General features: G+C 39.6%; 3 protein-coding genes and 1 non-coding gene across 5 annotated transcripts; 3 read left to right on the forward strand and 1 right to left on the reverse strand.

Annotated features, from left to right (window-relative positions):
- The first annotated feature begins 33665 nt into the window (after positions 1–33665).
- Positions 33666–38000, forward strand: LOC110605396 (E3 ubiquitin-protein ligase AIRP2). Of its 2 annotated transcripts, none has more exons than XM_021743964.2 (5): positions 33666–33914; positions 35184–35334; positions 35442–35508; positions 35604–35838; positions 37453–37584. In XM_021743964.2, coding segments are annotated over exons 1-5 (534 nt in total). In that variant the 5' UTR covers positions 33666–33834; the 3' UTR covers positions 37454–37584. The 2 variants fall into 2 exon arrangements, with proteins under 2 accessions (XP_021599656.1, XP_021599655.1); XM_021743963.2 differs by having other exon boundaries at positions 33669–33914; positions 37473–38000.
- Positions 38001–38240: 240 nt separating this feature from the next.
- Positions 38241–40944, forward strand: LOC110605395 (sphingolipid delta(4)-desaturase DES1-like). The gene is made up of 2 exons (XM_021743962.2): positions 38241–38736; positions 39980–40944. Exons 1-2 carry the CDS (start codon positions 38554–38556, stop codon positions 40808–40810), a joined length of 1014 nt encoding a protein of 337 aa, XP_021599654.1. The 5' UTR covers positions 38241–38553; the 3' UTR covers positions 40811–40944.
- Positions 40945–41391: 447 nt separating this feature from the next.
- Positions 41392–41464, forward strand: TRNAV-UAC. The gene has a single exon. It is a non-coding gene; the product is annotated as a tRNA-Val (tRNA).
- A 455-nt stretch (positions 41465–41919) lies between these two features.
- LOC110605606 (general transcription and DNA repair factor IIH subunit TFB2) lies at positions 41920–47335 on the reverse strand. The gene is made up of 15 exons (XM_021744237.2): positions 46995–47335; positions 46743–46910; positions 46568–46636; positions 46117–46210; positions 45824–45924; positions 45697–45742; positions 45547–45606; positions 44102–44170; positions 43849–43932; positions 43669–43752; positions 43215–43300; positions 42958–43048; positions 42579–42659; positions 42350–42424; positions 41920–42270 (listed from the first exon to the last, which is right to left on the reverse strand). The coding sequence occupies exons 1-15, from the start codon at positions 47105–47107 to the stop codon at positions 42136–42138; spliced, it is 1356 nt and encodes a 451-aa protein (XP_021599929.1). The 5' UTR covers positions 47108–47335; the 3' UTR covers positions 41920–42135.
- Positions 47336–60948: the final 13613 nt, after the last annotated feature.

The following is a 60948-nucleotide window of genomic DNA, read 5'->3' on the forward strand; positions in this document are numbered from 1 at the left end:
AGATTTAAGCTTAAATCTGAGTTTTGAAATCTTGGAGACCTCCGGAGACCGTTTCTCCTCAACTCCAAGCTTGGGTCACATCTACCTTAGATCTTCAAGAGGTAAGTGTAGATCCTTACCTTTTCCTATATTTTAAGTAAGTTTTAAAAAGGGTTAAGGGTTAAAAATGCATGAATTGGTTAGATCTAAAGTGTTAGGGTTTGTGTTAGTTTTGATGATGAATGCTTGCTCTTGTGATGTTTTATAGTTGTTTGTTGGGGTTTTGTAACGACCTAGAAACCGGACCGCTACCGGCGCTAGGATTCAGATCGACTTAAGATCGCCGGAACCCGTAGCAAGCCTATTACAACTCCTGTGTACCTGATAAAATCCCATACATGATTATACATTTTCATAAAAATTTAAACTTTTCATATACCAAGCTCGACCTGCGCATGCATCACAAACTGTATACATAAAACCCACACTAGACCCCCCATCAAATGCTCTAGCATGGTCAATATCACATACATCAAGCTTGGTTCAACATAACTCATCATAAAAACTTTTATATAAAAAACATGTTTATAGGGATTTACAAAACATAAACTAGGGCAAAGCACAAATCTAATCCATTACATAGTACATGTCCACTTTTATTCTATTACATTAAACTATACCAGCCATCTAGCCGACTTCCCGAGCTATTCTTGACCCCACAAACCTGGAGTTAGGAGAAAGGGATAAGTTACAAGGGCCTAGTGAGCAGAACATAAAAACAGTTTAATAAACATATGCTCTCATGGAATGCATCACAACACAAACAATACACATCAAGGATGGACTTGTCACCAGTAACCCTCTACATATTCAAATAATGTCCGGCCCTCGACGGAGCTCCTTAGGACTTCCTCATAAATATAACATAACATGTCCAACTGTACCAGGGGCGTAGAATGGGCCTCGACCTGGACTTCCGTATCATATCATATCATATCATATCGAGGGCTAGTGGGTCATCCAACATCCATCCACATCAACAGTAAATTATGCAATGCATCACATTCGTGAATTCTAATGCAAACAACCTATTACGTAACATGGCATTCGTGATGCTTGAACATACTTAAAAGTTTGATTATTTTAAAACAATAGATTAGTTTAGTTCTACTCACCTCTGGCTGACGCCTGACTAAAACTGAAGTAGCGGACTCACTGCTGGCCTCTACGGTCTCCCAGGTTTGATCCTACACAGATGGACTCCCATGAGGGACCAAACATAGCTAAAACATGACTCCATACAACTCCCCAAAAACCCCCTAAAACATCACAAAACATGCATATAAAACAAGCAAAGGAAGGCTGGGCAGAGGACTTTCGGCGACACCTTCGGCGGCCGAAGGTCCTCTACAGATCCGAAAGTCGGGATCCTTCGAGGGCAGGTTCGGCGGCCGAAACTCCCTTACAGATATGAAAGTCACCAACCTTCGGGGGCAGGTTCGGCAGCCTAACCCCTTCACAAATCCGAAAGTCCATCCTTTTGGGGGCAGGTTAGGCGGCCAAAGGCTGCCTCCACAGGCAGGTTCGGCGGCTGAACCTTGCTTCGGCGGCCGAACCTGGGTTCTCCAGAATGGCAGAACCCGATTCTGCCTCAACACTCAGCCACCAAAACTCACCAAACTCATACCCAACTTCTCAAAACATGCAAAAACTCACTCCATCAAGCATAAGGGGCATAAAACTAACTTAAGCCCCAACAACAACAAGAAGAACATCACATAAGCATACATTCATCAAAAACCCAACTCAAAATCTGTAACATTAGATCTAACCATAACATGCATCTTTAACCCTTAACCCTTTCTAAAACTTAAAACATATAAAAAGGCAAGGATCAACACTTACCTCTTGACGATCTAAGGTAGATGCGACCCAAACTTGTGGTTGAGGAGAAACGGTCTCCAAACTTTAAAATCTTCGATTTTAAGCTTAAAACTTCAAAAACAAGCGAAAACCCATGAAAATTTGAAGGATTTGAAGGAAAACATAAAATCATTAATAGGAGGGCAAGAACTCACCTTTGCCAGAGAATGGAGAGAGAAAATCCCCTATTTTCGGACTGGAGGCCTCTTATAGGTGGCTGGCCAGACCACCTTCGGGGGTCGAAAGAGAGCTCATGCGGTAGCACCATGTTCGGCGGCCGAACATGAGGTTCGGCGGCCGAACCTGGGCTTATCCCTCAAAAATATTTTTCTTTTATTTTAAAACTCTAACTCAAAACCAATCAATAAAATCATGAAAAACATTGTGTAAAAACATATTTTACCCTTCTAAGAGGTTCTGGTATCCGGAATTCCGGGATTCCAACGGGGATTCCGTCGGAAAGTTGAAATTCCGACATCGAAGTCTAGCCGGGTGTTACAGGTTTAGGCTAGTTTTATGCCCCTTGTGCATGTTTGAGTGTGTATGCATATTTTGAGGGGTTGGATGTGAGGATTTGAGAAGTTTTGGTGGCTGAGTGCATAAGGCAGAATCGGGTTCTGCCTAGCTGGAGAACCCAAGTTCGGCCGCCGAACTTGCCTGGGAGGCAGCCTTTTGGCCGTCTAATCTGCCCCCGAAAGCATGACTTTCAGATCCGTGAAGGGTTAGGCCGCCGAACCTGCCCCCGAAGGTTAGTGACTTTCGGATCTGTGATGAGATTTCGGCCGCCAAACCTACCGCCGAAAGTGCCTGACTTTAGGATCTGTGGTGGACCTTCGGCCGCCGAACCTGCTGCTGAAAGTCCCCTGTCTAGCCTTCCTTTGCTTGATTCTTATGCATGTTTTGTTATGTTTTAGGGAGTTTTTGGGGAGTTGTTTAGAGTCTTGTTAGAGTTATGTTTGGTCCCTCATTGGAGTCCATCTATGTAGGATCTGACCTAGGAGACCGTAGAGGCCAGCAGTGAGTCAGCAGCTACAGTTTTAGTCAAGCATCAGCCAGAGGTGAGTAGAACTGAACTGATCTCTTGTTTTAAAGTAATCAAATTTTTTAGCATGTTCATACATCATGAATGCCATGTTATGTAATAGGTTGTTTGCATTAGAATTCAGGAATGATGCATTGCATAATTTACTGTTGTTGTGGATGGATATTGGATGACCCACTAGCCCTCGAGCAGGTTATGTTATGACAGATATGGAAGACCAGGGCTGCCCATTCTACGCGCCCTGGCACTATGTAAGAGAAAGATTAGAGCTGCCCATTCTACGCCCCTGGCATTTATGGATATGTTATGTTATGTTTAAGCGAAAGTCCTAAGGAGCTCCGTCGAGGGCCGGGCACATTGGATTATGTAGAGGGTTATTGGTGACAAGTCCATCTTGTTGTGAATTGTTTGTGCTGTGACGCATTCCATATGAGCATATGTTTATTAAACTTTTGGGTAAACTGCAATTTAGTCCCTTTGGTTTAGTGAAATACAACCTTTCATCCCTCTGTTTTAAAAAACCTTCAATTTAGTCATTGTGATTTTTAAAAATTATGCGATTGGTCCCTCCCGTTAGATTTTCTGTTAAATCACCGTTAGTCTTCAATTTAAAAGTTAGTCAATAGAAAGTTAAATAGAAAATTCCTAGATTGCCCTTTAACTAGCGGGAAGGATGGTATTCCCTCCAATTACAGAAGGGGCTATTTAAGAATGAGAAAAAGCTAATGCACAGACAAATTATTCAAGGATGTCGGTCACCAGTTGCTCACCCAATACCAGCGGCGGATGGAGGGAAGATATCTGAATAAGAATTGCAAGTGTGGCATTAGGGCTGCTGTGAGGATTTCTGAATCTGAAAGGAACAAGAACTGCTTGTATTATGCTTGTCGCAACAACGTATGTGGCTCGTTCCTGGGATGGTGTATACTGGCATCGAGGTTTCCAGCAAGTGCAGAGACAGTTGAAGTCGGGCCGAGGCAAAGAAATCTTGGGCGAGAGTTGGCCGATATAAAATAAGATATGCTTATTGTGCAAGATGAGAATCGAAAGATGATAATGAAGATGGAAGATATGGAGAATATGATGGGTTTTACAAAGACTATCTTAGTTGTTGTATTGGTGTTAATAGTGTTTATTTTTCTTCTCATTCTCGTTCTCATTGGGGGGAGAATGAGATCTGTGTAATAGATTTTGCAGTATTTGCTTATTGGGGTGTAAGTAAATGGATGAAAAGGGATAGGTTGTTGAAGTAGTTGGATGTGGTTAATGAAATCTTAAGTTTCAAGATAATGGGTTATTTTGGGTGTAAGTTAAGGTGATGTATTATAACTGATGAGTTAATATTTTGTAGTATGTAAATATGATGCAATGCAAGCTGGTATGAATGATAACCAGTATTTTATACATTCCTAGTTTTCATGTGTTTACTTCCTTCTCAAAGTGCAGGACCAATTCATATAATGAAGCCAGCATTTTTGTCAAATAACAAAAAAAAAAACACCAGTATTTTATATATTCTCAGTTTTCATGTGTTTGTATAAATTTGTTGAATCAATATTGTTTAGATCTAAAATTATTGGCAATAACAAAATCTGAAATGTTAGATGGACTGAATGGTTGTATAATTTATTAGTAAGAGAGTAATATGTATTGAATTTAAAATATTGAGAGACTATTTACTATGAAATATTTTCATATAGGGGCTAAAGGTCTGTTAAAATTGCAAACGAAGGAACTAAATTGGTGGTAAACTTATTAATCTGGGGACTTAATTCATGACTAAATTACTAGTATTCAAATTGGGCAAAACATAAATTGCTATGAAATTGATAATAAATTACTGACATAATTAGCTCATAAATGAGTTGTCTAAAACAAAGATCACATCATTATATTTAGTCAGTACAATATCGAAGTTTGCCCATTCACTGCCCAAGTACAAAGATCATACCAATAACTTTTTTCTGCATATCCTAAAATTATCATAAGCTTCCAAAAGTCTGTACCCATATATTGTAATACCCGGTTAGACTCCGGTATCGGAATTCCTACCGTCCGGTGGAATCTCGGATATCGGAGACCTCTAGAAGGGTAAAACCAGGTTTTCATGAAATGTTTTAATGTTTTTGATGATTTTAAGTAAAGAGGAAATGAGTTTTTGAATGAAAACACCCTTGGAGGAAACTCAGGTTCGGTCGCCGAAACTCAAAGTTCGGCCGCCGAACATGCATGCACTTCGGGAGTGCTTTAGGCCCCCGAAGGCATAGGTGAGGAAAGTCCAGGTTCGGCCGCTGAACCTCAAGTTCGGCCGCCGAACATGGCATGCATGCGGAGGCACATTCGGCCCCCGAACGTGGCCTGGCCAGCCACTATAAAAGGGTCCCTTAGCCGAAAACGGGCGAGCTTTTCCCCATTTTCGACCAAGGTGAGCTTTTCCGCCGTTCCTCACCATCCTTGAGTTCTTTCCTTTAAATCTTTCAAGTTTTTCATGTGTTTTAACTTTGTTTTGAAGATTTGAGCTTTTGAGCAAAGTTTTGGAGCTTGGAGGTTCAAGAATCCAACTTCTCCCACCTTCGAGTTCTAGGTCGTCTCTCTCTCGATCTTCAAGAGGTAAGAGCCGATCTTAAGCTCATTATATGTTTTAAATAGGTTTTATGCAAGATCTATGGGGTAGAAATGCATGTGTAGGTTTTTAGTGAGTTATGGATGATTTTTGAGTTTATGGACAATGTGGCTTGCAAATGCTTGTGTATGTGTGTTGTAGTTGGGGTTTAAGGTAGTTTGAGACCCCTAGGAGCTTGTATGCATGTTTTGGTTGAGTTTTATGCATGTTGAAAGAGTTGGGAGGCAAATGTGCATAAAGGAGCCAAGTTTCTGCCCTTTGGCAGAAACCAGGTTCGGCAGCCGAAGGCACTTTCGGCTGCCGAAGTTGCCCCCGAAAGGAGACTTTCGTCTCTGTCTGGGACTTTCGGCCGCCGAAGGTGCCGCCGAACATGCATGAGTTTCGCCTCTGTCTGGGAGTTTCGGCCGCCGAAGGTGCCGCCGAACCTGCCTGAATTTCGGCTCTGGAGGGACTTTCGGCCGCCGAACCTGCCGCCGAAAGTGCCCTGTCCAGCCATTTCTTGCATGTTTTTCTATGATTATTCCATGATGTTTTAGGGGGTTTTTGGGGAATAGTTTAGAGTTATGTTCAGGTATGTTTGGTCCCTCATTTGAGTCCACCTGTGTAGGTTCGGACCCGAGGAACCGAGGACCCCAGCAGTGAGTCCGTTGCCCCAGTGTCTGGTCAGAGCTATCCAGAGGTGAGTAGAATAAACCTTATGTTTTAAAGCAAATGAATTACACAGTTAAGCATGTTCATACATCATGAATGCCATGTGATGAATTAGGTTGTTTGCATTAGAATTCACGAATATGTTGCATTGCATTTATGATGTTGATGTGGATTGGTTATTGGATGACCCTTTAGTCCTCATATGATATGATGATGCTACGGCATGAGATGGTATGGAAGTCCAGGTTGTACCCATTCTACGTCCCTGGCACGATGTAAGAGAAAGTCCAGGTTGTACCCATTCTACGTCCCTGGCACATTGGTATGTTATGATATGTTATGTTAAGAGAAAGACCGGTTGTACCCATTCTACGTCCCGGCACAGTTGGACTATGTGGAGGACTATTGGTGACAATACCATCCGAGATGTGATTAGTTGTGATGTGTTGCATTACATAATGGCATGAGATTTTAAATATTGTTTTCTATTATTCTGCTCACTGGGCTCTTGTAGCTCACCCCTTTTCCCTAATCCCCCAGGATTGCAGGTACGGGCTAGACAAAGAAGTCAGGAAGAGTAAAGTCTTATGTTTGTAATAGATAGATAGTGGACATGATGAATTGTAAGATGATGTATAACTGAATAGTTATGTTATGTGTAATGATATTGAAGTTTAGAAATTGTGCTTGACCATAGTTCATTGTAATCCCTTGTTGATACATGATCTTAGATATTTGATGATATATGTTAGCCAACTCAACACATGGATATCGCCTTTGGGGCATTGTTGAAATCCCACAGAGGGATTAATGTTTATGTATATGCTATGTATAGTGCATGCACAGGTTGAGCTTGGTGTATGAGGAATGAATGAAAAAGGAAAGTTTTAAATTTTATGTATGATTGTTGATCATGTATGGGATTAAACAGGTCTACAGGTTACATGTCAGGCTTGCTACGGGTCCCGGCGGCCTTAAGCCGATCTGGATCCTAGCGCCGGTAGCAGTCCGATTTTCGGGTCGTTACAGAATGGTATCAAAGCCCTAGGTTTATATGGTCGGATCTAGAGTGTCGGGCTCATAGATGTTCTAGAAGGTCAAGCATAATAGGAAAGATAATGTCCACTAGGATAGGATGTGGAGTCCTGTCTTGTATGATGATGTGAAATGCCATGACTTTATGCATGTGCATTAATGATATGCTATGCTATGTGATGTATGTGATGAGGGTTAATGTGTGCACACATGAACCATATGATGCTAATGTTTGTATGATGTGTACTGTTTTTCAGAAAACAGGATGAGAGGAACCCGTCGATCGGCAAGATTGACTGGAGTACCACCTGAGGATGAGGGCACGAGCGCCCATCCTCCTACATTGCCTAGGGCAATGTCTTATAGAGCCAACAGAGACTTCAAATTACCCTCAAGGCAATCCACTTATGTCCCACCATTTGCAAGAGCATTTTTTTTCCTGAAGCTTTACAGCAAATTTCAGATTACCCTCAGTGACTTCAAATTCATCATTTCTACATGGCAATAACCTACAATTTTTCCCTTGCTTGATGATTGAATTAATTATCTTGCGAGCCTTAGGAGTGATCTTACCTTCCCATAAAGTCCCATTGGCATATCTCTTCTGGAGTCTGACCATACATTTTTGTCTAAATGCATCTAACAGTTTCACAATTTGCAACCCTCTAATTTTTCCGATCCATGCATTAAATGATTATGTCATGTTATTGGTTAAATGCTCTGATTTTACTTCTGGCCAAAACATGTGTTTACTCCATTGGCTCATGGGTACCTTCAATAACCAGTCAAATGGCTCCCCATCCTTAACTCTTTTAATCCTTTTCATTGCCTCCCAGAACTCATATCCATGCGTGGCTCTAGCAGCATTCCAAAATTCTTGTTTCAGACCAAGTCCAGGATATTGCTTCTTAAAGTTGTTGAACATATGTCTAGCACAAAATCTATGACATGCCTCAGGAAACCAATTATTGACAGCTTCAATAAGTCCCTATATAAGAAAAAAAGTATTAAACACATTATTTTGTTAACAAAAAAATAAAAGTATAAATGGTTCTGATAGTAATACCTTTTGTCTGTCACTCATGAATGTCAGAGGTGTTTCATCATCTTCTGGACCAATGCAGGTTTTCAAGCAATCAAAGAAAAAATCCCGACTTGCACCATATTCAATCTCCACAATGGCAATAGCTAAAGGAATCACACCTTTATCACCATCAAGTGATATAGCTGATAGCAAAACACCTCTAAATGGACCCTTCAAGTGGCAACCATCAACACCTATAAATGGTCTACATCCAGCTTTAAAGCCATCTATAATTGGTTTAAAAGACAAAAAAATCCTCTTAAATACTTTTGGATCATTATCTGAAAGCTTATCTCCAAACTGAAATTTGAGAAAAGTTCATGGATTATGCCTTTGTAGCTCCTTCACATATTCTTCTAAAATCTTATAACTATCTCTGTGACTGCCTTCATTTTGCAATCTAGCTCTTGCTTTAGCTCTGTATAAATTCCATTCACTCACCTCAACTCCCCATTCTTTAACAAGTTCATGATGCATTAAGTCATAAGACATATCACCATCTGCTGATAAGGCATCCATTAGTTTACCTGCAACCCACTTAGAATTTGCATTTGTATTTTTATTACCCATTGCCCTAATACATGTATGATCACTTGCCATTGTTTTAATCATAAAGGTTCTACCATCTGGTATCACTGATGCATGTACTCTCCATGGACAACCAGCGGTGGCACATATAGCTGTAACCCTTTTCAAATCATTTTTTTTCCTTGTAATAACATAACCCCCCTTAATAGCATAATCTCGTAAGGCATTCCTAAAGGCAGAAGCATCAACAAAACATTGACCAATCTCAAATTGGATCTCACCTTCACCATTATATGTAAATGGATTATTGTAAAATCCATGCAAATGATCCTTCTGGTCTGGTGCATTGTCACCATCTGATGATGATGAATCTATTGAAGCTTCTGACTCTAAGTTGCTCAATCCATCACTATCCTTAGCAATATCCATTTCATCTAACTCAACTTCTGAATCTACATGACTATCACTACTTATCTCATCTAATTCATCAATTCCAACAATTTTTGTACAATCACTGCCATTAGAGGACTCAAATTGATATTCATTTTCACTCTCAGTCATTTCTGATTCTGTACATTTGCTCTTGCCATTCTTAGTACCCTTAGTTATTCCACTGCCACTAGCATCAGCAGACTCCAAATTGTTTCCACTACCCTTACCCCTGCCCCTAGCTAAGCCCCTTCCTCTGCCTCTTACACTAAAATTGCCTCTCCCATTACCCCTACCCCTAGCTAAGCCCCTTCCTCTGCCTTTTACACTTACACTGACTCTACCCTTACCCCTACCTCTATTTTCATTTCTACCACTGCCCATGTTACAATTAGTGCCTCCATCCCCATCAACTATTATTTCAGATTGAGCCGTCAAGGGTACCTCTACAAAGTCACTTGCAGGTGATTCAAATGTATTATTTTTATGAACAGTTTGATCTCCATCATTTCTTTCCTCCACAAATACAAAATCATCATAAACAGTCTCATTTATAAATTCATTTGCATCATTTTCAGAATTCCCCTCACTATCCTCAACTTCCAAAATAATATTTTCTTTCTCCTTACTACTTTCACATTTTTCACTATTGCACTTTTCTTTCATCTCATATTGCTTTAACCAGAAGGGCTTGAAAGGTGGAGGTTCACTTTTTCTACCAGATTTTGTGTCCAAAGCAAACTTCAAGGGCCTATCAGCAATCACAGATAATGCATAATGTTTCTCATAGCAATTCATTTTTATCAGAGGATTATCAGCATACTTTTCAAACAATTCCTTCACATCATCATCCCCTTTAACATGTATTCCACAACTAGAAATAATATCCATAAAGTCAGATTTAATCCTAAATGCCTTATGGCAATCTGATAATAGACTAAAGTATGAGTACATATCTGGGTTAACATTTCGCACAATGACAACCTCCTTCTCAAAGTGCAGGACCAATTCATATAATGAAGCCACCATTTCTGTCAAATAACAAAAAAAAAACATTAATAATAAAACACAAATTGTAAAACAGGTAACCCTAATCCCTAAATCGTCAAAAACCTAATCATATCGTTAAACCCTAACCCTAATCCCTAAATCATAAAAATGCCCAACACCCTAAATCATAAAAAAACCCAAAACCCTAATATTTACTATATTCAACAAAGTAATTCATATATGTATATTACATAAAATTGATCTTTATAAAATACGCGCTACGGCTTTTCCGAATAGAGATGAGGTTCGACAGATTGCCGAATAGAGATGAGGTTCGACAGATCCAGATGGGTCAGAGAAATAAAGCTCCACCTTCTGTTTCTCGTTTGCTTTGATAAATCGAATGGGAGAACAGGTTAGAGCAAGTTAGAGAATTATATTAATGATGGATATTTTAGTCTTTTAACTAAGACTAACGGTGATTTAACAGAAAATCTAACGGGAGGGACCAATCGCATAATTTTTAACTAAATTGAAGGTTTTTTAAAACAGAGGGACGAAAGATTGTATTTCACTAAACCAGAGGGACTAAATTGTAGTTTACCCTAAACTTTTTTATGTTCTGCTCACTAGGCTCTTTTAGCTTATCTCTTTCCCCTAACCCCAGGTTTGCAGGATCAGAGATAGCACGGGGAGTCAGCTTAATGGCTGGTATAGCTGATGTAATAGAATAGTTGTGGATATATAATGTATAATGGATTAGTATTGTGCTTGGCCTTAGTTTTGTTTACCCTGTAATCCCTGTTGTTCATGATCTTTATGTAAAAGTTTTAATGATGAATTATGTTTGAACCAAGTTTGAGGCATATGATGTTTACCTTACTAGAGCATTTGATGAGGGCTCTAGTGTGGGTTTTATGTTTTCAGTTTATGATACATGCATAGGTTAAGCTTGGGTTCATGAAATGTTAAAGTTGTTTTGTAAATGTATAATCATGTATGGAATTTTATCAGGTATACAAGATGCATAGTAGGCTTGCTACGGGTTCCGGTGATCTTAAGTCGATCTGAATCCTAGCGCCGGCAGCGATCTGATTTTCGGGTCGTTACAGTTGTAATACCCGGCTAGATTCCGGCATCGAAATCTCTACCTTCCGGCGGAATCTCCGTTGGAATCAGGAATTCTGAAGATGCCAGAGGCTTCTAGAGGGGTAAAATGTGTTTTTCTAAAATGTTTTTACTGATTTCATGGTTTTAAATGGAAAAGAATTGAGTTTTGAAAAGAAAAGACCAAGGAGGCATTTGCCAGGTTCGGCCGCCGAAAGTGAAGTTCAGCCGCCGAACATGGAAAGGCTTTGGGAGCGCCTTTGGCCTCCGAAAGTCTTGTTTGAACGAGCCAAGGTTCGGCCGCCGAAAGTCAAGTTCGGCCGCCGAACATGCATGAGTTTAGGGGGCACGTTAGGCTGCCGAAGGTCTCTGACCAGGCCACCTATAAAGGGCCCTCAGATCGAAAATGGGCGAGTTTTCTCCCCATTCTCGAGCTCAGGTGAGTTTTTGTCCTCCCTTGGCCGTTTTCATGTTTTTCTTCATCTCCTTCATGTTTTCATGAGTTCCATGGTTGTTTTGAAGAGTTTTCAAGCTTGGATCAAGGTTTGGAGAGCTTGAAGACTTTAAGAGTTTGGGTTCTCCACACCTCAAGCTTTGGGTCGCACCAACCCTCGATCTTCAAGAGGTAAGTGTAGATCTTTGCTTTCCTAGTGTCTTTTGAAGTCTTATGAAGGTTTTAATGGTAGAATATGGGTAGATATGCATGTTAGGATTTATGTGGGTTTTATGCCCAATGTATGTTATGAGATGCTCATGTATGTTTATATGATGCTATGTTGAATGTTTAGGCTAGGTTATGCATGTGGGAGAGTGTATGCATGAGAGGGAAAGAGCAAGTGAGATTATGGGTTGTTTTGATGGTTTTGGCCTATGTGGGTCATAAGCTATCTATGTATGTTTTGATGTGTGTTTTGGAGTTTAATCAAGCTATTAAGCTCCTTTGTGCATGGTTAAGGGTTTATGCATGTTTTGGTTAGGTTGGGTGCTTGTTTTGGGGTGTTTGAAAGGTTTGGGAGGCTTGAATGCATGAGAAGCTGAGTTCTGCCCTTCTGGGAAGAACTCAGGTTCGGCCGCCGAAGGTGGTTTCGGCCGTCGAACCTGCCTTTGGATGCATGGTTTGGCCGCCTAACCTTGCCCCCGAAAGTTGAGTTTTGGCTTGAAAGCAGACTTTCGGCCGCCGAAGGGAGGATTCGGCCGCCGAAAGTGCCTGACTTTCGTCTCTGGAGTGGGACTTTCGGCCGCCGAAGGTGCCGCCGAAAGTGCCCGAGTTTCGTCTCTGGAGGGAGGGTTCGGCCGCCGAAGGTGCCGCCGAAAGTGCCCTGTCCAGCCTTTTCAAGGTTGTTTTCTATGCATGTTATGTGATGTTCTAGGGGGTTTTTGGGCAGTTGCTTATGAGTTGTTAGAGTGTGTTTGGCACCTCATTCGAGTCCACCTGTGTAGGATCGGACCCGAGGGATCGAGGAGGCCATCAGTATTAGCAGTTGCAGAGTCAGTCCAGCGTCTGCCAGAGGTGAGTAGAACTAACTATGCATGTTTTAAATTAATGTTTAAAGGAAATGATTGTATGAGCATAAGACACGCATCATGAATGCCATGTGATACTAGGTTGCTTCACATTAGAGACACGAATATGTTGCATTGCATTATTTATTGTCAGTGGGGATTGGACCAAGGTGACATCAATAGCCCACGATCTGTCATGGCAGTGAAAGTCCTGTGTGAGTTCCTTCGGGAATCGGGCGCTGATAGAGGGAGTTTTGAGGTCATGTCTAATCCGAGATGTGAAATGTTTGTGCTGTGACACATATCATGAAAGCATGAAATGAATGAATGAACTGTTTTATGATTTCTACTCACTGGGCTCTAGTAGCTCATCCCATTTCCCTTAACCCCAGTTTTGCAGGGCCAGAGCTAAGTTAAGCCAGAGTAAGTCAGAGTAAGCTATGGGGAAAGAAGAGTGAAGCATGGGTTGCTGTGTTTTGATGTAATAGTATAGTCTAGTGTATGTATAGGAAGAAGCATGTATATGGTAAGTAGCTGGATATAAAGAGATGTTATGTCTGTATGCTTGTATACTTGAGTAGTATAGTAGTGGACATGATGTATATAAAGGATACGATATGATAATGTATGGAAAGTTAGAGGATGAGAAGTATAGTATGTCATGTGCTGTTTAGAGTTGTGCTTGACCCTAGAGTTGGTTGATCCCTTGGCTTACATGATCTTAAGAAAATGTTTTGATGTTAAAAAAAGGATTAAAGGTTTTAATGATGTGAAATGTTTTAATGTTATGAGATTTGAATGGCCCGTGAGGGAAGAAAGGGTTTCAATCCCTTGACCCAAAGCGGGCATGGTTTTAAAGCACGCTTGATGACCCATCTGGTATGAGGTTCTATGTTTTCATGCATAGGTCAAGCTGAGGTAAGGAAAGCAAGTTTAAAGGTTTTTCTGAGACACAAGCTTAATTTTCAAGAAAAGTTTGATCATGTATGGGATTATACCAGAGGTTTGGCATGTCTAGTGGCTTGCTACGGGTCCCGGCGGCCTTAAGCCGATCTGGATCCTAGCGCCAGTGGCGGTCCGGAGATGCGGGCTGTTACAACAGTTGCATTGGCTAAATAGAGTTAGAGCATTTGTTCATCTTTTTCCTACTCACTTTTAATAGTATGAACTTGGATTTGGTTTTATGCTTGGATAGTTGTTGTGTGCAGAGACCTATTTATCCAATTATTCCTCATTAAGATTGAGGGAAAATAAGCGGGAAAGGAAAATTAAAGAGAAAAATAAATTTATTTTCTATATTTTCATTTTTTGTTAGATGGGAATTGATGAGGAGAAAATTTTAGGAGAAAAATTTACATTCTATCCACTATTTTTCTAGAGGGAAAGTAAGAAGAATATTTTTTAAAATGACTAAAAAATCTCTATACATTAGAGGTTGTTTTGAAAATTTAATAATAGAATTGTAACTTTCTCGTTCAAAAAGTTACTTTCTGTAACGACTCGAAAATCGGACCGCTACTAGCGCTAGGATCCAGATCGGCTTAAGGCCGCCGGGACCCGTAGCAAGCCAAACATTCATCCTGTGAACCTGCTTAATCCCATACATGATCAACAACAAACATAATAATTTTGAACTTTTCCTTACATTCATTCATTCTTTCATTCATTCACCAAACTCAACCTGTGCATGCACTATACATAACCATAGCCATAAACATTAACTCCTCTATGAAGCCTCATCATTACCCCACGGGGGTGACATAACATGTATTGAGTTTGGTTCATAAGCATCAATAAAATCATGTACTCAAAGGGATTAACAACATACTAGGGTCAAGCACAACTATAACTTCAATAGACCTCAATACATTACATTTCTATATCATACTTTTACATGACTGTACTCAACATAACATATCAACATTTATCATGTCCACACTAGCTATTACATGACCATGACTTCATTACTCTTGCTGACCTCCTGGTCTACCCTGTACCTGCAAACCTGGGGGTTAAGGGAGAGGGGTGAGCTACTAGAGCCCAGTGAGCAGAATAATAAAACATAGCATTTAAAACATATGATATCATGGAATGCATCACAGCACAAACATTTCACATCAAGGATGAACTTGTCACCACTTAGCCCTCTGTACAGTCTAATCATGCCAGGGGCGTAGTACAGGCACACTTGGACTTCCATAGCATAACATACATATTCATTCATGCCGGGGGCGTAGTGCAGGCTCACCCAGACTTCCATAGTCTGTCATATCATACCATATAAGGGCTAATGGATCATCCAACATTCATCCACATCAACAACATAATATGCAATGTAACATATTCGTGGATTCTAATGCAAGCACCCTAATATATCTCATGGCATTCATGATGCGTGAATCATGCTAAAATGTTCATTATTTACTTTGAAAACATAGAGAGTTATTCCACTCACCTCTGGCTAGCTCTGACAAGACTCGAAAGCAGCTATCTCACTGCTGGGGTCCTTAGTTTCTCGGGTCCGAACCTACACAGGTGGACTCAAATGAGGGGCCAAACATCTATGAACATGACTCTAAAAATACTCCCCAAAAACCTCCTAAAACACCTTAAAACATCCATCGAAAACATGCAAAGGAGGGCTGAACAGGGTACTTTCGGCGGCAGGTTCGGCGGCCAAAAGGCCCTCCAGAGCCGAAAGTCATGCACCTTCGGCGGCACTTTCGGCGGCTGAAGGTTCCCTCCAAAGATGAAACTCATGCATGTTCGGCGGCACCTTCGGCGGCCGAAAGTCCCTTCCAGAGCCGAAAGTCATCTTTCGGGGGCAGGGTTCGGCAGCCGATTCATGCTACCACAGGCAGGTTCGGCGGCCGAAAGAACCTTCGGCTGCCGAACCTGGTTTCTCCCAAAAGGGCAGAAACTCAGCTCAACATGCATAAACGCCTCCCAACACATTCAGTCATGCATTTTCCTATTCTACAACATGCATACTCAAGCATACAAGCTCCTAGGGGCTTCAAACTATCCTAAACCCCATCTACAACACATCAAACAACCCACATTGTTCATAAACATACATAAACCCATAAACATAACAATAACCTATCATGCATTTCTACCCCACAGATGTAATACCCGGCTAGACTCCGGTATCGGAATTCCTACCGTCCGGTGGAATCTCGGATGTCGGAAGCCTCTAGTAGGGTAGAAGCATGTTTTCATAAAATGTTTTAAGGTATTTCATGGTTTTAAGTAAAATGGAAATGAGTTTTTGCATAAAAACAACCTTGAAGGAAAACTCAGGTTCGGCCGCCGAACCTCAAGTTCGGCCGCCGAACATGCATGCCTTCGGGAGCGCCTTTAGGCCCCCGAAAGCATAAGTGAGGAAAGTCCAGGTTCGGCCACCGAACCTCAAGTTCGGTCGCCGAACATGGCATGCATGCGGAGGCACTTCGGCCCCCGAATGTGGCCTGGCCAGCCACTATAAAAGGGTCCCTTAGCCGAAAACGGGCGAGCTTTTTCCCCATTTTCGGCCAAGGTGAGTTCTCTGCCACCCCTCACCGATCTTGAGTCTTTTCCTTCAGATCTTTCAAGTTTTTCACTAGTTTTCATCTTGTTTTGAAGATTTCCGAGTTTTGAGCAAGTTTTGGAGCTTTGAGGTTCAAGAACTCAAATCTCTTCCAACTCCAAGTTAGATCGCCTCCACCCTCGATCTTTAAGAGGTAAGAGTCGATCTCTAGCTTACTTTATGTTTTAAGCAAGTTTATGCAAGTTCATGGGGTAGAAAATGCATGTGTAGCTTATGTTGAGCTTATGGGTTTTTGATGTGATTTTGAACAATGTGACTTGCAAATGTATGTTAGATGTGTTATAGATGGGGTTTTAGTTAGTTGGTGCCCCTAGGAACTTGTATGCTTGTGTTTGAGTGTTGTAAAATAGGTTTATGCATGTTTGGATGAGATTGGAGGCATAAATGCATAGGGGAGCTGAGTTTCTGCCATTCTGGGAGAAACCAGGTTCGGCAGCCGAAGGAACTTTCGGCAGCCGAACGTGCTTGTGGAGGCAGCCTTCGGCTGCTAAAGCTTGCCCCCGAAAGGAGACTTTCGTCTCTGTCTGGGACTTTCGGCCGCCGAAGGTGCTGCCGAACATGCATGAGTTTCGCCTCTGTCTGGGAGTTTCGGCCGCCGAAGGTGCCGCCGAACCTGCCTGACTTTCGGCTCTGGAGGGACTTTTGGCCGCCGAACCTGCCGCCGAAAATGCCCTGTTCAGCCATTTCTTGCATGTTTTTCTATGATTGTTTCATGATGTTTTAGGGGAGTTTCTGGGGAATAGTTTAGAGTTATGTTCATGTATGTTTGGTCCCTCATTTGAGTCCACCTGTGTAGGTTCGGACCCGAGGAACCGAGGACCCCAGCAGTGAGTCTGTTGCCCCAGTGTCTGGTCAGAGCTATCCAGAGGTGAGTGGAATAACCCTTTATGTTTTTAAGCAAATCAATTGCAAGGATTGCGCATGATCATGCATCATGAATGCCATGTGATGAATTAGGTTGCTTGCATTAGAATTCACGAATATGTTGCATTGCATATTTTAAATGTTGATGCGGATGAATGTTGGATGATCCATAGCCCTTGATGTATGATATGACGATGTGATATGTACGGTACGGAATGTAAGACCAGTGGGACCCATTCTACGTTCGCTGGCACTATGTAAGGGAAAGACCAGGACCCATTCTACGTTCTGGCACAGTTGGACACTGTTATGTTATGATATGTAAGGGAAAGACCAGGACCCATTCTACGTTCTGGCACAGTTGGACCATGTAGAGGGCTATTGGTGACAGGTTCATCCTTGATGTGATTAGCTGTGATGTGATGCATTCCATGTTATCATATGTTTTTAAATGTTTTATTATTCTGCTCACTGGGCTCTAGTAGCTCACCCCTCTCCCAATTTCCCCAGGATTGCAGGTACAGGGTAGACCAGGAGGTTTACAAGAGTAATGAAGTCACGTGTATGTAATAGTTAGGGTGGACATGATAAATGTATTAATGTTATGTAAAGTTACAGTTTCAGTCATGTGATGATATTGAGGATTAGATATTGTGCTTGACATTGTGTATGAGGTATCCCTTTTATTACATGATCAAAAATGTTTTATTATCTTCACGAAAGCCAACTCATCTTATGATGTATTGCCCATTGGGGCATTGATGAGATCCCATAGAGGGATCATGATTATGATTATGGCTATGTGCAGTGCATGTTCAGGTTGAGTTGGATGTATGAAAGTAAAGTTTTAAATTTTTATGTATGTTGTTGATCATGTATGGGATTAAACAGGTTTTCAGGTTGCAAGTCAGGCTTGCTACGGGTCTTGGCGGCCTTAAGCCGACCCGGGTCCTAGCGCCGGTAGCGGTCCGATTTTCGGGTCGTTACAGAATGGTATCAGAGCCCTAGGTTCATAGGATCGGACCTAGAGTGTCGGGCTCATAGATGTTCTAGAAGGTCAAGCACAATAGGAAGATCATGTCCACTAGGATAGGATGTGGAGTCCTGTCTTGTATGATGATGTGAAATGCCATGATTATATACATGTGCATTGATGCTATGATATGAATGATGTATATGAGATGAGGGTTCATGTGTGCCCACATGAACCATATGATGCTAATGTTTGTATGATATGTACTGTTTTTCAGAAAACAGGATGAGAGGAACCTGTCGATCGGCAAGATTGACTGGAGTACCACCTGAGGATGAGGGCACGAGAGCCCGTCCTCCTACGTTGCCTAGGGCAATGTCTTGTAGAGCCAACAGAGAAAGAGTGTCAAGGGACCCTAGAAGGTCTTTTGATGCTAGCAGAAGGGGGACAGATAGAGGAGGAAATTCTTCAGATGTGAGGGAGGTTACGGAAGAGGATCAGAGGAGGGATGGGAACCTGGATGTTAGCATGGAGGAAGAAGGGACAGGGGAGTCTCAGGGAGGCGTTCAGGCCTCGGGGTATGGTTTTCCACCCCACTATCCACCCTTCCCACAGGGTTCAGGGTACCCGATGGGAGGTACATCGGATTACTCCAGCTTTAACCCCTACCCTACCTACATGCCTTATCCACCTTTCTATCCACCTTACACACAGTACCCAGCTTATCCACCCTCACCCTTCTATCCAAACCCGGCAAACCCCACCTTGGGGAATGCTGCACCCCCACCTCCACCACCTACAAAACCAGCAGCCCCAGTTACTCAAACTCCCAGACCTAGCTCAGCCGGTGGGAGCAAAGTAAAGATGATAGATTACCTTAAGCTGGATGCTCTGAAATACAAGTCAGGGGATGACCCCTTTGAGTATCTGAGAGTAGTGAAGACAATAACTGATGAACTAGGAGCGGATGATAGCAGGGCCATTCAGATGGCAGGGTTCACCTTAAAGTGCAAGAAGGCACGGGAATGGTTCAAGTGTTATGTGGACCCGAGACTAGACGGCATGACATGGGAGGAATTTGCGAATGAGTTCGTTGGATGGGCTTTTCCAGACAGTTCCAGAGAACTGAAGATGATTGAGTTTGAGCAACTGAGGCAGACAGAGCACATAAGTGTAGAGGAGTTCACAGATAAATTCTTGGAGCTATTGCATTTTTCAGGGCAAGCTCTAGATACAGATACGAAGAAAGCCAAGAGATATGTTATGAAGCTGCATTCTAGGTACTCCTCGCTGATTCAGTCAGTTGAGAGGGAAAGTTTCCACACTGTGGTGGATATGCTCGAAGGATGGAGGCGAGTGCTATAGTTGAGGGGTCAGTGAAGCAGTCAGTGACCCAGTCTTCAGGGGTTAAGACCTCAGGCAGAGGAGGGCCAGGTCTCTCTTCTCAGAGCTCAAGTAAGAAGAGGTGGGACAACACCACCAAGAAGCCAAAGAAGAATAAGTTTTGGAATAAGTTGAAATCCGGTCTGGGATTTGGCGGTGGCTCGAGCTCAGGCTCAGATGGTACAGAATGCCAGAGATGTGGAAGGCCGCACAGGGGAGTGTGTCGAGCTGGGACCAATACATGTTTCAGATGTGGACAGGAGGGACACATGGCTCGGGAGTGTCCTAGAGCACCTTTTATGGGCCAGCCCCAGCAGACAGCTTCTGGTAGTGTGGCACAGCCAGCAGCTCCAGCCACAACTCAGGGCAGTGGCAGAGGTAGAGGGAGAGGGGCAGCCTCTTCTTCTGGTTCCCGAGGTGAAGGTCCATCAGCTCCAGCCAGGATCTTCACCATGACTCAGCAGGAGGCTAACACATCCAACACCGTGGTGTCAGGTAATCTCGTCATTGGGTGTTCTGATGTGTATGCTTTAATGGACCCGGGTGCATCTCATTCATTTATTGCTCCGAGAGCCGTTGAGAGGTTGGGTCTGATAGTCTCTGGGTTAGAGTGTCCCCTATGGGTCAGTGGACCCAAGTGTGACCCGTCAGTGGCAGTGTCAGTCTGCCAGTACAGTCCAGTTTTTGTTGAGGGAAGATGCCTCTCCGCCGACCTTGTGGTTCTAGATTTGACAGACTTTGACGTCATTCTAGGGATGGATTGGCTATCTACCCATGGTGCTACCTTGGACTGCAGGGACAAGGTAGTCAGGTTCAGAGATCAGAACGGGTCAGAGGTCGTCTTTAGAGGAGACAAGAGGGGCACACCTAGAGGTCTGATATCAGCTCTTCAGGCTCGTAGGTTGCTTAGGAAGGGATGTCAGGGGTATTTGGCTCATGTGAGGGAGCTTAGTAGTCAGGTCAAGGAGCCAGCCTCGGTGCCGGTTGTCAGAGAGTTTCAGGATGTCTTTCCAGATGAGCTTCCAGGTTTACCACCTGCTAGGGAGATAGATTTCGAGATAGAGTTAGTGACTGGAGCTAGACCAATCTCTATCCCTCCCTACAGGATGGCCCCAGCCGAGTTGAAGGAGTTGAAAGAGCAATTGGAAGAGCTAGTAGAAAAGGGCTTCATCCGACAGAGTACCTCACCTTGGGGTGCTCCGGTCTTATTTGTGAGAAAGAAGGATGGGTCCCTCAGACTTTGTATCGACTACAGGCAGTTGAACAAAGTCACTACCAAAAATAGGTACCCTCTGCCAAGGATCGATGATCTATTCGACCAGCTAGCAGGAGCGGGTTGTTTCTCCAAAATAGATCTAAGATCGGGGTACCATCAGCTAAGAATAAGGGATGAAGATGTGCCAAAGACAGCTTTCAGGACCAGATATAGGCATTTTGAGTTCCTTGTGATGCCGTTCAGGTTAACCAATGCCCCTGCAGCATTCATGGATCTCATGAACAGAGTGTTTAGCCAGTACCTGGATCACTTCGTTATTGTCTTCATAGATGATATCTTAGTGTATTCCAAGAATGCAGAGGAGCATGCCCATCATCTGCGGTTGGTCTTGCAGACCTTGAGAGAACATGGCTTGTATGCCAAGTTCTCTAAATGTGAGTTCTGGCTGAGGAGCATTTCGTTCTTGGGGCACGTAGTGTCAGAGAATGGGATTGAGGTGGACCCCAAGAAGACAGAAACTGTGGCTAACTGGCCTAGACCCACTTCGGTGACAGAGATTAGAAGTTTCTTGGGTTTGGCAGGTTACTACAGGAGGTTCGTTCAGGACTTCTCAAAGATAGCAGCTCCTCTGACCAGACTAACCAGGAAGAATCAGAGGTTTGTGTGGACCGACCAGTGCGAAGAGAGTTTTGAAGAGCTTAAGAAGAGGTTGACTTCAGCACCAGTTTTAGCTCTGCCATCTAGTGATGAGGACTTTACAGTCTTTTGTGATGCGTCCCGTGTGGGACTGGGTTGTGTACTAATGCAGAATGAGAGGGTGATCGCTTATGCTTCTAGGCAGCTGAAGAAGCATGAGTTGAATTACCCCACACATGACCTGGAGATGGCAGCAGTAATCTTTGCACTCAAGATGTGGAGGCACTACCTCTATGGGGTTAAATGTGAGATCTTTACAGATCATAAAAGCCTGCAGTACATCCTGAGTCAAAGAGATTTGAATTTGAGACAGAGGAGATGGGTAGAGCTGCTGAGTGACTATGATTGCAAGATTCAGTACCATCCGGGTAAGGCGAATGTTGTGGCAGACGCCTTAAGCCGGAAATCACTCGGCAGTTTATCCCACATATCGGCAGAGAGGAGGCCAGTGGTGAAGGAGTTTTACAAGCTCATTGAGGAAGGTCTACAGATGGAGTTGTCTGGTACAGGTGCCTTGGTGGCCCAGATGAGAGTGACACCCGTGTTTCTGGAGCAGGTGGCTCAGAAACAGCATGAGGACCCGGAGTTAGTGAAGATTGCCAGGACTGTTCAGTCAGGCAATGATAGTGAGTTCAGATTCGACAGCAAGGGGATCCTCCGCTATGGAAGCAGACTATGTGTACCAGATGACATTGGGCTAAAAGGAGACATTATGAGAGAGGCTCATAATGCAAGATACAGCATTCACCCCGGGGCCACCAAGATGTATCAAGATCTAAAGAAGGTTTATTGGTGGCCAGCTATGAAGAAAAAAGTGGCACAGTTTGTGTCAGCCTGCGAAGTGTGTCAGAGGGTGAAGCTGGAACATCAGAAGCCGACTGGAATGCTTAACCCGCTACCTATTCTAGAATGGAAATGGGAAAATATAGCTATGGACTTCGTAGTGGGATTACCGGCGGCGTCCAACAGAGTGGACTCCATATGGGTGATTATGGACAGACTCACCAAATCTGCTCACTTCATTCCTGTCAGGAGTGGCTACTCTGTGGACGAGTTGGCGCAGGTGTATGTGGATGAGATCGTCAGGCTGCATGGGGTTCCTGTTTCGATAGTGTCAGATAGAGGGCCCCAGTTCACCTCCAGGTTTTGGCGGAGTCTGCAGAATGCCATGGGTACCAGGTTGGATTTCAGTACTGCCTTCCACCCACAGACAGACGGACAATCAGAAAGGACCATCCAGACCATAGAGGATATGCTCAGGATGTGTGTGTTGGACTTTGGCGGTTCTTGGAGGCAGCATCTACCTTTAGTGGAGTTTGCCTACAATAACAGCCATCATGCTAGCATCGGGATGGCTCCATATGAATCTTTATATGGAAGGAAGTGCAGATCACCTGTTTGCTGGGAAGAGGTTGGAGAAAAGGCCTTGGCAGGGCCTGAGCTAGTAGAGATTACCAGCAGGGTAGTACCCATAATCAGAGAAAGGATCAAGACTGCTGCAAGCAGGCAGAAGAGTTATGTAGACATCCGCAGAAGGCAGATAGAATTTCAGGAGGGGGATCTGGTATTGCTCAAGGTGTCTCCTATGAAAGGGGTGGTTCGCTTTGGGAAGAAAGGTAAACTAGCCCCACGATACATCGGACCCTTTGAAGTCTTGCAAAAGATTGGGAATGTGTCGTACAAGCTAGATTTACCTGCTTCAATGGGAAGAATCCATCCGGTTTTCCATGTTTCAATGTTGAGGAAGTTTGTGTCAGATCCGAGCAAGGTTCTTAGTGAGCCTGATGTGGAGGTCCAAGAGGACCTCACCTATGTTGAACAGCCAGTACGGATCATAGACACCCAGATCAGAAAGTTAAGGAACAAGGAAATTCCGATGGTGAAAGTCCTGTGGAACCACCACAATTTGGAGGAATGCACTTGGGAGACACGGGAGTTTATGCTCCAGCAGTACCCTCATCTCTTTTAAGGTTAGATCTCCTTGTGTTTATGTGCTTTGTATGTATGTTATGTTTTATGCCATGTTATGTGCTAGTTGAGGTACATTCGGGGACGAATGTTCTTAAGGGGGGGAGAATGTAATACCCGGCTAGACTCCGGTATCGAAATTCCTACCGTCCGGTGGAATCTCGGATGTCGGAAGCCTCTAGTAGGGTAGAAGCATGTTTTCATAAAATGTTTTAAGGTATTTCATGGTTTTAAGTAAAATGGAAATGAGTTTTTGCATAAAAACAACCTTGAAGGAAAACTCAGGTTCGGCCGCCGAACCTCAGGTTCGGCCGCCGAACATGCATGCCTTCAGGAGCGCCTTTAGGCCCCCGAAAGCATAAGTGAGGAAAGTCCAGGTTCGGCCGCCGAACCTCAAGTTCGGCCGCCGAACATGGCATGCATGCGGAGGCACGTTCGGCCCCCGAACGTGGCCTGGCCAGCCACTATAAAAGGGTCCCTTAGCCGAAAACGGGCGAGTTTTTTCCCCATTTCCGGCCAAGGTGAGTTCTCCGCCACCCCTCACCAATCTTGAGTCTTTTCCTTCAGATCTTTCAAGTTTTTCACTAGTTTTCATCTTGTTTTGAAGATTTCCGAGTTTTGAGCAAGTTTTGGAGCTTTGAGGTTCAAGAACTCAAATCTCTTCCAACTCCAAGTTAGATTGCCTCCACCCTCGATCTTCAAGAGGTAAGAGTCGATCTCTAGCTTACTTTATGTTTTAAGCAAGTTTATGCAAGTTCATGGGGTAGAAAATGCATGTGTAGCTTATGTTGAGCTTATGGGTTTTTGATGTGATTTTGAACAATATGGCTTGCAAATGTATGTTAGATGTGTTATAGATGGGGTTTTAGTTAGTTGGTGCCCCTAGGAACTTGTATGCTTGTGTTTGAGTGTTGTAAAATAGGTTTATGCATGTTTGGATGAGATTGGAGGCATAAATGCATAGGGGAGCTGAGTTTCTGCCATTCTGGGAGAAACCAGGTTCGGCAGCCGAAGGAACTTTCGGCCGCCGAACATGCTTGTGGAGGCAGCCTTCGGCTGCCGAAGCTTGCCCCCGAAAGGAGACTTTCGTCTCTGTCTGGGAGTTTCGGCCGCCGAAGGTGCCGCCGAACATGCATGAGTTTCGCCTCTGTCTGGGAGTTTTGGCTGCCGAAGGTGCCGCCGAACCTGCCTGACTTTCGGCTCTGGAGGGATTTTCGGCCGCCGAACCTGCCGCCGAAAGTGCCCTGTTTAGCCATTTCTTGCATGTTTTTCTATGATTGTTTCATGATGTTTTAGGGGGGTTTTTGGGGAATAGTTTAGAGTTATGTTCATGTATGTTTGGTCCCTCATTTGAGTCCACCTGTGTAGGTTCGGACCCGAGGAACCGAGGACCCCAGCAGTGAGTCTGTTGCCCCAGTGTCTGGTCAGAGCTATCCAGAGGTGAGTGGAATAACCCTTTATGTTTTTAAGCAAATCAATTGCAAGGATTGAGCATGATCATGCATCATGAATGCCATGTGATGAATTAGGTTGCTTGCATTAGAATTCACGAATATGTTGCATTGCATATTTTAAATGTTGATGCGGATGAATGTTGGATGATCCATAGCCCTTGATCTATGATATGACGATGTGATATGTACGATACGGAATGTAAGACCAGTGGGACCCATTCTACGTTCGCTGGCACTATGTAAGGGAAAGACCAGGACCCATTCTACGTTCTGGCACAGTTGGACACTGTTATGTTATGATATGTAAGGGAAAGACCAGGACCCATTCTACGTTCTGGCACAGTTGGACCATGTAGAGGGATATTGGTGACAGGTTCATCCTTGATGTGATTAGCTGTGATGTGATGCATTCCATGTTATCATATGTTTTTAAATGTTTTATTATTCTGCTCATTGGGCTCTAGTAGCTCACCCCTCTCCCAATTTCCCCAGGATTGCAGGTACAGGGTAGACCAGGAGGTTTACAAGAGTAATGAAGTCACGTGTATGTAATAGTTAGGGTGGACATGATAAATGTATTAATGTTATGTAAAGTTACAGTTTCAGTCATGTGATGATATTGAGGATTAGATATTGTGCTTGACATTGTGTATGAGGTATCCCTTTTATTACATGATCAAAAATGTTTTATTATCTTCACGAAAGCCAACTCATCTTATGATGTATTGCCCATTGGGGCATTGATGAGATCCCACAGAGGGATCATGATTATGATTATGGCTATGTGCAGTGCATGTTCAGGTTGAATTGGATGTATGAAAGTAAAGTTTTAAATTTTTATGTATGTTGTTGATCATGTATGGGATTAAACAGGTTTTCAGGTTGCAAGTCAGGCTTGCTACGGGTCTTGGCGGCCTTAAGCCGACCCGGGTCCTAGCGCCGGTAGCGGTCCGATTTTCGGGTCGTTACAATAGATCTTCATAAAACTAGTTTAAAACATGCAAGAAAGGTTGGATCTAAGCTTACCTCTTGAAGATCGAGAGGAAAGACGATCCTAGCTTGGAGGTAGGGAGAAATCCACTCTTTGGTCTCCAAGCTTCCAAACTTGCTCTTTTTGCTCAAATATCTTCAAATCAACATAAATCTTGTTAAAACATGAAAGATCGAAGGAAAAACATAAAAAACGAACTGTAGGAGAGCATGAACTCACCGTGGCCGAAAATGGAGAGAAAGCTCGCCCGTTTCGGCCATGGAGCTCTTATATAGGGCTGGCAGACTACCTTTCGGCAGCTGAACGTGCCCCCACATCTCATGCAAGTTCGGCGGCCGAACATGAGGTTCGGCGGCCGAACCTTTGAGATTTTCGGAAGCCTAACTTGCCCTCCTAAACCATCCCACGTTCGGCGGCCAAACTTGAGGTTCGGCGGCCGAACCTGAGGTTCGGCGGCCGAACCTGGAAATGCCTCCTTGGTCTTTTTCATACAAAAACTCAATTTCCTTTTTACTTAAAAACATAAAATACATTAAAACATTTCATAAAAATATGATTTTACCCTTTTAGAGGTTTCCGACATCCGAGATTCCACCGGACGGTAGGAATTCCGATACCGGAGTCTAGCCGGGTATTACACTTTCCTTCCAAAACTTTTTCTCTTTTATCCAATCACAACTATAATAATCTGTAGAGAATATAGAAATATATTGTAATTATTTGTTGATTAATGTTATTTAGTTATATTTCTGGACTGATAGGATTAGTTTGTATTTTATAAGGATTATCTTATAATTGTAATTTTTTAACTCATGCTTTGCACGTGAACTTACTTGGTATAAATTCCAAGTTGGCTTTGTATACAGATCACTGATTCTCAATATATCAAAAGTATTTTCAGTCTATTTCTCTTTGAACATGGTATCAGAGCAGGTAAACGTCTAGGGCTAGGGTCAATAGAGGTTCTGCCTGAGCATTCAAAATTAATGATGATATGAACAATAGAAATTGACTTATGCAATTCTTGATGGGTTTAAACAAAAACTTTGATTCTATAAGAGATCAAGTATTAGTTCTGGATCGGTTGCTTTTGATAAAGAAAGCATGCTCTATGGCCCTTAAGCATGAATATCAAAAGGAGATTCGGAGTAAAAGAAACCTTGAGTCAACTAAAACTTTGGTGCTGTTTAATCTGTCACAAGAATAATTACAGAAAGGTAAAAGAAATATGATCCAAAGAAAGGGCATTGTAGTCATTGCAACATGGATGGTCATATTAGGGATACCTGTTTTAAACTAATAGGATATCCAAATCCGTTTAAGAATAAAACCAAGATTGGAGGGCAACCTGCAAGGCAGGATAGAGATAGAAACACTAACAAAAAACTTGTGGCCATAACTAAGGGTCTTGAGTATGAGGAGGATAATCCTCTTGATATAGCACACGGTGGTACTAAAATTGATGAGATTGGTGTAACTTTGAGTACTCTTCAATAGGAGTTCTCAAGGTTAGTGAAGAGAAAACCAGCTTTAACAGCTACAACTATTGATATGAGTTCAAAAACTGCAGAATTGTAATTCATATACCTTTGCTGGTAATTACAATTTTGCTAATACTTGGAATAATAGAATGCATACTGGCATAACTTGGATATTAGATACTGGTGCAACTGACCATATATCACCAAATAAACATTTGTTTAGTAGTTTATCTAGGCTTCAAAAATTTGTGTCTGTTTACTTACCTAATGGCAATATAACTAGAGTTATACATGCTACCTCAATTTCTTTATCTGATTATATTACTTTAAGCGATGTGCTATACATTTCAAGTTTTAATTATAATATGTTGTTTGTTAGCAAATTGATAAAATATAGCAAGATCTTATTATTTTTTTATACTCATCATTGCATTATACATCACCCTCTGATTGAAAGAGTGGTGGCTGTAAGAAAGGAAGATGGGAGGGTTTATACAAAATAAACCAAAAGAGTTCTGATACAGGTTTATGATGCTTTGTCTACTATGTTACATGTTATTCTTTTCTTTCAATCATTTGTAAATACTATGCTTTCTGTTTGTCATATCAATAAAGAAAGTCTTGACAATATGTCATATGAATCTACTTGCATGCTTAGTATTCAGGATATTCATAAAAGACTTGAACATATTTCTATTGGTAAACTAAAAACATATTGATGGAATTAGACATGATGGGAATGGAAATTTACAATGTGAGATTTGTCATTTAGCTAAACAGCCTAGGCTTCCCTTTCCTATAAGTTATAATTTGAATTTAAAATCTTTTGATCTCATGCATGTGGACATATGAGGGCCTTATAGAGAGAAATCCTTAATTGGAGCTAGATATTTTCTCACTATTGTTGATGATCACACTAGGGCTACTTGGACATTTATGATGCAATTCAAAGATCAAAGTATACATTTTCTGTCCAAGTTCTTTAAGCTAATTAAGAATTAGTTCATTGCTAAAGCAAAAATTATAAGAATTGATAATTGATATGAATTCTTGAGCAAATAATGCCAAAACCTTTTTGAGAGTAAGAGTATTATCTACCAAAGGACTTGTCCTTACACTCCACAACAGAATGGAGTGATAGAGAGGAAACATAGACATCTTCTAGATACTTTTAGGCCTTAAGACTTCAAGGTAACATGCCAAAGAAATTCTGGCCATAATGTATCTTAACAACCACCTATCTCATAAATAGAATGTTTATTGTAAGTCTTAATTGACAAAGTCCTTATAAAAGATTATTCAAAAGGATTCCAAATTACACACACCTAAAAAATTTTAGTTATTTATATTTTACCACTAAAATCAATCCCCATAAGAATAAGTTTGAGCTAAGATCCATTAGAGCAATTATGATAGGATATGTAGGGACGCATAAGACTTACAAGCTTTATGATTTATAAACAAATAACATCTTGGTTAGCAGGGATGTAGTTTTATGTAAAAATATTTTTCCTTATGCTCATACTACAAATTTAAACTCATCCTCTGTGGTTCCTATTTCCATTACTGAGCCTGATGTTACAGATAAGGTCATTACACCCTCAGTTCTTGTCACAATACACAACTAGAGCAACTTAAATTCATCTCCTTCTCATATTGTACCTTCTGTTTGTCCTATGGAGTAAGAAGTGTTAGTGTATTTGCCCTAGACCATTATCTTGGACATTTTTGTATGCCATTTTGTTTATTAATAAAAGAGATTTTATTATCATTATTATTTGTTTGCATGTTACATGATAATGATTAACATCTCCGGTTATTTGTTATTATGATGATAATAATAAAATATGACTAGTATGATTATTGATTGATAATCATGAAATGATTATGTGTATGTTGATATAAATCAATAATCATAAATACTTGTTAAAGAACAAAGTATTGGATTGACTCACATTGAGATCACTACATGAGTTACTATCATAAGTGAATCTCAAGATAGTTATATTTTAATCATTTGACTTGAGATTGTCATAGTTTCCAACATAAGGACTGTTATATTTTGACATAACCAAATATTATCTTTAATCGGATACTCATAAAGGTTATAATCGAGCATAATAGAAATTATGTAGAGGATATTAAACAATCAAGATAGAATTTGTCCCTCTTTTTGAGAGAGATATCTTCTGAACCCATCAATAAGTGGGACTGAGAAATATATGACCGTGCTCAAATAAATTGATAATGTGATCAATATCATTTGGTTTTATTAATCTACTTAGAGATCGAGAAATCATAAGTTTGAACATTATAAGTTTGACATTGACTATGACTTATGTTCAAATTAGATATCGTATGAGAAAGGGATTAATACATGTTCTGTTTCATCGGACTATCGATCCTCATATTAATTGGATAGTCATAACGTTTTGCTAGAGGTTGTTTATGATTTATGGGTCTTGTTAGACTGGTCCTATTGCCAATTAATGTGAGTTTATTGGGTCACACACAAAAAAAGGTCATTAATGTGTTATGTCATATTAATGGGCTAAGAGCCCGTTAGCGTAATTAATAATAATATTAATAAAGATATGATTATTAAAATTAATTATTTGCTATTATTATAAGATAATAATATTTAAAAGATTTGCAGCCTATTTGTAACTATTACAGATAAGAGATCATTTTGTTTTCTTTTGAAAAGGGCTTATCGCATAGATATATTAGTATCTGCGATACTATGACGGTTGTTATGAATATAACTTTTTCATGAAAAGAAGTGTGAAAAAATAAAAAGACTGAGAGAAAACGAGTGAACATAAAACACATTTTTTGAATTGCGTGAGGAAGGTTTTTTTGTAATTATTTTTCTGGGTTACAGATTTGGAGCACATAGCTAATCCATCCATTGAGAGAGCTAGCACTCCAGACGGAAACGTTAGTATGGATACCATTGAGAGTGTTCGTTTTGGAAATAACACTATTAGTCCGGAACAGTTTCTTTTGTCAAGTCTAAAAGGTTAGTCTCTTTATCATTCATTTCGAATTAAATGAAGCACTCGGATCTTGAAAGGAAAATAAAGATTTTTTTCCACTGCGTAATTTTGGGTTGTAGTGATCTCTGGGCTTCCTTACAATAAGGTCAACTAGAACTATTCGCAAATATGCATGGTTGCAAGACTTTGTTAGTTTTGCTTTTGGCTCATCTCAGCCTTTTTTTTTTTTTGAAATGTGCTTTAAACCACATCATCAATCTTTTATCCATAATATAGCTGCTGTTAATGAGCCCACTACATATGCGCAGACATCTCTTGATACTCAGTGGGTTGCTGCTATGTAGCAAAAATTACTGGCTTTAGAAAAAAAAATCATACTTGGATTTTTATTGACTTACCTAAGGAAAAGAAGGCCATTAGAAATAAATGAATTTATCAACTGAAGTATAAGCCTATTGGTGATGTAGAAAGACTTAATGCTTTTTTAGTAGCTAAGGGCTATAATCAAATTGAGGGTTTAAACTTTAAAGACAGATTCTCTCCTGTTGCAAAACTTACAACTGTTAGGATTTTGATTGCTTTAGCTACTACAAGTCAATGGGCTGTTTTTCAGCTTGAGATTATTGATGCTTTTCTCTATGGTTCTTTGAATGAGGAGGTTTACATGTTACCTTCTCAAGGATATCATAAGGCCTTATTCGATTAGGTTTGCCTACTAAAAAAATCCCTTTATAGTTTGAAATAAGCCTTTAGGCAGTGAAATATTGAATTCACTAGCTTTCTCAAGTCTTTGGGATTCAAATAGTCTTCTTATGATCACTGTCTGTTTATTAAGTAATATGGGCACTCTTTTATGGCTTAATATATGTTGATGATGTCATTGGGACAGACACTTCTCTTAATGATATTGCTAATGTTAAAATTATTTTGCATGATAAATTCAGTATTAAATATTTGGGGAAACTTAAATATTTTATTGGACTTGAAATAGCTCGGTCTGATCAAGCCGCTATTCTTAGTCAAGCAAAGTTTATTACTGATTTATTAAGTGATTTGGTATGTTGCACTGTAAACCTGCTTTGTTTCCTCTACCTAAAGGTTTACATTTATCATTGGATTGGCAAACCTCTTACTGAACCAGATTGTTATCGAAGGTTTATTGGGAGACTCTTGTATATTAATCTCACTAGATATTAGCTATACTGTACAACATCTCAGTCAGTTTATGGTTGCCTCTAAAAGGCCTTAATAGGAGGCGACCATGTATATTTTACGATATCCGAAGGATACTATTAACACTGGTCTTTACTTTCCTGTTAATTGTGATTTTCAAATTACTGCATATTGTGACTCAGATTGGGCATCCTGTTGCTTTTCTAGAAAATCACTAACTGGGTTTGGGATCTTTCTTGGGTTCTTTTTGATTTCTTGGAAAATAAAAAAGTAGTTTATAGTCTCTAAATCTTTTGCTGAGACAGCGTATAGAGTCATGACTGCAAAAATTTGTGAATTACTTTGGATTACATCAATTTTATGATATTTATAGGTTCCAGTTAATTATCTAGTTTAGCTCTATTGTGTTAACAAGACAACTCTCCAAATTGCAGCTAATCTGATTTTCAATGAGAAGACCAAACACATCGATATTGACTGTCGTATTATGCGAGAACAACTTTAGAAAGAGTTTTTATCTACTCCTCATGTATCAAGTCAAGACCAGATAGTAGACCTGTTTACTAAACATTTGTTTAGTGCCTTACACCAGCATTTTTGCTCCAAGTTGTCTTTAGTATCTCCTGCAGCTCCAACTTGAAGGGGGAGGAGTATAGAAAACATAGAAATATATTATAATTTTTTGTTAATTAATGTTATTTAGTTATGTTTCTGGACTGATAAGATTACTTTGTATTTTATAAGGATCATCTTGTAATTATATTTTTTAGCTCATGCTTTGCACGTGAACTTATTTTGTATAAATACCAAGTTAGCTTTATATACAGATCACTGATTCTCAATATATCAAAAGTATTTTCAGTCTTTTTCTCTCTGAACATAATCATTATCCGTACTCGCTTGCAATCTTAGTGTGGTGGTTAATATATTAAAGTATATTTGAGATGTTTTAAGTTCTACTCCCCTAATATCCTATCCCCTTATAACTTTAGCAAAAAAAAAAAAAAAAACATTACCCATTTATTAGTTTATATCTTTATTTTTCCTCATCCTATCCAAACACAATGTTAATGGGATAGACTAAAACTTTATAGTATAATATAAAATATAGAGAACAAGCAAGGTGCGAGGGTTGGAGAGAAAGCCAAGAGGGAAAGGAGAGGGAAAGCAAGAGTTATTGTTTGGAATAATGCTTCATGCGGTCGAGTTCCTTTGCCTTTGGATAGTGGAGTCTACTCTCCTTGGCTTGTGTAGTTTGATTTTGATTTTTCGATGAGTCTTTGTGTGTTTTCTTTTTTATATATTGTTTTTTTAGAGTTTTAAATGGAGATTGTTATTTTATTATTGGAGAGGATGTCAATCGATAATTCATTCGGTATTGGAGTTTGTTGGCTCTATTTAACTGTCCATATGACTATCCTAGAGTAAAAAGGTCATGGGTTGGTTTGTTTGTCTAATGACTGTTTAGTGATGACTCATAGCAACTGTGGTGGGACTTTGACATTTGCCCTTGTATGGTTCTGGGCTTGTGTTTTGATGGTACCACTATTCATCTTTGTGTGTTGATATTTTGATTGATTTTCTTCTTTCATGCATGATAAATGTGGCTGCTTTTACTGTTTTCAGAGCTCCATTTCTTGCATGGTGACACTAATTTTCTGGTGTTCTCGGTAGGATTGCAATGACTTTTTTAAGAATAGGCCTTCGTGGTTTTCGGCTATCGGTTTGTTGGGCTTCTTGCTTGTATACTTCTCTCTTTTAAGAGTTGTGTGTTTTGGGCCATTTGTTATTTTGACTATTTCTTAGATTCTGCACTGTTAACCGTTGGACTTCTCGATACAGCCTTTCCAGTTTGGAAAAAAAAAAAATCTAGACCTTCTGATAAAAAACTCCTAATTAATAATAACAAGCAGATTTAATTATTAATTAAATAATCATTATTTATTTTCAACGCTCCACGACATCCATTACCTTATCCGAGTGTCCCCTTCTCTTATCTATGAGGTTCGCTTTCAAGAACAGAATGGAAGAAGCGCCTTCTAGAAGAAACCCACCCGAGAAGAGAGAAAAGTATCCATTCTTCAGATAGAGAGAGAGAGAGAGAGAGAGAGAGAGAGAGCAATTTGATCGTTTTGGTTTGAGTGCTGTAGGAGATGTACATAGCTTCTATGAGAAAGTCCTTCAAAGACTCTCTCAAACTGCTCGAAGCTGATATCCAACATGCTAATACACTGTAAGTGTCAATCTATTTGGGAATTTTGGGTTTTTGAAGCTTTGTTGTCATCATGCGTTTCATATTTGTTATGGGATTGAAAAAAAAAATACTTTTTGAGGTTTTGTTATCGCAATTATTATTAGGCTCTTGAACGTGAATGCTAAAGTATTTTTTTTTTTTTTTTAAATTTTCTTTTTGTTGCTGTTTTGGATTGTTTGATTGTTCCATTTCCTTTTTCTTCCTTATTTCTGGTGTTAGATTACGTTTTATGCTCAGCATCATATGAAGGAGCCCCTTCAGGTCGTCACTAAATTTCCCAAACGAACTTTTATTTTCTCCTCTCTCTCTCTCTCTCTCTCTCTCTCTCTCTCTCTCTCTCTCTCTCTCTCTTTCTCACGCGCACACACACTCAGACACAGACACACACGCACACATGCTTCTAAAAGGGATGGTGTTCTGTTCAAAATTTTAAGATGAAAAGTTCATCATTTGTACATTTCGTAAATCGTCATGGACTAGTTCGTGCTACTTTATAAATTTTTAAGCTTTATTTCATACTGCTGTATCTTCCCTTACTTGAAATTGCATTCAAATATCTTCTGATTGGTTTGCCTTTGGTGGCTTGCGTTTGCTTGAGCAATTAGCAGCATTTGCTCTTGTATGTCCCTTCCTCTTTCTCTCTCTTTTTTGGTTGGAGAGATAAGGAAGGGGAGGGGGGGGAGGGGTTGGAGAGTGGGGCATTGCTAGTGTCTATTTCTTGATACGTTTTCCACTTGACTTATCTGAATTATGAATTCCACTTGGATGTGCTTTTATGAATTTGCTTGAATGATTAACCGATATTTGCTTAATGAAAGAGAGAAGGAAAAGAAGAAGAGGCTATATTAGTATAGAACTGTTATTACTATTATATATATATATATATATATATATATATATATATATTTTTTTTTTTTTTTTTTTTTCTTGGAATACTTCTGTGGTAAGAGGTTTCCTTTAAATTTCTCGATAAATGCCGACTAGGGGCTGTGGGGCTGATAGGATGGGATGTAATGTAAAACTTTATTCTTTTCTTCTTTTAGTCTCCGTAGTGCTATCTGCAGCTTATGCTGTAGTTTAGTCATGATTATTTGTTATTTTTAAGTATTACAGGATAAAAGTATGTTCTTTGGAAAAATTGCGGAATTGATATTCAAGTGTTTAGGCTGGCTTAAACTTGCATAAGCTTTAGTGTCGATTACAGTCCAAATTTAGTTCATGATACTTATCATGCAATGTCATGTTCAGGGCGTCAGATTTTCCAAGGGACTATGATGGTGCCTGCGTTCAGATGAGAATGTCATATAGCCCAGCTGCCCATCTGTTTCTTTTTCTAGTTCAGTGGACAGACTGCCACCTTGCAGGCGCTCTTGGATTGCTAAGAATACTAATTTATAAGGTTTATATCTCTTTGTATATAGAGCACATAAACATGTGCACTTAATCCTTTTATGATGTCACTGAACAAATGATGGATAAGGCTTAGTGATTTTTATGATGCCTTAGGTTTATGTGGATGGCACGACCACAATGTCTACTCATGAAAGAAAAGCGAGCATTAGGGAGTTCTATGGTAAATAGCTGCCTTCTGAATAAGTTTATTATTTGTTTACCCATTTCCTCTTCTTAGTCTTTTATCTAAATATCCTATATTCTTTTTGTGGCCAGCGGTTATTTATCCCTCTTTGTTGCAACTTCAGAGAGGCGTCACTGATACAGAGGATAAGCAACAGAAGGCAGCATGCATGGAAAGGTTCCGAAGAAGAGATGATGAAGAATGTAGGCAACATACAGATGCTGACATTGAAAGGGAAGAGGAGTGTGGAATATGCTTGGAGATGAATAGTAAGATTGTACTGCCTAACTGCAACCATGCCATGTGCTTGAAATGTTACCGGGAATGGTACATTCTCTTTCTCTCTCTATATGACAATCTTCTTTTTGTCTTTGGAATGCTGATGACACTCTGCTTCTTTTTATTGTGGGTTGCATATATTTTTCAATGTAAACTCTGTCATAATAAATCCATTTCCAATAGAAAAAAGGTGTCTTTCCTAATGATAGAATGGAAATTAAATGACGGTGAATTTCTTTGTTGAGCTACTGCTCCTTGATCATTATATTGATGGCCCAAATTCACATCTTCAGCTAAAATCATTGAGTTGCTATTGATCACCCAAACACACCATAAGGATTATTTCACTTGGGCCCTATCAGGAATCTAATTATTATTAACCTGTAGAACCATGTATGAATGTAGTGTGATGTATATACTTTTATTTGAACTTGTTTATTTTGTACTAGTGTTTATCTTATTAATTTTGACATGTATGATGAATGTATTCTTCTGATGCTTGAGAGTGATGGCACTAGTCAATAAGAAGAAACAAGTGGTATCATGGCTAGTTTTGGCTGTGTTTAGACATTTTCGTTATCGAACTTGACACTAGTTAAATGAGTTTGGCTGCTTTTGCATAATTTCAAATGTGGTATATTGCTTCTGTAGCTTTCGTTATTTGTGTGCTCTTTGGGCAATCTTTTGGAACCCATTCTAAAATTTTTCGTTGCCACTACATTCATGATGTGTGATCATTTTTTTACTGTAGTTTCTCCATTTGAAGTATGGAATAGATTTGTCTGTCTGCTGTGGTCCCATATTTTGGGAAATTTAACTTATTTAGGAGAGTTTTTTTCAGAGATTTGCTTTTTTATCTTGCCCTATACATGGCTGCATGTAGTTAAGCCTTGCTTGTTTTTTTTTTTTTTTCTTTTTTTTTGGGGAGGGGGGGGGGGGGTGGTGTGACTCCCTGTCTTCTTTAAAGAGAGTGAAGTGAGCCATTAGCTCTGGGGAAAAAAGCAAGAGAAAGGGAAGAAGCGGGGTAGAGGAGTGGTATTTTTACTGCCTCCTTCCTGCTTGCTTGTACGTGTGCATACATATTATGTTGGGGAGGTTGGGGAAAAGGGAGTTCTTTTTTTTCTTTAAAAATTTCTTTATCTCATTGTTGTTGGGGGACACCTGGATTTAATCCCATTCTGATGATCATCATGGACCTGTCATAGGAGTTGGGGTCATGATCAGTGGATGATTCTTGCAAGTCTTGCTGTTGGGCAGGTTATTTGGTGGACGCAAGTGGAATAATTAACTCTTTAAGCAGAATCCTTGAAGAGAGAGTTTATGTTAATCTAGATTTTTGGTTGTACGTGTGTAATTTAAGATTTAATCAAGTATAGCATTGGAAATCCTAGATTTCATTGAAGATGGATTCAGTTTGGTATTTGAGGAACATAAACAATTGAGTCTTTGGCTGCTTGTCTTCTGCATCCATCTCTGCAACTTTTCTTTTTGAGTAATGACTTTGGATTGGTCATATTTGGCCCTTGGCAGTAAAATGCCTGATGAGGCAGAATGTTTTGTTTTATGAAACATTATCAGTCCATGAGTGTCATATGAAACATTTCCTTTGCTGATTTCTGGTAGGTTTTCTAGATATTTTCTTTGTTACTGATGATGGTAAAGATATGTTGCTATGGTTGCAGGCGGACAAGGTCACAGTCGTGCCCCTTCTGCCGAGATAGTCTGAAGAGAGTGAATTCTGGTGATCTCTGGGTGTTGACCGACAGAAGGGATATCGTAGACATGGCGACAGTAATGAGGGAGAATCACAGAAGGCTTTTTATGTACATAGATAAGTTGCCGCTGATTGTTCCAGATTCCCTATACAATTACGATTCTCACCTTCGATAGCCGTCATCTTCCATGGTGTTTAAATCAATAGTTTTGAAGATAATCCCAAAAGAACAAATGCAAAAGGAAGTGCTCTGGAGTGGAGGAGTAATTTTCTTCTCTTTTGTTTCCATTACATAATTTCCACTGAACATGATTTGCAAATTGCAATTTCAGTGTTTTCTTCCCACCTCCGGTCAGAAGAATCTGACCGAGTTATTTAGTGAGTTGGCAAGGGGAGGTTTAGATTATAGATATGGAGATGGGATTCATAAATTGTATCTATAGCACTACTGTACATTCTTGTATAGAAAGGCTTTTATTTTCTCCTCTCTTTCAAAGTCAAAGTGCAACTTTAGCTGGTAGAGGGAACGAGTTTAATTTCGAATTTAATCGAATGACTTTTAACAATTAATTAATTCTTACTTTAAGGTATCTTTTATTATTTTATAATTGAAAAAAATCATTTAATTTTTTTTTTTATAAAAAAAAATCCAAATTAAACTTTTAAATTTTATAACACTTCAAATTTGAGTTTCTAAATTAGTCTATCATTTCATGTACGAACCAAAACCATTATAATCAATAGATTTTCGTTTCAATAGGGAGTGAACTGTGCGACGTCGTGTTTGTAGAAATGGCTACCACTCCAGAACCACATGGACGGTGATAAAGCGATTAAAATACAGATGATCACGTGCGCGTTGGGACACTGAATTATTGTCATTTTTTGAACAATTTGGCTTTCATGGCTGGTGCCTCCCTCCTTCCTCCCAGTTTTAAGCCACACTCATAGGGAAAGAAATCTTTCTCTCACAGTACAAAACAGAAGATAAACAGAAAAACAAGAGAGAGAAGGAAGAAGAAGAAGAAGAAGAGGAAGACATTGGGAAAATGGGCAAAGGAGGAGAGATGAGAGAGAACAAGCATGAGCATCAGGAGGAGGAGGGAGTAATGGCTACAGACTTCTTCTGGTCGTATACAGATGAGCCTCATGCTTCCAGGAGAAAACAGATCCTCTCTCAATACCCTCAAATCAAGGAACTCTTTGGCCCTGACCCCTTGGCTTTCCTCAAGGTTTTTTTTTTTCTCTCTCTCTCTCTCCCTTTCTCCATTTTCTGTTTTTTTTTTTTTTTTTTAATTATTATTTGGTTTAGATCTGAGATAATGTGGGTGAGTTTTATTGGCTTGATTTGGATGGTTGATGTGATTTTCCCATTTCTGCGAAGCAGAAAATTTTCTTATCTGTTATGTCATTTGATTATATACTCCAATTTGTTGTGATCCTTTTCTTTCTCCATAGCTTTTTATGGAGATTCTGCCATTTGCTGATTGGATAGTGGCGTTTGTTGTTTAGTATAGATTTGTTTAAAGTTAAATTGTTCACTAATGCTTGTGTTGTGCTTCAGTTCATTTTTATTCATTTTCCAATATGTCCTGATGATGTCTCGTAACTTCAGAATCAAGCATTACATTTTTGTCAATGTCTACAAGCTAGCATTAACCAACTTCATTTTTTCGGATTTATAGACTCTGCAGTAGTTCACTCTGTAGTCTCTCTCTCTCTCTCTTCTTTTCCCATCTTGTAAATGGTCAATTGAAATATTTATCAGTCTCTTGATCTTGATGAAGAATAGATCCATTGCAATGGATTTCTTAATTGAAAAACATATTAATTTGACTTGTTCTCTACTACAGTTAGGAGCAAGAGAACTAAGACTTTTTTCCCCTTACTTGAATTACTTGTTCTGCATGAAAGATTAATCTAGTTCCCGTAACTGAGAAGTGGGCAATAATGTGCAGAAGGCCTAGATTTTTTTCTGATTGGACTGGAGTTTGTTTTTTACATTGAATTGAACTGCATCCTATTAACTTCAGTTTGACAGGAAATTCAAGCTTAAATCTTTTCTTCACATGTATGCACATTCCTTATGTTTATGAGATATCAAAAATGAATGCATTCACGCATTTATTTCCTCCTTTTTCCTTATGAGAACAAGAAAATATTTCTGGTTCTATACCTTACAATGCCTTCTACAGTTCTACTCATTTCCTTGTGTAGATTGGTTTAACAGGTTCTACGCTCAAATTGTACCAAGTACATTAATAAATATTGCTATTATTGATTTTCAGTTTCATGTTGTGCAAAAAGATCTTCAAAATAAATGAGAAATCATAATTAATGATGACCACTATTTTGACTATTAATGCAGAAATCATAATCTAGGGCAATCTGTTGTATTTGACTTCTTGTGTTATTGAAATTGTGCATTTTCTTTTCATTGTATGGTTCATGGTCTCAAACTTTTTGGTGTTTCAGGTTACAGTGGTGGTTTTGCTTCAGCTTTGGACAGCCACATTACTTCATGATGCTGGCTGGCTTAAGATATTGGCCATAGCCTATTGCTTTGGCTCTTTTCTCAACCACAATCTTTTCTTAGCCATCCATGAACTAAGTCACAATCTTGCTTTCTCAAGGCCTGTATGCAACCGGTGGCTTGGGATTTTTGCTAACCTACCCATCGGTGTACCCATGTCCGTAACCTTCCAAAAGTATCATCTTGAACACCATCGCTTCCAAGGAGTAGATGGGATTGATATGGACATACCAAGCAATGTTGAAGGCCATCTCGTGACGAATGTTGTTGCAAAATCTATATGGGTCATCTTCCAACTCTTCTTCTATGCACTGAGGCCTCTGTTTCTCAAACCTAAGCCCCCTGGCTATTGGGAATTCATCAACGTTTTTGTTCAGATAGCTCTGGATGCGGCCATGGTTTATCTTTGGGGCTGGAGATCTTTTGCTTATTTGATCCTTTCCACATTTGTTGGAGGTGGGATGCACCCCATGGCTGGCCATTTCATCTCAGAACATTATGTCTTCAAGCCAGAGCAAGAAACTTATTCCTATTATGGGCCGTTGAATTTTCTGACTTGGCATGTGGGGTACCACAATGAGCACCATGATTTCCCAAGGATCCCTGGTAGCAAGCTATACAAGGTGAAGGAAATTGCACCAGAATATTATGAAGGCTTAGACTGCTACAAATCATGGAGCCAAGTCATATATATGTATATTATGGACAGAACAGTTGGGCCCTACAGCCGAATGAAGAGAAAGGTGTCAACTGCCACTAAGAAATCTGAATAGTTGCTTCCCATCTTTGTCTTTTAGTTTTAGTTTTTTCCCTCATCCTCTTGTTGTCAATGGGATACTAAAAACAATCTACAGTCTGTAAAAATTTTGAATTTTTTTAATTATAGTTTTTAACATTTGAGTTGTTATTATTCCTCACTTACAATTTATGTTATGCTCCCAAAATATAAAAAGAAAACAAAATGTTACCAATGAATTTTAGTTTAATGTGAAATTTTGAGTTTGAATTTCAATTAAAATATATAAAAAAAAAACACAGAATGCATGTAATAGTATATTTTAGTTTCTCTTATTTAGTTATTGGTTTTGGTAAATATAAGAGCATGCTTGTATTCTAATTATTGGAGAGTGGACATGGCTCCTTTTTCAAGTTGTTTGGGGCTGTAGAGAACAAAAATTTGATAATATATTACTTCAAAACATAAGTACAGAGTTACTAACAAATGACAAACATAAAATTATTTAATTTAATAATAACATGGACCAAATCCGAAAAATTTAAATATATTTATAATCACTATAAGTCGTTTTTCTCTAAAATAATATAAGAATTAGTTTTGACACCTTAATGTTGAGTTGCTGTGGTGTAGTGGTTATCACGTCAGTCTTACACACTGAAGGTCCCCAGTTCGATCCTGGGCAGCAACACTTCATAAGATTTTATTTTTTAATTCTTTTACTTGTTGAGTTCCAAAGTCATGGATTTCGGAAACTCAGTTTTTATTGGTCAAATAAAAATGTGCTTTGATATTGTTTCCTTTCACTTAAATTGAGTCAAAATGCAGATGCTATTAGCCAATTCACTTGTGAAAAAAGAAATAATATTTTGAAAAACAATTACAAAAAGGATGAAAAATATAATTGTTGTTCACATATGCAAGTTCTTTTAATGAAAGTTTATTTTTCTAATTTTTTTAAATTTAATTAACTTTAATACAGCAACTTTACATTATTTTTGCATTATTCTCATTTCAACCAAGAAGTTTAAAAAAATGAAAGATAAAACTTTATGTTCACAAGCAATTTCATATTTCATTATTTCATGCGAAGACTTGATGATTTAGAGATAAACAAGAGAAGACGTTGGCAAGACCTTATCAACGTTTGGAATCAAGTTTGAATAAAATAGATAAAAAGATTTTAAGTTATTTTGTTCTTTGGGGAAAACAAAAAAGAATAATGTGTACAACGTTTGTGTCAATCGTTTCCTTTTCTTCTCTTTCTTGCTAATACATTTTCTCATGTTGGGGAGGAGGATGACGGAAAAATTTTCATGTGCATAAACTCGTGGATCAGTTCACATATTGACACTTGGCCTCCTACTTTTGTCCACGAAGAAACTCTCTCATTTGCATGTGAATCTCTGCCTTTACTACCATGCGCATTTTCTTCGAATCCTCCCAGAGTAAACCACTCCACTCTCGAGCAAAGTCACAAGCAGCCTCGAAGACGTCCTGACGGGTGATGAGATGTAATATGAGAATCTAAACAGGCATTAGCAAATTGACAGCCAAAATAAGATGCTTTACTTACCCTAGAGGGGAATTCATCATAGAAATGTGCTGGGGTCATCTCAACCCTGTTTAGATCTGATTCCCAGAGTCTTATCTGCATAGAAGGATAGAATTCATTTCGAAATATCACAAAATCAACCGTACGAAAGAATGTGATGTTATATATCAATGCACATTCAAACTCGTATACAATGTCAGGAGATAATATTTCAGTTGAAGAATATTTGAACATAGAAGATCATTATTACCTGATCTGTGACATTTTCAGGAACAGTAGGTATTCTCTCTGCAACACGAGGGTGAGCATTCTGCTGAAGAAAAGAAATTATCTGGAAAAAGGAGGTTAAAGAATAAATTGAAGCATGATGGTTTTCAAAATGGGAAATAAGAAACAAACAAGAGTACAAAATGTTAGATTCCCAATATTTCAGGACCTAAAAGCATCCTCAAAAGGCCTTTTGGCAAACAGAAAGCTCAGTTGATAAGAGTAGTATGGATAAAACTGCTATCTGTAAATTTCACACTTATTATGAGTTTGGGCTTAAGTACTTGTTGATCCGGGTTATACATTCAGCAAAATAATCTACTTTTGACCTGCTGGGCCTGTCCATCCTAAATAACGCTCACCTGCTCTGCTGTGATGCCATTTTCAAAAGCATTATACAAGCTTTCTTTTGTTATTGCTCCAACAATAAGGTTTGGAAGTTGATACTCAACCCTGCATATAGAAGCAGAAAGCATTACTTTCACAAGCTAATAACAGACAAAACCATGAGCAGTGATAGTACTAAAAGAAAGTAAACATTAATTAAGACTACTTGTCAGATTGACAAGTAAATTCAAACAAGTAGCATTTTCTTTTAAAGGTGGGTAGCAGGGCATACCTTGAGAAAAGACGCAGAATTTCACAATGCAGCTTAGATGTTGAATAAGCATACATTCTAAAGTTTGTTTCCACCACAACAAATCCCTGAAAAGAAAAGGAAAAACCAAATAATATCATGTAGCAAAACTCTTGTCTCCCCCTGATAAGGCCGTTTCTAGTACTGTGTCTAGTCTATCCCAACCTAAGATGTAATGCCCACCCAGCAGAATGCCCAATTTTTCAACCCAGAGAGGGAAACTTATTTTCTTTGGTAGAATGATTAAATTCTAATTATTTCACATTAATCGTATATTCAAATGTTGAAGTCATAGTGTGGTAGGCAGTACATGCTACAACAATGACCACGAAATAGATGCAAACCAAAATGATTAAAGAACAAAATAACTATAATCCAATGAATAGGTCTAAAAGCCAGACATTTAATTTCTATATAGACTTTAGATTTAGCACACCTGTTTCCTAGATGATGAATCTGTCAAGCTCACTGAAAGATTGGTAGCTAGTTTAGTAGGTATAAACCAACTCTCTTTCCTGCCCTGCAAACAAACACTTTAGTAAGAATTGAAGCTCAATAATAGTTCTCAACTAAGAGGACAGTAGCAATAAAACCTAGAAGATAACAGATAGATAACCTGCTGAAGTTTAACCAGTCCCAAGTCTGCAAGATCCTTTATCATATGCCTCTCGATCTCAGTCAATGTATTCATATTATATGCCTATATCATGAAGTAAAGAATTTAGAACATAATAAGACCTTGAGAACAGTTCAGAAATGCACCAAAGAAACAGTTCTCCACACCAGATTTAGTTAGACAAGTGTTTATTGTGAGCAGCAAGTGATCATCATTAGAACTATTTAAAACTAAAAAAAATTACATTCAATACCTCGCCAGTAATATGAAAACTTAGCTCTAGCAGAAAGGAAATCAGATCTGCTGAATCTATATCACGTTCCTGGAACAAAAGTAAAAAATCTTAATTGAGGATAGAAAACATGCTAGAATTTTAAATAAACCAAAAGAAGCAAATCTCTGAGCTTGGCTTATTCATTGTTATACAAGCTTGCTGGCAACTTGAGATACTAACATAGGCTAGAACCTAGAAGGCTAAGGCATAGGTGAGACCGTGTGGTTTGAGTGCTTCAATAGTCCCCCACCCCCCAATTCTCATTACAATTATAATCACCATCACTACTGAAGTTCAGAGAAAATACTAAACATGTAAGCAGTGTGTCAATTCTTAGTTCCTTCACTACAACAAAAACAATCAAACATAAAAATATTCACAAATCATTTGAAGATTTGTTGACAACAGATGAATGAGTGGACATTTCTTTGCATCTTAAACTTAGAGATACAATATAAAGGATAAGGAATTAAGATATTTAATTCATACTTTCTAGAACAATTAGGAAATTTAGGTTTCTATTATTTAGGAATTCCATTGCTGTTACGGATATTTAAAAAGTTTAGTAGGTTTCGAGTATCCTAGTTAGTATATTGGTCCGGTATTTTCCCATTCGAGGTTCCCAAACTAGTAATAGTAGGATTACTTATTATTCTAGAGTTACCTATGTAATTGTTTAGGAATTCTTTTTAGAGTTTTATTATAGAAACATTAAGAATTAATAATTTTGCAAGCTTTGTTTCATCTTCAAGTGTATCCTATTGGCTCTACATCACTTAGTACTGTGGAATATATATTCTTTCATGCACCAAGGGTAGAAAAATGAGTGATGTCAAAGAATCGTCTTTAAAAAGTTAAAAGAAGTGATTACCATGCAAACCTTCCTACCCTAGGCTATGAGGCTTGATGAACATCTAACAATGTAATCACAGTTCCTGAAGCTAAAGTAGAGCACAGGTTTGCTAGCCCCACAAGTTCAAGTCAGATGGATTTAACACACAGAATCAGACTTGGTCATCCTATATTGCCCAATCAAGCAACTCAATACACTTTAGTTGAGTGATCACAAGAGCTTGGTCATCAATTGTCATTGACGTTTGAAGAAATGGTTATGGTATGAAATTAAGGATAAGAAAATATTCAAAAGACATTAAAAGACCTCTTACGAAAGATAGATACATTTGCCCATAATATGAAAGTCCAAGTTCTATCTAAATGATCAAATGCCACAAACACAATGTTTATTTATAGAAGTTTTTGTTTTAAACCTTAATTTTAAAAGTTCTTCATGCATTGACTTGGGAGTTCAACCTTCTCATTTTCATAAATATAAGGATATACAAGTAAGAGTTCACTTATGATAATAGAAATTACCAGAACTTGGTGGTCTATTAACCACACAAAATAACTTAATTGGTCCATACCTCAGAGTTAGAAATATATTCTCTGATGATGTACCACAATTGAGCATTTGTATCCATCAGCTGTGCTCACAGATTCAACAGAAATTTCAAATTCCAGTAATAAACACTACAAATTGCAAAGTGCAAATTGCTTATGAACATGATGCACACCAAAAACTGGAAACCACTCTCAGTTAATCGCGGAGCTTCTTTATCCCTAAAGATAACGGCACAATGCAGCATGTCAGAGATATCAGGTTCAAAACTAAAGGTGTATATTTGCAGTTAGAAATAATACCTTTGACTCAAAAGACCCCTCTGGAAAATTTTCATCATAGAAGAGCTGAAGTTAGTTGGTTTTTCTGCTTGGGTTGAGTTTATAAGTTGCAGCAAGAAACACTGGTTTAACACAATCAAAATCCATAAGGGAGCAGTCTAGTCATAAAATCAATCAATTGCCATGAGGAAAAAGAGGTGATATCATTTCACATCTTAGTAGTTGCCATAATAAATAAGCACTACCGGATGCTTTTCATAAATACAAATGTGCAAATGAGACCGATAATGAAAATACATAGATGAAGTTCAAACCTCCCATTGTCCAAGGGCATACGCCTCAAGTTCCTCCGAGCTTGAGAGTCTTGCAACAATATTCGGAGGCATTGGTTCCCTCGGCAAAACTTCACTGCAACATCAAATATTTGAATTTTTAGCACCATTAATAAGATAAGGCTATGAATTAAAACACAAAATCTACAAAATCTCCAGCAATCTGATGCCACCAATCAAAGGATAATGCATGTAAGATATTTATCCATGTCTATTCATTAGGTTGCTATTACATTGCCATCTGATTTCAGTCGAATTTCTAAGCATAAAATAGAAGTAACAGATAACCTTCCACATAAGTTCGTCCATGGAATACATAAAGCAAAGTGGGTTATCCTATTCTTCTTTTCTTCTTTGACAATCCCTACCAGAGAACTAAATTTCCAGCTAAAAAGTACAACAGGAAACCATACAAGCGAATGTAAAAACTTACCGATCTGTCAAATGCTTCCGGAGGTTAATCTGAAATGTTGTATTTAATTTGTAACTGCTTTCCTTTTTCCTTCAAATTGAATAGTGTGAACAAAAAAAATTCAGAAAAGAGCAGAGAATTATAGTCCTACTTAAATCAGCTTTCAAATAGAAAGATGCATAGAAAAGAAAGATACCTATCAACTGTTTCAGAAAAAATTCTCAACTGAATCAAGCGATCAACAGCGACTCTGTGCTTGGAGGATCCATCAGTAAGCACCCACTCCTCGAGCATCTTCGCCGATACTGGACCATCTATATACAGCATTTCCAGCACATACTTCTTCGCCAATGGCGGTAATGACCTGAAAGCAAACTCAACAAAACAATATTTCAGCAACTAAACTAACAAAAAGCAGATAATAACTGCTATGCAAGAACAAGAGAACCTGAGAATGGCTTGGCAAATGAAGGGATTAGTGTAGAGCTTGTCGAGTTTCATGGTGGGCAGAGACGCCACCATGTCCATGAAATTCTTCGCAATGATTCTCACCTGAGGCATCTTTACTCCAGGGAATTTCAAATTGATTTTTCGGTTCTTCCTAGGGTTTTTGATAGATGAATTCAAAATGGCTGTTAAATTGCTGTGACAGTGAGTGTGAAGTTCATAATTGTGAGGACGTTTTAGAGTTCAGTTCTGCCTCTAGTTTGATCGATGTAGGGCTTCGTGCAAGAAGCACTGAAGCCTATTTTTTTCACTTTTTTATTTAGAGACAGGAAAGGTAATGCTAGCGCTACGGACGCGTTTAACTTCCATGAGCAGTGGGCTTTTTGCCAATTTAAAGTTAAAAATAAAAAAAATTATTAATTCAAAATTAAAAATAAAATATTTATGACTGCGAAATACAGTAAAAAAAATATAGCCGCGCCGATTTATTTTTATTATTATTTTTAATTATTTATATATTATAATAAAATATTTATATTATATTAATTTAATAATATTATTTATATTATATTTTTATAATAATAAATATTTTTATAATTTTAATATATTAATATTTAAATAAAAAATTATTGATATTATATAATTTTAAAATTATAAAATTAATATTATAATACGATTAAACGTGTAAAAATAATTTAATTATAATTAAATATATAAAAATAATTTAATAATATTTTATATATTTATTGGATAATAAAATTATTTTATTATTTTAATAAATTAATATAATAATACTGTAATTAAATAATATTTTATATACATTTAATCAATATTATTTCATAACTCTTCAAAATATTACAATAGTTGTAAATAATTATTATATTTTATAAAAATATTTTTAATAAATAAAATTATTATAAAAGGTAATAGTAAAAAAATTTGTATAAAAATATTTAAAATTATAATATTATCATACTATTATTATTTAATTTATTTTTTTATAAATTATAAATAATTCACATAAAATATTTAAAATTATTATATTATCTTCCTTAGATGTTATATAAAAACAATTATTATATTATTTTAATTAGATGTTATATAAAATCACTAAATTTGTTTATAATTTATCATTAATTTATCATTGAGGAATAAATAAATTAATTAATCTAATCATAGAATAAATTAATTAAATTTATTATTTTTGATAAATTAGAAATAATTGGATGGTCATGTAAAATATTTAATTACAACATAATTTTATTTTATATTTTAAAATATTTTATATATTAATATTTAATATATTTTATTATTAATATTTAAATTAAAAATATTATTAATCCTATATAATTTTAATATTATAAAATTAATATTATTCTGTGATTACGTATATTATCATAAAATTACTATTATTATATAATTTTGTATTACTCCACAACATTGAATAAAAAATAAATTTAATTTTTATAATTTTAAATATTTATATTAATTAATTAATTAGTTTTTTATTAATTATTTAATTCAATATATATATATATATATTTAATAATAGATAAATAAATTTATAATTAATATTATTTAATTATAATATTATTATAAAAATATATTATAATAAAAAAATATAATATAAATACAATTATTAAATTAATATAATATAAAAAATAATATATTAATTAATTAATATAATTATAATATTTTACTGGCTAAATTTCATACAAGTACATAAACTTATTTGTTTATAATATTAAAGTATACGAATATTTGTAATAAAAAGAATCTTAGTTTAAATCTTTATAATAGAAAAATACATATGATCTTCAATAGTCAATCCTTTAGTAAAATGATGACATGTCTTATGCCAATGTGGATGTAAGCCTTTATATCAATTTCCTTCGCTTCATTTAACATTCTCTCTCTTTTTCTTTTTTTTCTTTTTTCTAAAACTAGCGAGTAATTTGTATTTTAAGATCACAAATTTAATGATTCTTTCTCTAATTTAATGCTTCTTTTTCCCTTTCTCCCTATTGCCCTTTCTAACTTTAAATTCTATACGGTAATTCTTAAAGATTTTAGTTATTCTGTGTTTAGAAGAAATGGTGCTAAACTGATTAGACTACGCAAATTAGCAAGTCTATGTTTATACTCAACAGTCAGCATTGCTTCTGCAACACTAGTTTGTGACTTAGTTTGTGACTTGAGAATTCAAATTCCTGAACTGGTCTGGTCTTCATCAGCTTTCTGTTTTGATAACAATTGGTCATATTTTCTTTTCCAGTTTGAGGCTTCTTGCTTAGTAGATGCCAATATTTTCAATAAGCTACAACACCTCTCATTTATTGAACTGCCATTATTTTGCAGATCAGATATGCGATTCATGCAGTCATTACATAGCTTCTTCTTACTGACAGTTTCATCGTGCCGTTTCATATATTCAATTCAGACCAATCTTTCTTGCTAGCTTCCACTTGCTTTTTAAGTTTTTTCATTTTATCCTCAATTGCGTGAGATCTTAATGATAGAGAAGTCTTCTAAGTTGCAATTTGATCATTAAGCCTCTTGCAAAGTCGTGTTGGATCTTTCAAACTTTGTTATAGAAAAATAATAAATTTCTCCCATTTTCCTGGGCCATGACATGATTTATCATTCTCAAGATAGAAGGATGTCAAGGACCTTCACAACATTATTGACATTTGCATCCGAAGCATAAATGTCCGAAGCATGACAAGCTGATTCTGTGCCACCCATCTTATTGTAAATGAACATGCTTGATTAGAGAATAACTAATAAGAATATCTTCCTTTTTGGTATAAAGCTAATGAGAATATCTGAGTAATGCAAGTTCCTGTTTGATCATAAGCATCTGTTTCTTCACCAACTAATAGTAAAATATTGTACTCATTTCCATCAAGAGCTGTTCTATATGGGTGCACTCGGTGGCCAAGCCACGTTGTTAATTTTTTTTTTATTAATGTTTCAAATAAAGATCTTACAATTTAAAAATAATAATAATATTAAGGGTAAACTGCAATTTAGTCCCTCTGGTTTAGTGAAATACAACCTTTTATCCCTCTGTTTTAAAAAACCTTCAATTTAGTTACTGTGATTTTTAAAAATTATGCGATTGGTCCCTCCCGTTAGATTTTCTGTTAAATCACCGTTAGTCTTCGATTTATAAGTTGGTCAATAGAAAGTTAAATAGAAAATTCCTAGATTACCCTTTAACTAGCGGGAAGGATGGTATTTTTTCCCTCCAATTACAGAAGGGGCTATTTAAGAATGAGGAAAAACTAATGCACAGACAAATTATTCAAGGATGTCGGTCACCAGTTGCTCACCCAATACCAGCGGCGGATGGGAGGGAAGATATCTGAATAAGAATTGCAAGTGTGGCATTAGGGCTGCTGTGAGGATTTCTGAATCTGAAAGGAACAAGAACTGCTTGTATTATGCTTGTCGCAACAACGTACGTGGCTCGTTCCTGGGATGGTGTATACTGGCATCGAGGTTTTCAGCAAGTGCAGAGACAGTTGAAGTCGGGCCGAGGCAAAGAAATCTTGGGCGAGAGTTGGCCGATATAAAAGAAGATATGCTTATTGTGCAAGATGAGAATCGAAAGATGATAATGAAGATGGAAGATATGGAGAATATGATGGGTTTTACAAAGACTATCTTAGTTGTTGTATTGGTGTTAATAGTGTTTATTTTTCTTCTCATTCTCGTTCTCATTGGGGGGAGAATGAGATCTGTGTAATGGATTTTGCAGTATTTGCTTATTGGGGTTATTTTGGGTGTAAGTAAATGGATGAAAAGGGGTAGGTTGTTGAAGTAGTTGGATGTGGGTTAATGAAATCTTAAGTTTCATAGATAGTTGGTTATTTTGGGTGTAAGTTAAGCTGATGTATTATAACTGATGGGTTAATATTTTGTAATACGTAAATCTGATGCAATGCAAGCTACTATGAATGATGACCAGTATTTTATACATTCTTAGTTTTCATGTGTTTGCCTCCTTCTCAAAGTGCAGGACCAATTCATATAATGAAGCCACCATTTCTGTCAAATAACAAAAAAAAAAACACCAGTATTTTATACATTATCAGTTTTCATGTGTTTATATAAATTGGTTGAATTAATATTGTTTAGATCCAAAATTATTGGCAATAACAAAATCTGAAATGTTAGATGGACTGAATGGTTGTATAATTATTAGTAAGGGAGTAATATGCATTGAATTTAAAATATTGAGGAACTATTTACTATGAAATATGAAAATATAGGGGCTAAAGATCTATTAAAAGTGCAAACGAAGGGGCTAAATTGATAGTAAACTTATTAATCTGGGGACTTAATTCATAACTAAATTACTAGTATCCAAATTGGGCAAAACATAAATTGCTATGAAATTGATAATAAATTACTGACATAATTAGCTCATAAATGAGTTGTCTAAAACAAAGATCATATCATTATATTTAGTCAGTACAATATCAAAGTTTGTCCATTCACTGCCCAAGTACAAAGATCATACCAATAACTTTTTTCTGCATATCCTAAAATTATCATAAGCTTCCAAAAGTCTGTACCCATATATACTCCAAAAAATTTAACCTATTTACCAGAACTACCTATACTCATAATTACAAAAATACAAAAGTACAAAATCAATATTGTCCATAGAAAACCAGCTTCCAAAATCTTCAAGGGTATTGGTAGTATCTGCATCTTCCAAAATCTTCATTACTTGTGGCATCTCAGATAGATCTCCCATGTATGTTAGATGAACTGTCATTTCTCTGTTACAAAAAAAAAATGAGATTAAATTTGTAATACCCGGCTAGACTCCGGTATCGGAATTCCTACCGTCCGGTGGAATCTCGGATGTCGGAAGCCTCTAGTAGGGTAGAAACATGTTTTCATAAAATGTTTTAAGGTATTTCATGGTTTTAAGTATGAAAATTAAATGAGTTTTTGCATGAAAAGTCTTTGGAGGAAAACCCAGGTTCGGCCGCCGAAAGTCAAGTTCGGCCGCCGAACATGCATGCGTTTTGGAGGCACGTTAGGCCCCCGAAAGCATGAGTGAGGGCAGTCCAGGTTCGGCCGCCGAACCTCAAGTTCGGCCGCGGAACATGACATGCATGCGGAGGCACTTTCGGCCCCCGAACGTGGCCTGGCCAGCCACCTATAAAAGGGTCCCTTAGGTCCGCACGGGCGAGCTTTTTCTCCCCCGTTGTCGGCCAAGGTGAGTCTCCGCCACCCCTCCCTCGATCTTGAGTGTTTTCCTTAGATCTTCCATGATTTTCACGGGTTTTAACTTCTGTTTTGAAGATCTGTGAGTAAAGAGCAAGTTTTGGGTACTTGGAGGTTCAAAGAGCTCAATCTCTCCATCTCCAAACTAGGATCACCTTTCCTCTCGTTTCTTCAAGAGGTAAGCTCGAATCCACCCTTGTTATGTGTTTTAAACAAGCATTAAGTTGTTTTATGGGTAGAGATGCATGTTTAGGCTTGTTGATGAGTTTATGGGTTTTGATGTTTTGATGAACAATGTATGTTGACTTTTGTGTGTTTGAAGTGTTGTAGTTGGGGTATATGATAGTTTGAGACCCCTAGGTGTGATGTATGGTGTGTATGCATGTTTTAGAACAAGTTTATGCATGATTTGAGAGTTGGGAGGCAAATGTGCATAAAGGAGCCGAGTTTCTGCCCTTTGGCAGAAACCAGGTTCGGCAGCCGAAGGCACTTTCGGCCGCTGAACATGGCTGGGGAGGCAGGCCTTTCGGCTGCCGAAGTTGCCCCCGAAAAGAGACTTTCGTCTCTGTCTGGGACTTTCGGCCGCCGAAGGTGCCGCCGAACATGCATGAGTTTCGCCTCTGTCTGGGAGTTTCGGCCGCCGAAGGTGCCGCCGAACCTGCCTGACTTTCGGCTCTGGAGGGACTTTCGGCCGCCGAACCTGCCGCCGAAAGTGCCCTGTTCAGCCATTTCTTGCATGTTTTTATGTGATGTTTTCGTGATGTTTTAGGGGGTTTTTGGGGAGTATGTTAGAGTTATGTTTATGTATGTTTGGTCCCTCATTGGAGTCCACCTGTGTAGGCTCGGACCCGAGGAACCGAGGACCCCAGCAGTGAGCCAGCTGCTACAGAGTTTGTCAGAGCTAGCCAGAGGTGAGTGGAATAAACCTTAAGTTTTAAAATAAATGAAATATGAATTTTGAGCATGATCCATGCATCATGAATACCATGTGAAATATTAGGTTGTTTGCATTAGTATTCACGAATATGTTGCATTGCATTTATGATGTTGATGTGGATTGGTTATTGGATGACCCTTTAGTCCTCATATGATATGATGATGCTACGGTATGAGATATGGTATGGAAGTCCAGGTTGTAGCCATTCTACGTCCCTGGCACGATGTAAGAGAAAGTCCAGGTTGTACCCATTCTACGTCCCTGGCACATTGGTATGTTATGATATGTATGATAAGAGAAAGACCGGTTGTACCCATTCTACGTCCCGGCACAGTTGGACTATGTAGAGGACTATTGGTGACAATACCATCCGAGATGTGATTAGTTATGATGTGTTGCATTACATAATGGCATGAAATTTTAATGTATGATTTCACTATTCTGCTCACTGGGCATTGTAGCTCACCCCTCTCCCCTAACCCCAGATGTGCAGGTACAGGGTAGACCAAGAGATTAGCCAGAGTTTTGAAGTATGTTTATGTAATAGTTAGATTGTGGACATGACATTTGTACTATGATGTAATGTAAGAGATTACAGTATGTATGTAATGAGGTATATTGAGGTTATAGATGTGCTTGACCCTATGAGTATTGTTATCCCTTTTGATGCATGATCTTAGATATTTGATGATACAGATGTAAGCCAACTCATCTCATGTTATAGTGCTCATTGGGGCATTGTTGAGATCCCACAGAGGGGTCATGTTTATGGTTATGTAATGTATGTTCAGGTTGAGTTGGATGTATGAAAGAAAGGTTTTAAATTTTTATGTATTTTCTTGATCATGTATGGGATTAAACAGGTTTCCAGGATGTATGTTTGGCTTGCTACGGGTCCCGGCGGCCTTAAGTCGACCCGGATCCTAGCGCCGGTAGCGGTCCGATTTTTGGGTCGTTATAGAATGGTATCAGAGCCCTAGGTTCATAGGATCGGACCTAGAGTGTCGGGCTCATAGATGTTCTAGAAGGTCAAGCACAATAGGAAGGTCATGTCCACTAGGATAGGATGTGGAGTCCTGTCTTGCATGATGATGGGAAATGCCATGACTTACGCATGTGCATTAATGATATGCTATGCTATGTGATGTATGTGATGAGGGTTCATGTGTGCCCACATGAACCATATGATGCTAATGCTTGTATGATGTGTACTGTTTTTCAGAAAACAGGATGAGAGGAACTCGTCGATCTGCACGATTGACTGGAGTGCCACCTGAGGATGAGGGCACGAGCGCCCGTCCTCCTACATTGCCTAGGGCAATGTCTTGTAGAGCCAACAGAGATAGAGTGTCAAGGGACCCTAGAAGGTCTTTTGATGCTAGCCGAAGGGGGGACAGATAGAGGAGGAAGTTCTTCAGATGTGAGGGAGGTTATGGAAGAGGATCAGAGGAGGGATGGAAACCTGGATGTGAGCATGGAGGAAGAAGGGATAGGGGAATCTCAGGGAGGCGTTCAGGCCTCGGGGTATGGTTTTCCACCCCATTATCCACCCTTCCCACAGGGTTCAGGGTATCCGATGGGAGGTACATCGGATTACTCCAGCTTTAACCCCTACCCTACCTACATGCCTTATCCACCTTTCTATCCACCTTATACACAGTACCCAGCTTATCCACCCTCACCCTTCTATCCTAACCCGGCAAACCCCACCTCGGGGAATGCTGCACCTCCACCTCCACCACCTACAGAACCAGCAGCCCCAGTTACTCAACCTCCTAGACCTAGCTCAGCTGATGGGAGCAAGGTAAAGATGACTGATTACCTCAAGCTAGATGCTCCCAAATACAAGTCAGGGGATGACCCCTTTGAGTATCTGAGAGTGGTGAAGACAATAACTGATGAGCTAGGGGCAAGTGATAGCAGGGCCATTCAGATGGCAGGGTTCACTTTAAAGTGCAAGAAGGCACGAGAATGGTTCAAGTGTTATGTGGACCCGAGACTAGACGGTATGACATGGGAAGAATTTGCGAATGAGTTCGCTGGATGGGCTTTTCCAGACAGTTCCAGAGAACTGAAGATGATTGAGTTTGAGCAACTGAGGCAGTCAGAACACATGGGTGTAGAGGAGTTCACGGATAAATTCTTGGAGCTGTTGCCTTTTTCAGGGCAAGCTCTAGATACAGATACGAAGAAAGCCAAGAGGTATGTTATGAAGCTGCATTCCAGGTACTCCTCGTTGATTCAGTCAGCTGAGAGAGAAATTTTCCACACTGTGGCTCGAAGAATGGAAGCAAGTGCTATAGTTGAGGGGTCAGTGAAGCAGTCAGTGACCCAGTCTTCAGGGGTTAAGACCCCAGGCAGAAGAGGACCAGGTTTCTCTTCTCAGAGCTCAGGTAAGAAGAGGTGGGATAACACCACCAGGAAGCCGAAGAAGAATAAGTTTTGGAACAAGTTGAAATCCGGTCTGGGATTTGGCGGTGGCTCGAGCTCAGGCTCAGATGGTACAGAATGCCAGAGATGTGGAAGACCACACAGGGGAGTGTGTCGAGCTGGGACTAACACATGTTTCAGATGTGGACAGGAGGGACACATGGCTCGGGATTGTCCTAGAGCACCTTTTATGGGCCAGCCCCAGCAGACAGCTTCTGGTAGTGTGGCACAGCCAGCAGTTCCAGCCACGACTCAGGGCAGTGGCAGAGGTAGAGGGAGAGGGGCAGCCTCTTCTTCTGGTTCCCGAGGTGAAGGTCCATCAGCTCCAGCTAGGATCTTCACCATGACACAACAGGAGGCTAACACATCCAACACCGTGGTGTCAGGTAATCTCGTCATTGGGTGTTCTGATGTGTATGCATTAATGGACCCGGGTGCATCTCATTCATTTATTGCTCCGAGAGCCGTTGAGAGGTTGGGTCTGATAGTCTCTGGGTTAGAGTGTCCCCTATGGGTCAGTGGACCCAAGTGTGACCCGTCAGTGGCAGTGTCAGTCTGCCAGTACAGTCCAGTTTTTATTGAGGGAAGATGCCTCTCCGCCGACCTTGTGGTTCTAGATTTGACAGACTTTGACGTCATTCTAGGGATGGATTGGCTATCTACCCATGGTGCTACCTTGGACTGCAGGGACAAGGTAGTCAGGTTCAGAGATCAGAACGGGTCAGAGGTCGTCTTCAGAGGAGACAAGAGGGGCACACCTAGAGGTCTGATATCAGCTCTTCAGGCTCGTAGGTTGCTTAGGAAGGGATGTCAGGGGTACTTAGCTCATGTGAGAGAGCTAGACAGTCAGGTCAGGGAGCCGGCCTCGGTGCCAGTTGTCAGAGAGTTTCAGGATGTCTTTCCTGATGAGCTTCCAGGTTTACCACCTGCTAGGGAGATAGAGTTCGAGATAGAGTTGATGCCTGGAGCTAGACCGATCTCTATCCCTCCCTACAGGATGGCCCCAGCCGAGTTGAAGGAATTGAAAGAATAGTTGCAAGAGTTGGTAGAAAAGGGCTTCATCCGACCGAGCACTTCACCTTGGGGTGCACCAGTTTTATTCGTAAGGAAGAAGGATGGATCCCTTAGACTTTGTATCGACTACAGACAGTTGAACAAAGTCACTACCAAGAACAAGTACCCATTGCCAAGGATCGATGATCTATTCGACCAGCTAGCAGGAGCGGGTTGTTTCTCCAAAATAGATCTAAGATCGGGGTACCATCAGCTAAGGATAAGGGATGAAGACGTACCGAAGACAGCTTTCAGGACCAGATATGGGCATTTTGAGTTCCTTGTAATGCCGTTCGGGTTAACCAACGCCCCTGCAGCATTCATGGATCTCATGAACAGAGTGTTTAGCCAGTACCTGGATCACTTCGTTATTGTCTTCATAGATGATATCTTAGTGTATTCCAGGAATGCAGAGGAGCATGCCCATCATCTGCGGTTGGTCTTGCAAACTTTGAGGGAACATGGCTTGTATGCCAAGTTCTCTAAATGTGAGTTCTGGCTGAGGAGCATTTCATTCTTGGGGCATGTAGTGTCAGAGAATGGGATTGAGGTGGACCCCAAGAAGACAGAAACTGTGGCTAACTGGCCTAGACCCACTTCAGTGACAGAGATTAGAAGTTTCTTGGGTTTGGCAGGTTACTACAGGAGGTTCGTTCAGGACTTCTCAAAGATAGCAGCTCCTCTGACCAGGTTAACCAGGAAGAATCAGAAGTTTGTGTGGACCGACCCGTGCGAAGAGAGTTTTGAAGAGCTTAAGAAGAGGTTGACTTCAGCACCAGTTTTAGCTCTGCCATCTAGTGATGAGGACTTTACAGTCTTTTGTGATGCGTCCCGTGTGGGACTGGGTTGTGTGCTGATGCAGAATGAGAGGGTGATTGCTTATGCTTCTAGGCAGCTGAAGAAGCATGAGTTGAATTACCCCACACATGACCTGGAGATGGCAGCAGTAATCTTTGCACTCAAGATGTGGAGGCACTACCTCTATGGGGTTAAATGTGAGATCTTCACAGATCATAAAAGCCTGCAGTACATCCTGAGTCAAAGAGATTTGAACTTGAGACAGAGGAGATGGGTAGAGCTGCTGAGTGACTACGATTGCAAGATTCAGTATCATCCGGGTAAGGCGAATGTCGTGGCAGACGCCCTAAGCCGGAAATCACTAGGCAGTTTATCCCACATATCGGCAGAAAGGAGGCCAGTGGTGAAGGAATTTTACAAGCTCATTGAGGAAGGTCTACAGATGGAGTTGTCTGGTACAGGTGCCTTGGTGGCCCAGATGAGAGTGGCACCCGTGTTTCTAGAGCAGGTGGCTCAGAAACAGCATGAGGACCCGGAGTTAGTGAAGATTGCCAGGACTGTTCAGTCAGGCAATGATAGTGAGTTCAGATTCGACAGCAAGGGGATCCTCCGCTATGGGAGCAGACTATGTGTACCAGACGACATAGGGCTAAAAGGAAACATTATGAGAGAGGCTCATAATGCAAGATACAGCATTCACCCCGGAGCCACCAAGATGTATCAAGATTTGAAGAAAGTTTATTGGTGGCCAGCGATGAAGAAAGAAGTGGCACAGTTCGTGTCAGCCTGCGAAGTGTGTCAGAGGGTGAAGCTGAAACATCAGAAGCCGGCTGGAATGCTTAACCCGCTACCTATTCCAGAATGGAAATGGGAAAATATAGCTATGGACTTCGTAGTGGGGTTATCGGCGGCGTCCAACAGAGTGGACTCCATATGGGTGATTGTGGACAGACTCACCAAATCTGATCACTTCATCCCTGTCAGGAGTGGCTACTCTGTGGACAAGTTGGCGCAGGTGTATGTAGATGAGATCGTCAGGCTGCATGGGGTTCCTGTTTCGATAGTGTCTGATAGAGGGCCCCAGTTCACCTCCAGGTTTTGGCGGAGTCTGCAGAATGCCATGGGTACCAGGTTGGGTTTCAGTACTGCCTTCCACCCCCAGACTGATGGACAATCAGAAAGGACCATCCAGACTATTGAGGATATGCTCAGAATGTGTGTGCTGGACTTTGGCGGTTCTTGGAGGCAGCATCTACCTTTGGTGGAGTTTGCCTACAATAACAGCCATCATGCTAGCATCGGGATGGCTCCATATGAAGCTTTGTATGGGAGGAAGTGCAGATCACCTGTTTGCTGGGAAGAAGTTGGAGAAAAGGCCTTGGCAGGGCCTGAGCTAGTAGAGATTACCAGCAGGGTCATACCCATAATCAGAGAAAGGATCAAAACTGCTGCTAGCAGGCAGAAGGGCTATGCAGACGTTCGCAGGAGACAGTTAGAGTTTCAGGAGGGGGATCTGGTATTGCTCAAGGTGTCTCCAATGAAAGGAGTGGTTCGCTTTGGGAAGAAAGGTAAACTAGCCCCACGATACATCGGACCTTTTGAAATCTTGCAAAAGATTGGGAATGTGTCGTACAAGCTGGATTTACCTGCTTCAATGGAAAGAATCCATCCGGTTTTCCATGTTTCAATGTTGAGGAAGTTTGTGTCAGATCCGAGCAAGGTTCTTAGTGAGCCTGATGTGGAGGTCCAAGAGGATCTCACCTATGTTGAACAGCCAGTACGGATCATAGACACCCAGATCAGAAAGTTAAGAAACAAGGAAATCCCGATGGTGAAAGTCCTGTGGAACCACCACAACTTGGAAGAATGCACTTGGGAGACACGGGAGTCTATGCTCCAGCAGTACCCTCATCTCTTTTAAGGTTAGATCCCTATGTGTTGATGTGCTATGTATGTATGTTATGTTTTATGCCATGCTTTGTGTACTAGTTGAGGTACATTCGGGGACGAATGTTCTTAAGGGGGGGAGAATGTAATACCCGGCTAGACTCCGGTATCGGAATTCCTACCGTCCGGTGGAATCTCGGATGTCGGAAGCCTCTAGTAGGGTAGAAACATGTTTTCATAAAATGTTTTAAGGTATTTCATGGTTTTAAGTATGAAAATTAAATGAGTTTTTGTATGAAAAGTCTTTGGAGGAAAACCCAGGTTCGGCCGCCGAAAGTCAAGTTCGGCCGCCGAACATGCATGCGTTTTGGAGGCACGTTAGGCCCCCGAAAGCATGAGTGAGGGCAGTCCAGGTTCGGCCGCCGAACCTCAAGTTCGGCCGCCGAACATGACATGCATGCGGAGGCACTTTCGGCCCCCGAACGTGGCCTGGCCAGCCACCTATAAAAGGGTCCCTTAGGTCCGCACGGGCGAGCTTTTTCTCCCCCGTTGTCGGCCAAGGTGAGTCTCCGCCACCCCTCCCTCGATCTTGAGTGTTTTCCTTAGATCTTCCATGATTTTTACGGGTTTTAACTTCTGTTTTGAAGATCTGTGAGTAAAGAGTTGGGTACTTGGAGGTTCAAAGAGCTCAATCTCTCCATCTCCAAACTAGGATCGCCTTTCCTCTCGTTTCTTCAAGAGGTAAGCTCGGATCCACCCTTGTTATGTGTTTTAAACAAGCATTAAGTTGTTTTATGGGTAGAGATGCATGTTTAGGCTTGTTGATGTGTTTATGGGTTTTGATGTTTTGATGAACAATGTATGTTGACTTTTGTGTGTTTGAAGTGTTGTAGTTGGGGTATATGATAGTTTGAGACCCCTAGGTGTGATGTATGGTGTGTATGCATGTTTTAGAACAAGTTTATGCATGATTTGAGAGTTGGGAGGCAAATGTGCATAAAGGAGCCGAGTTTCTGGCCTTTGGCAGAAACCAGGTTCGGCAGCCGAAGGCACTTTTGGCCGCCGAACATGGCTGGGGAGGCAGGCCTTTCGGCTGCCGAAGTTGCCCCCGAAAAGAGACTTTCGTCTCTGTCTGGGACTTTCGGCCGCCGAAGGTGCCGCCGAACATGCATGAGTTTCGCCTCTGTCTGGGAGTTTCGGCCGCCGAAGGTGCCGCTGAACCTGCCTGACTTTCGGCTCTAAAGGGACTTTCGGCCGCCGAAAGTGCCCTGTTCAGCCATTTCTTGCATGTTTTTATGTGATGTTTTCGTGATGTTTTAGGGGGTTTTTTGGGGAGTATGTTAGAGTTATGTTTATGTATGTTTGGTCCCTCATTGGAGTCCACCTGTGTAGGCTCGGACCCGAGGAACCGAGGACCCCAGCAATGAGCCAACTGCTACAGAGTTTGTCAGAGCTAGCCAGAGGTGAGTGGAATAAACCTTAAGTTTTAAAATAAATGAAATATGAATTTTGAGCATGATCCATGCATCATGAATACCATGTGAAATATTAGGTTGTTTGCATTAGTATTCACGAATATGTTGCATTGCATTTATGATGTTGA

The sequence above is a fragment of the Manihot esculenta genome, chromosome 17, assembly GCF_001659605.2.
Source record: "Manihot esculenta cultivar AM560-2 chromosome 17, M.esculenta_v8, whole genome shotgun sequence".
NCBI lineage: Eukaryota > Viridiplantae > Streptophyta > Magnoliopsida > Malpighiales > Euphorbiaceae > Manihot > Manihot esculenta.

Excerpts from the sequence above, each read along its gene's own strand:
- LOC110605396 (XM_021743963.2), top strand. The coding sequence starts at position 33,835 with ATGTACATAGCTTCTATGAGAAAGTCCTTCAAAGACTCTCTCAAACTG. Across the intron at positions 33,915-35,183 it reads ATCCAACATGCTAATACACT|GGCGTCAGATTTTCCAAGGG; the intron begins GTAAGTGTCAAT and ends TGTCATGTTCAG. Across the intron at positions 35,839-37,472 it reads TTGAAATGTTACCGGGAATG|GCGGACAAGGTCACAGTCGT; the intron begins GTACATTCTCTT and ends CTATGGTTGCAG.
- LOC110605395 (XM_021743962.2), top strand. The coding sequence starts at position 38,554 with ATGGGCAAAGGAGGAGAGATGAGAGAGAACAAGCATGAGCATCAGGAG. Across the intron at positions 38,737-39,979 it reads ACCCCTTGGCTTTCCTCAAG|GTTACAGTGGTGGTTTTGCT; the intron begins GTTTTTTTTTTT and ends TTGGTGTTTCAG.
- LOC110605606 (XM_021744237.2), bottom strand. The coding sequence starts at position 47,107 with ATGCCTCAGGTGAGAATCATTGCGAAGAATTTCATGGACATGGTGGCG. Across the intron at positions 45,743-45,823 it reads AGGGGTCTTTTGAGTCAAAG|GGATAAAGAAGCTCCGCGAT; the intron begins GTATTATTTCTA and ends CGTTATCTTTAG. Across the intron at positions 42,660-42,957 it reads ATGGCATCACAGCAGAGCAG|ATAATTTCTTTTCTTCAGCA; the intron begins GTGAGCGTTATT and ends TCCTTTTTCCAG.